We start from the raw sequence: 72,089 nt of genomic DNA, 5'->3' as shown, positions 1-72,089 counted from the left end.
AAAGGAAAAAAAAAGTGTGTTGGGGTGAATGGACAAAGGAAGAAAGACATTATCAGAATCAGAAACATTTTTATTGCCAGGTATGTGGACACACACAAGGAATTTGACTCCGGTTCACTTAGCTCTCATAGTACAAAACAGATAAAAAAGCGTATACACAAAACAAACAAACAAGCAAACAACAACAAAAATAGGTGCATAGTACAAAGTAATCCAGGTATAAATGGACATTCAAGTATATTTAAACATAATAAGAGAATAGATAAAAAGCTAAAATAAAATAAGACATAAAATACAAGAATTAAACTTACAGTGTAGAGCAAGGAATTAATCAAAAGCCTCATATTTGATTTAATAAAAGACAGTGGCAAAGAAGAAAGTATTCAGCTTTGATTTAAAAGAACTGAAAGATGCAGCAGACACAAAGTACTTTGTATTTATTAATGCGGGAAATATGCCCAGTATAATATGTATTTATCACAAAAATACATGCTTGTATTTATTATTTTGAAAACCTACCAGCCAACTGATCTGGCACGTTTTAATTGTGCGACAGTAATGATGTAAATAACTGTGCGGCAGAGTAGTGTCTGAAAGTGTTTTTTTTTTTTTAAATTTTACCAGTGAACTCACTATATAGTCCTCTATATAGAATTCCCTAGGTAATGAGTAAGGAGTAGTGAATGAGTGAGTGATTTTGGACACAACCTGTGTCTTCTGACTGAAGAAGAAGGTACTGTTGTTTTTAAGGTGATGGAAAGTTTGTGCATGGTCCTTTAGTGGCATAGCCTGGCAACTTTACACCTGTTGATTTTGTTTTGTACAGTTTTGCTGTCATTTTTCTGACATTTTTTGTTATTTCACTGCATATTTGCACCTTTTCAAAAATAAATTAGAAAAAGACAATTAAAAAAGAGCACTTTTTATTGGAAATCGGTTTCTACCTCTTCCATTGACTCCTCCACCGATCATCTTGCCATACCATTCCTAATAAAAAGGGTTTGTTTAACAGCACTTACTGGATTAACCAACCCACAGTACAATGGGAAAGTCCAAAGACCTCAGTGCAGATCTGAGAAAGAGGATCATAGATTTACATAACTCGGAATGTCTCTTGGTGCCATTTCTAAGCAGCTGAAGATTCCAAGATAATCAGTTCAAGCAATTGTATGTAAATACAAGTGTGTGTGTGTGTGTGGGGGGGGGGGGGGGTTATAGCCAAGTACCAAGGTCTTGAAGACCCAAACTGTCCCCCTCAGCTGGAAGGAAATTTATCTGGATGGTCAGGAACAACCCAAGAACCACAAACCCAGCGTGCCATGAACTGGAAGCTGTTGGAACACTGTCTACATCCAAGTGAGTCTTATATCACCATGGACTGAGAGACTGCTGTCCATGAAAGAAGCCCCTGCTACAAAATCGAAATCTTCAATCTTGACTAAAGTTTGCAGTTGACCACATGGACAAAGAAAAAGCCTTTGAGAGGAATGTGCTATGGTCAGATAAGACAAAGATGGAGTTGTTTAGCTACAATGACCAAAGGTACAGAGGAACACTGTACCAACTGTAAAGCATGGTGGTGGAAGCATCATGCTCTGGGGCTGTTTACTGCCAGTGGAACTGGTGCATTGGACATAGTGGATGGAATAATGAAGGAGGAGGATTACCTCAGAATTCTTCAGCATAATCTCAAACATCACACCATCAGAAATCTGTTCTGTCCTGTATCAAATTTAAAATCTTGCTTGTCTCTTTCAAAGTCCTGTATAATCTTGCTCCTATCTATCTTAGGGAACTACTGACCCCCTACACCCCTCTTGTTCACCAAGGCCTTCTAGCAACAACCTACTATCATGCACCAGACTTTCCACCATGCACTGCAAAAAACTGAATTTGAGGAGAAAACTCCTTAATACTAGTGAAATTATCTTGCTGCATGGACAGATACTTTTACTTGACAATACAGCTTGGAATAAGTTAGTTACAATCTAGAACTACTTTTAAGAATCTCAGAGTTGGTGTCTTGTGTTCTTCTAATAGGAAATGCTAAATCGTTTCAATTATATTCAAGATATTCTAATTTGCTATCATTTTTTGCAGTGTATAAGAGATTATTAAAACTAGTTCTAAATTGTAACCAACTTATTCCAAGATGTCTTAAGTAAAATTATCTGTCCTTGCAGCAAGATAATTTCATTAGTATTAAGGAATTTTCTCCTCAAATTCAGTTTTCAGTTTTTTGCAGTGTGGGGTTCAGGTCCTTCAGTGCCATTGCCCCCATACTCTGGAATTCTCTTCCTCAGTATCTCTGTGACTGCTCTTCTTCAAATCTTCAAGAATCATCTTCTTCAAATCTTAATTGAAGACATCTCTTCCATGAACATTTCTCTTCCTCTCATACTGTTTAGTCTTTTTTTCTGTAAAGTGACCTTGGGATAGATAGATAGATAGATAGATAGATAGATAGATAGATAGATAGATACATAGATACATACATACATACATACATACATACATACATACATACATACATACATTATTCATCCCAAAGGAAATTAAGGCATCCAGTACCTTATATGAAACACACATACAAATGCAAAAGGAAAAAAAAAACTCACAGAAGACAATCATGAGATGATCAAAGATTCTAGGCAGTATGCATAGTGGAAGTGGTTCAGTAGGATGCTATGGTAGAATAGAATGTGTTCCATGGTGGTAGTGCAAAAAGTGAACAATGCAGGGATATACCAGTGCAATTACTCCTATCTTATATGAAATACAAACATACAATATACCAACACAAGAATGTAAACAGCAATAGAGATTAACTATACAAATCCTTTAATACCCTTAAACAAATGCTAGAATTAAAAGATAAAAAAACAAGTTAAAATTCAGGACAGTACATATAGTCAAGAGGGGAAAAAAAAGGTTGTGCACAGGGGCTAATATAGCCAGTGAAAGTAAAAAAGACACTAAAGACAGTGAAAGTAAAAAAGGTGTAGGCTGGCATGATGTGGTGGGGCCAGAGTGAGGCAGACTCATTTCACCCCTCCCCTTCTGTGCTGGGTTGAACAGCTGGATGGCCATGAGAACAAAGGGCTTCCTCAACCTGTCTGTTGAGCATGACAGAGACAGAAGTCTGCCACTAAGCATGTTTTGCTGTCTGGTGAATGTGCTGTACAGGGGGTGGCAGTCATTGTCCATTATTGACAGCAGCTTGTTCAGGGTCCTCTTCTCCATCACTGATGTCAGGAGCTTCAACTCAATGCCAACAACAGAGCCAGCCTTCCTCACCAGCCTGTCCAGTCATCCAGCATCTCTCTTCCTAGTGCTACTTCCCCAGCACACCACAGCATAGAAGAGGACACTGGCCATTGGTAAAACATCATGAGGAGTTTGCTGCAGATGTTGAAGGACCCCAACCTCCTCAGGAAATAGAGCCAGCTCTGCCCCTTCCTGTAGAGTGCATCAGTGTTCACTGCCCAGTCCAGTGTATTGTCCAGATGCAGCCCCAGCCCATGCATTGATTGCAAAATTCCTTCCATTCAATCTCAAACCAAGTGAGACTGAGATACAATTTTGAAAAAAAAAAAGAAAGAAATCCAATTAAACTATAGTGACAAAGTCCAATATTCCTCAATATTTATATCCCAAATCCTAAACATCCTGCATAACCTTTCAGTCTGGAAGGGTTATTCCTTCAGTTCTAGTTAACTTTCCTCTGTGCATGATTATTACCCCATATTTGTTTATACCAAATTCCATCTCAGTATCACTGCTGTACACATGAACAATTTTAACTAGTGAGTCAATTTAATTTTTGCTCTTCCCAAAAAGTTTCAGCTTATCCATGAATAACAGATGGTTGATTCTCAACCTCTTTTTATTCCACTTGTATCCCATTCTATTTATCATGCAAATAACAAAAAGAAGTGGTGTGTGTGTGTGTATACACACACACACACACACACACACACATATATACACACACACACACACACACACACACACACACAAACATACAGTACTGTGCAAAAGTCTTAGGCACTTGTAAAGAAATGCTGTAGACCAAAATGGCTTAAAAATAATGAAATTAAATATTTCAACATTTAAAAAAAATACTAGAAAGAGCAGTAAGCCATAATAAATGAAACAAAGTCAATGTTTGGTGTGAGACGACCCTTTGCTTTAAAAAAAAAAATAGTAGTCTCAGGTACAATTAGTCTTAGGTACAATTAGTATCTTGCAGAACCAGCCACAGTTCTTCTGGATACTTTGTCACACTTGCTTCTTAATTTTGCAGCAAAACCCAGTAACCTTCATTATTTTTTTATTTTTTAATGTGCAAAGTGGTCTCATGTAATATGCTGCTCAGATAGAAACTGTATCTGATACTGTAACATTTAATTTTGTGCTGGAAAACAAACTTTTGGGACTCTAAAATGTTTTTGTATTGACTCGATAATGTAGAAGTCATAAAATAGAAATCTATAACATTTTGTATGAAAAAAATAGGGTGCCTCAGACTTTTGCACAGTACTGTGTGTGTGTATAAAGAAATTTTATATATATATATATATATATATATATATATATATATATATATATATATATATATAAAAAGAAATTACTGAAAGCCTAAATATGACATTCATATCCAAGATGATCATGTCACTGTATGTAAACTTCTGACCACAACTCTCTGTGTGTGTGTGTGTGTGTGTGTGTGTGTGTGTGTGTGTGTGTATATATATATATATATATATATATATATATATATATATATATATATATATATATATATATATATATTTTAGGTCAGAAATTTACATACAGTGACATGAATGTCATCTTGGATTTGAATGTCATGGCAATATTTCGGCTTCCAGCAATTTCTTTGAACTGTCAATTTTCTGTGGCAGAATGATTGTACAGCATCCATCTTTAATTAAAAAAAAACTAGAATTTGGTGTACAAGTTTTCATTTTCTTTGGGTTTTCTTAAATCAGCACGGGATCAAAATTATACATACACGGTTAAAAATTAACATATGCTCACTTAGATGATTAATTCAGAGGTGCTGAAACTTCCAAAATGTCTTTTATCTTGCCAAGGTCAAGGTCTCTTAACTTCTTGTTAGTGATCATGATCAGGTTTGTGCAAATCACCTGCTTATATTTCACACCTCTGAGGTTCTCAGACATTTCTTAAGTAGAAGTCTTTGAGACAGGTCTTTTGAATAATGTCTATACTCTCTTTATGCACAAGCACTTGCCTTTAAACCTGAAAAAAAATCAAGGATAGAAAATGCAGGCTGAAGAAAGTATTGTTTGTCTGTTTTGCTATCAAATGTAACACAATAAAACATAAATGTAACAGACAATTTAAATGAAAAACACTAATAAGATGATATATGAATAAGAGGAGAGCAAACATTCAAATAAATATATAATAGTAATCTCAGATATTGCCAATATATTGCTCCATAAATAGTATTTGCTGTAATTACCACAGTAGAACATTGGTTTAATTTAACAACATGGCTTCTACTTTCATTATTCATCAGCTTCTAAAATAGCATTTGATCCAGCACATTTGTTAATTCAAGGTGCCCTTTTAACGCAAAGAGATTTTAGGGATAAGCTAGCTGAGCATTCATCTGCTCTGCTTACATCTTCCTGTTTATTAATTCATTATGTTATCGATAAAAATTTATTACAAGAGATAAGTAGTGTTGCTGACTTTTATGATGTATCCTTCTATATGCTAAACAAACCACCAAAGCCCTTTGACACTAAAGGGATGATAGTAATTAATTAATCATGTGATATTTTTTATTTAACATTGGACTGAATTGGTATTCCACAGGTTTTTAAGTTTATTTATAAGCTAAAACATAAATGTCAGGATGATATTTTTACAATCAAACTCTCAGTCATTGGCATCTGACTTAATGCCACTCCTTGCTCATGCCAATATCAAGTAAGAAAAATAGGCCTAAATCCAAGATAAGAATCATGCATAAGTTAGACATCCCAACAAATGCTATGTAAAACTGTGTAAAAACCTGTAGTTATATCTGAGGTCTGAATTCCTGTGCATGCAATTTCAATGTGAAATCATCACTCTGCACATATAACTCAGCTTTGAATATGGTTCATACTGTGTAAACCTCTGTGGCCTAAAACAAATGCTTTAATATTATCTGGCTTTTTGATAACAGTGGCTGAGAAGAATGTGGAGGGAGATGATCTTGAGGGTGATGATGATGATGAGGTGGAGGCTGACTGCCATCATTGCCGCTAACCTGGACACAGATTTTTCATTATGTATCATGGCACTACAGATAATAATTCTCTGAAGATCCAGTATGGAGGCTTAATTCCCTCTTTAGATAGCATGCTTGGCCGTGGGATCTATTTCAGCCACAATTATTGCAAAGCCTCTAAATATCCATTGTATAACTGAACAGAGACGCAAGCAGTCATCAAGGTGAATTAATGCAGGGATGGGCAAAAACACATCAAAATGTATTTTAAAATAAAATACCAAATAACCAACTTATAAATATATCAAAATAAACTACAAAATACAGCAGCCACGCCATGTATCAAAATAAACTACTGTATTTTTGTATTTTGAAAATACTAAAAATACTTTTTCAAGGGAGCATGAACTCACTTTACAAATTTTTTATCTATAAGCCCATTTGATCTATCCCTTCACCAGTACACTAGGTGAGTTGATAAAGTGGACAATGTCTGAGGGCAACAGCCTTTCTCTGCCTAACAAGACATTCCATAAACCAATCAGTCAACAGATCAAATATGCTGACCTGCCTGTTACAACTGAGATCCTAACATATCCTTACAGTCACCCAGATGAAGGTTAGTTCTAAAGTAACTCATTTTCAAGTAACTCTTCCTTAATGACTTATAATGGTTGTGGCAGCGGGGGCGTGGTCAAGTGCCGGTCTGTGACAGGAGGGCGAAGTCAGGGAAGGTAAGTGGCAGAATCACTACACCTGATGTCAATTAACCTGTGTTTGTGTGTCTTCCCAGTGACCACGCCCTACTTAAGGAGGGAGAACGAGAGCAGAGGAAGCTCTTCCCTGAACCAGACGCCGATTGCGTGTGTGTCTGTGATCATTTGCTAGTTGTTCACTGAAAAGTGTGGCAATAAAAATGCTTTACCAACCTGAACTCTGTCCTGCCGTCTTCTGTAATCCGCCCTTCTGTGAGAACCGTTACAGTGGTGCCGAAACCCGGGAGCTATCTGAAACGCAGAAGCCGAACAGCCCATGGAGTTCTCGCCGTTCGCCGACCTGGTCCATGCCTTCGCCACAGCCCAGCAAAGCCAGCACCAGGCGCTAGTCACCCTCCGAAAGGAGCAGGAACAGCGGTTCGAGGCCCTGGTGTTGGCCCAGCAAGAAGATCGTCAGGCGTTCCGGCACCTCCTCGCGTCAGCGGGGTCTACCAACGCTCCCACAGCGGGCCCGTCTCCCCTCACCCTAACAAAGATGGGCCCGCAGGATGACCCTGAGGCATTCCTCACGCTCTTCGAGCAAGTCGCGGAGACCTCGGGGTGGCTGATGGATCAGCGCGTGGCGCGCCTCCTCCCCCTGCTAACGGGAGAGGCGCAGCTGGCCGCGCTACAGCTGACCGCCGGCTGGCCTACGTGGACCTTCGCCGGGCCGTCCTCCAGCGTGTGGGGCGCACCCCTGAGCAGCAGCATCAGCGCTTCCACAATTTGCGCTTGGAGGAAGTGGGCCGGCCATTCGCGTTTGGCCAGCAACTCCGGGACGCCTGCTGGCGGTGGTTGAGGGCTGACAACCGAGACGCCGAGGGGATCGTCAACCAGGTGGTACTAGAACAATTCATCACACGCTTGCCAGCAGGAACCGCGGAGTGGGTCCAGTGCCACCGCCCAGCATCGCTGGATCAGGCCATCGAGCTGGCAGAGGACCATTTGGCGGCTGTCCCAGGGGCAGAACAGCAGGCAGCCTCTTCTCTCCTCTCCTCTCCATTCCTCTCTCTCTCCCTCTCCTCCTGTGTCCCGTCCTCGCCCCATTCCCCCACCGTGGAGGCGGGGTACGGTGCCACCCCAGCCGGCCTGCTGCACCCGCGGTGCCCTCCTGTTTCTCCCTTCTGTGTCTGTCTCTCCCCCCCCTCAGGTGAGTGAGCCCTAGAACACTGGTGCAGAGAGGAAGCCTGGGCCGGTTTGCTGGCACTGCGGGGAGCCGGGCCACCTCCAACAGCAGTGAATGGTAATGGAGGTGGGCGTGGTGGTTCGGATCCCCGACACGCCAGGAGCCGCCCTCGATCGGGCCGGAGCGTATCGCATACCGGTGAGTATTCAAGGGGATACATATCAGGCGTTGGTGGATTCTGGTTGTAATCAGACCTCAATTCACCAAAGCCTGGTGCAAGACGAGGCATTGGGGGGAGCACAGGGGGTGAAGGTGTTGTGTGTGCACGGGGATGTTCACAGCTACCCTTTGGTGTCAGTCCACATTCTTTTCCAAGGGGAAAAATTTATAGTAAAGGCGGTGGTTAATCCTCGCCTCACCCACTCGATAATTTTGGGGACTGATTGGCCGGGATTCAGGGAGTTGATGAGTCATTTAGTAAAGAGTGGGTCCTGCCATAGGTCAGCAGGGGGAGGTCCCGGTGTCGCCTTGGTGGGAGCAGCTGTCACAGAGCCGTCTACATCATCTCCGCGTCAGAGTGAGGAGCCACAGGTTCCTCCTCCCTCTCTCGGGGAATCCCTGGCGGATTTCCCGTTAGAGCAGTCGCGAGACGAGATTCTGCGGCATGCGTTTGACCAAGTGAGAGTAATCGATAGTCAAACGCTCCCGCCGAACGCCACCCCATCCTTCCCATATTTTCCTATTATGAAAGATAGATTATATCGAGTGACACAGGACACTCAGACGAAAGAGCAAATCACACAGCTTTTGATTCCAAAAAGCCACCGGGAATTGGTATTCCAGGTGGCTCACTTTAATCCCATGGCTGGACACTTAGGGCAGGATAAGACACTAGCCCGGATAATGGCCCGATTCTATTGGCCGGGGATTCGCAGCGATGTCCGTAGGTGGTGTACGGCATGCCGCGAATGCCAGTTAGTAAATCCAGCGGCCATTCCAAAAGCGCCTTTGCGCCCTTTACCATTAATCGAGACCCCGTTCGAAAGAATTGGGATGGATCTCGTCAGGCCATTAGATCGGTCAACACGGGGGTACCGGTTTATATTAGTTCTGGTGGACTATGCAACGCGATACCCGGAAGCAGTGCCTCTCCGCAATATCTCAGCATGCAGTATTGCGGAGGCACTCTTCTGCGTCATCTCCCGAGTTGGAATCCCGAAAGAGATTCTGACTGATCAAGGCACTGCATTTATGTCACGAACACTGAACGAACTGTATGGGTTATTAGGTATTAAGCCGATCCTCACCAGCGTGTATCACCCACAAACGGACGGTTTAGTTGAACGGTTCAATCGCACCCTCAAGAATATAATTAAAAAATTCGTAAGTGAGGACGCATGTAACTGGGATAAATGGCTCGAACCCTTGTTATTTGCAGTGCGAGAGGTCCCCCAAGCCTCCACGGGGTTCTCCCCATTTGAATATGGGCGTAAGCTGCACGGCATTTTAGATGTGCTGCGAGAAAATTGGGAGGAGGGACCAAGTAAAAATGAAATTCAATACGTTATGGACCTGCACGCAAAACTCCACGCACTCACACGCCTAACCCAGGAGAATTTGCGGCAGGCCCAAGAACGGCAAACCCGCCTGTACGACAGGGGTACGCGCCTTAGGGAGTTCGCACTGGGAGATAAAGTACTCGTACTGTTGCCCACATAGAGCTCCAAATTGATCGCCAAGTGGCAAGGACCCTTTGAGGTCACACGGCGAGTCGGGGACGTCGACTATGAGGTGAGGCGAATGGACAGGGGTGGGGAGCTACAGATTTACCACCTCAACCTACTCAAACTCTGGAACGAGGAGGTCCCCGTAGAGTTGGTGTCGGTGGTTCCGGAGAAGGCGGAGCTGGGGCCGGAGGTTTAAAAGGGGGCATTGGCATCGCATACCTCTCCGGTCCCCTGTGGAGACCACCTCTCCCCGACCCAACTCGCGGAGGTTGCCCAGTTGCAGACCGAGTTTTCGGACGTGTTCTCGCCCCTGCCCAGCCACACCAACCTCATAGAGCACCACATTGAGACGCCCCCGGGGGTGGTAGTGCGTAGCCGCCCTTACAGGCTACCCAAACACAAGAAAAAAGTGGTTTGGGAAGAACTTGAGGCCATGCTCAAGATGGGCATCGTCGAGGAGTCCCACTGTGACTGGAGCAGCCCGGTGGTCTTGGTACCCAAGGCCGACGGGTCAGTCCGGTTCTGTGTGGACTATAGAAAAGTCAACGCAGTGTCTAAATTCGACGCGTACCCAATGCATCGTATTGATGAGTTGCTCGATTGACTAGGCACGGCTCACTTTTATTTGACACTGGATTTAACTAAGGGATATTGGCAGATCCCCTTGACTCCACTATCCCAAGAAAAAACGGCCTTTTCCACACCGTTCGGCTTACACCAATTCGTCACACTTCCTTTTGGGCTGTTTGGGGTGCCCGCTACGTTTCAGCAGCTGAAGGACAGGGTCCTCTGCCCCCACACCACCTATGCAGCCGCCTACCTTGACAACATTTATTGTCTATAGTAATGACTGGCCGAGGCACCTCGAACATCTGAGGGCCATCCTTAGGTCACTGAGGCGAGCGGGTCTCACAGCCAACCCGAAGAAGTGTGCGATTCGGTGGGTGGAAGTACGGTATCTGGGCTTCCACTTGGGCAATGGGCAGGTGCGTCCCCAAATTAACAAGACAGCAGCAATTGCGGCCTGTCCGAGGTCCAAGACCAAAAAGGGGGTGAGACAGTTCCTGGGGCTGGCTGGCTATTATCGTAGGTTTATACCTAATTATTCGGATGTCACCAGCCCGCTGACTGATCTGACTAAAAAGGGGGCACCAGATCCGGTCCAGTGGACGGAGCAATGCCAGCGGGCTTTTTCTGAGGTAAAGTCCGCACTGTGTGGGGGGCCACTTTTACACTCCCCTGACTTTTCTCTCCCCTTTATGTTACAGACGGATGCATCGGACAGAGGGCTGGGGTCTGTTTTGTCCCAGGAGGTGGAGGGGGAGGACCGCCCAGTCTTGTACATCAGTAGGAAGCTGTCGGTGCATGAGGGGCGCTACAGCACCATTGAAAAAGAGTGCTTGGCAATCAAGTGGGTGGTCCTCTCCCTCCATTACTACCTGCTGGGATGCCCTTTCACCCTCTGTTTGGACCACACGCCCCTCCAGTGGCTCCACCGCATGAAGGATGCCAACGCGCGGATCACCCATTGGTATCTGGCACTCCAACCCATTAATTTCAAGGTGATCCACAGGCCGGGGGTGCAGATGGTTGTGGCAGACTTCCTCTCCCATCAAGGGAGGGGGGAGTCGGCTGCAGGACGGACGGACGCCCGGCTTGAGTCGGGCGGTGGGGGTATGTGGCAGCGGGGGCATGGTCAAGCGCAGGTCTGTGACAGGAGGGCAGAGTCAGGTAAGGTAAGTGGCAGAATCACTACACCTGATGTCAATTAACCTGTGTTTGTGTGTCTTCCCAGTGACCGCGCCCTACTTAAGGAGGGAGAGCGAGAGCAGAGGAAGCTCTTCCCCGAACCAGACGCCGATTGCATGTGTGTCTGTGATCATTTGCTAGTTGTTCACTGAAAAGTGTGGCAATAAAAACGCTTTACCAACCTGAACTCTGTCCTGCCGTCTTCTGTGAGAACCTTCTGTGAGAACCGTTACAATGGTATCCTAATTTATTCTTTTGGTGTTTGGTAATAGAGGGCCTACTTTACATTAGCAGCAATGATTCGATGGCAGGTCATTTAACTAATAGCACCTTTTAAAAAAGAAAAAAGGTCAGGTCTGATTTAAAACAGATGGCATTTTTAGCCAATTTTAGTAATTTAACAAGATGGTGGCGCGAGGAGTCGCAATGGCCCAAGGGTCTACCATTCACAGTGGTTTTTTTTTTAAGTACACTTGCTCAGAACTTATTGAAATACAAAATGTCCAGATGACATAAAATCCTTCCTAAAACGGATTATTCATCCACGGAAGTGCCTGGAATTAATCCGAGCGACAGTGGGACGCAGATTGTGGAGACACAGATGGAGGAAGCGAGACAACAGGGCAGGCTGCCGAGCAAGGCTGTGTCATGTTCCACACCGGCCGGCCATTCCAAGCTTATTCCTCATCAGCGCTTGCTCTCTCGTCAACGAAATGGACGACTTGAGACTCCGATTTGTGAATAACCAATGGGACAGCTGCATACTTGCCAACTTTTCAAAATTCTCATGGGGGAGAAAAGTGCGTGAACGACATTTTCAATTGGACGAGGGTATGATGTGCAGTTGAAATGATAAAAACAGTGGATCCAAATTAATTGCAAACTATTTGAAATTTATACAATTAAAGAGTTTTTGAATTGTTGATTTTGTTCTATCAAGCACTATAGGTTATGGGATTCATGTATCAGGCATGAGATAGCTCAGAGTGAAAAATCTGAAATAATACTCTTGTCTTGAATTTTAATATAATAACAATGTCTTAAATCAGATTTTGAGCTGAAAAATCTCATGCCTGAATATTGTATACATACAGAGACCCACAGAAAATAACACAAGTGATGCTTTAGAAGAATGTTTATGATTTCTTAAAATAGCCACAGTGAATGAAAGTATTATTGGATTGCATCAAATGTGTTTTCCTTCTGTAAGCTGTAAAAAAACAGAGAACTATAATATCATCTCATCTCATTCTCATTATCTCTAGCCGCTTTATCCTGTTCTACAGGGTCGCAGGCAAGCTGGAGCCTATCCCAGCTGACTACGGGCGAGAGGCAGGGTACACCCTGGATAAGTCGCCAGGTCATCACAAGGCTGACACATAGACACAGACAACCATTCACATTCACACCTACGGTCAATTTAGAGTCACCAGTTAACCTAACCTGCATGTTTTTGGACTGTGGGGAAAACTGGAGCACCTGGAGGAAACCCACATGGACACGGGGAGAACATGCAAACTCCGCACAGAAAAGCCCTCGCCGGCCACGGGGCTCGAACCTGGACCTTCTTGCTGTGAGGCGACAGCACTAACCACTACACCGCCGTGCCGCCCCACTATAATATCATATATATAAATTAAATTAAATTGTAATAAGATTTAACCAAAATAGTAACAACTCAATTAAATAAATGCTGCCGTCTTAGTACTACTAAAATGCATCTCTCTCATTAAACACTTTCCAACAGAATTTTTAAAAAGCACTAGAAATACTGTCAAAATCCTATCAGAATGCATCAAAGGAATTTGCTCATTTGCAAACTTTGAAAGTTTTCAAACAAAATTTTAAAATGGCACTATAAATACTACCATACTATCAAAATATACTCCACAAAGAAATTCACTCGAATGCAAACTTTTAGTACTATCAAAATACACTCACTAGTAATCTTTCACTTAAAACCTCAAAACTCTATCAAAATCAATCACTTTCCAGATAGTTTACAAGTGAATTTTCACTTAAAACTTTCAAACATAAATTCAAAATAGCACTAAGACACTACGACACTATTCAAATACACTCATCAAACAATTTCTCTGCCATGCAAAACTTCACTAAACACTTTAGAAGTTGTATAGTTTGTTTCTGAAATGGTATGGAAGACTAGTTTAATTTCACACTCAAATGCCCATTATATTCTGATTTAAGGTATCTTTACCTTAAAATGTGTAACTGGCTGGTCGAACATTTGCTTATCCATGGAAATTCATTCTCCCACGCAACCTGGTATTTGCATTCAAATTTTTGCCGTTTGGTATTTGGTTTAGTGGCCATGATGAATGACTGCTTGTAAAAAATGTTGGACAGCCTGGGTGAATCCTACATTACGGAAGTGACTGTCGTTCAGTTCGTTGACTGGTTAAAAATCAGTTGACATCAGCAGTGTTTCTCATACGATTCTGATTGGACATAATCAGGAATATTTTTAACTTGGCGGTAGGGATTTCCCCAAAACCGGGAGATTATCCAGTTTTTAACAAATACGATCGGGAGGCAGGAGACGGAGGCTAAAATCGGGAGCCTCTCGCCGAAATAGGGAGGGTTGGCAAGTATGCAGCTGTATAACAATAATCTCTGAGACATGACTGCACAGAAGCATCCGAGATGCAGCTGTGGAACTACAGGGGCACAGCATCTACAGAGCAGACTGTACATCAGAGGCCAGGAAGAAAAAAGGAGGAGGTGTGTGTGTTTATGTGAGAGACAATTTTTGCACTGATGTCACTGTTATGGAAAGACATTGTTGTATGGACTTGGAGTTTCTGGAGCTAAAATGCAGGCCATTCCACCTCAGCCATGAGCACAGTGCATTGTTTGTTTTTGCTGCGTACATTCACCCACGAGTTAATGTAAAGTTAGCCATGAGCAGGCTGCATGAGGCGATCAGTAAACAACAAAACAGACTACCAGACAGTTTCATCATTGTGGCGGGGGATTTTAATTACACAAACCTGAAGTCTGTGTTACCCAAATTCTACAAAAACATCTAAAATACAAAAAGTTCTTCAAAAACATGGAGACACGGAATGGAAAAACACTGGATCAGGTTTACACCAACTTCAAAGGTGCCTACAAAGTCCGCCCAGCCTCCCACCTTGGACAGTCAGACCACTTGGCTCTGTTTTTAACACCTTCTTATCAACCTCTCATCAGCAAAACAAAGATCCAGGTCAGGACAGTTCAGATCTGGTCTGAGGAGACTGAGGCAGCACTACAAGACTGTTTTGAGGACACAAGGTGGGAGATCTTTCATCAGGAAGACACAGAACAATAAGCTTCCATAGTAATGGACTATATCAGGTTCTGTGTTGAGACTTCCACCAAAACCAAAAACATCAGAGTGCCCCAAAACCAAAAGCCCTGGTTCAACAGTACTGCTTACAGTCTACTGAAAGCCAGGAATGCAACGCTGTGATCAGGTAACCGGGAGACCTACAGGAGCTCCAGAGCAGATCTGAGAAGGGGGATCACTGCTGCCAAAAATAAATATACAATGCAAATTGAACAGCATTTCAAAGACAACAACACCCGCAGCATGTGGCAGGGGATCAGAACAATTACTAACTACAAACAGAACCCCTGCCCACCCTCTACAGTCAACCCCTCCCTCCCTGATCAATTGAACGCCTTCTTCTCCCGTTTTGACAGCAACACCACCAACATGAATGAGCCATCCCCAGCATGCCTCACCCACAGTCAACATCCTTCACACACCTCCAGCCCCCCTCAGAAAGAGAGACATCCAATGGTATTGCACCAGTATCAGGTTAAGTGGGCCCTGCTCAACATCAATGGCAGGAAGGCGACTGGTCCGAATGGGGTCCCAGGACATGCTCTAAAAGCATGTGCATACCAACTGGCGGCTGTTTTCACGGACATATTCAACAAGTCACTGAAGGAGGCCATAGTCCCCTCCTGCTTTAAATCTGCAACCATCATCCCTGTCCCAAAGCGCTCTGCAATCACATGCTTGAATGATTATTGGCCTGTTGCACTAACACCAAAATACTTCAAAAGATTGGTGATGAACTACATCAAAGCCTCCATCCCTGCTGACCTGGACCAGTACCAGTTTGCCTACAAAACCAACAGGTGCACTGAAGGACACCATCTCCCTCATGCTCCACACTGTATTGACTCACCTGGAGAACCCTGACACCTATGTGAGGATACTGTTCATTGACTTCAGTTCAGCCTTCAACACTGTCAATCCGAGCAAGCTGGTCAACAAGCTGCTGTCTCTGGGCCTGGACCACCACCTCTGTAGCTGGATTAAGGACTTCCTCTCCAACAGACCACAGCATATGAGACTTGGAGACCTTATCTTATCCAACACCATCTTAAACACTGGCACCCCCCAAGGCTGTGTTCTTAGTCCACTCCTTTACTCACTCTTCTCACAGGACTGTTCTCCCATTTATAACTCAAACCAAATATACATGTTTGCAGATGACACAGCTGTGGTGGGGTTGATAACCAACAGCGATGAGGCAGCCTACAGAGAGGAAGTTCAGGCCCTCACATCTTGGTGTCAGAACAATTACTTGCTCCTCAACACCAACAAAACAAAGGAGCTTGTCACTGACTTCAGGAAATGACCGGATAAAACAAATGCCAGCCTGGTGATCTCTGGAGAGGAGGTGGAACAGGTGGGGAGCTTCAAGTACCTCAGTGTTCACATCTCAGAGGACCTGACATGGGGAGTGAACACCAGAGAGGTGGTGAAGAAGGCCCAGCAGAGACTCTTCTTCCTGCAATCCCTGAGGAAAACTGGGCTTTCAAAGAAGCTCCTCACCAACTTCTACCAGTGCACTATACAAAGTGTTCTGAGCTATGGATGCATAGTGTTGTTCTCCAGCTGCACCTCAGAGGAGAGGAAAGATCTTCAGTGGATCATCAGGACTGCATCTAAAATCATTGGTACCCCTCTCCAATCCCTGGAACAGATTTACTCTGCCAGGCTGAGAAACAAAGCCACAAAGATTAGGACTGACTGCACTCACCGCAGACAATGACTTTTTGACACCCTTCCCTCTGGCAGACTTAGGGTCATAAAGTCACAAACAGCAAGACACCAAAATAGCTTCTTCCCCAGGACTGTAAAAGTTCTGCTGGAGGCCTGATCCGGACTTGGACTCACACTCTGCACCTTACTGTGTTTGGCTACATTGAATAATTACATACTGCAATTTATACTGCTGCTTATATGCCAACATGCTGCTTTTTAAAAGGTTATTTATTTATTTATTTATTTATTTATTTAATTTTTATTTCATTGATATGCTGCTGTGATCTGAGCCCTCAAACAGTGTAATGTGCAATGACAATCTATCTATCTATCTATCTATCTATCTATCTATCTATCATTGCTGTGTTTCATCAAAGTGTGTGTGCACTACCTCTATTAATTTAAATATACCAATAAGTTAGGCTTCAGGCAGTCCCATGCAAATGTGTCATCCTATTAAACACCTACAACCATTTAGTAATCAATTAGGCTACTTAGTTATACACCAATTTGAACACCAATTTGGAAGTCAATAATTATTGCATGGTCTGAAGACAGAAACTGAACTTGTCAAGTAGTACAAACCCAATTCTGACCACTGAACCAATTGAGAGGATTTAGAGAACACAAATTCAGTCTAACATTTATTAGACCTCAAACAAGACTAAATGGAGAATACAAGAAGATATCCTAAAACAAGGTGTTCAAAAAACAAGTTGTTTGGCTAAGTAAGTTTAGTTGATGCCTTTAAGTATCACTAACTTTTCAAAGAGCCTGGCATTTAGTCGATGTCAGTGGGGTCTATTAATCAGTCCAGCAAATGAAAACAAACGTTCTACTGGAGCAGAGGATGGAATTATGGTATTGAACCTAACAAACAGGTGTTGAGTGGATAATGGTCCAAGGACGGCAAGTCCCTCCTCTGGTCCTTGAAATAATGGAGTGACTCCAGTTCAGCCTTGCTGTGAGTTGGGTTCTAGAAAAGTTCCACTTCCTCTGTGAAGATGAAGAAGTTGTCCTCTTCCTCTGGTGCAGCAGTTGAACTTGAAGCCTCAATCTCAGTCACAAGACCAAGATCTGTGGCAGCCTGGAGCATCAGCTCATGAATTCTTCTTTTTTTACTTGCCATTTGTGGTGGCAGTCATCGCATCTTGAAGTATGGATGTGTTACACTTGCTAGGATTGCTTCATTGACTTCTGGTCAAAGCTCTAGAAAGGCACTGAATCTGTGCCAGAAACCATCAACAATGGCATGCAAAAGGTGTGAGGAGTATCGCAGATTGGTGGCATGCAAAGCTTCAAGTTTTGCCTCAACCACAAATAGGGTAGGGATTAGTTCTGCATAGTAGCATGGTGACTGACTTTGCAGTCAATCAATGGCCACTGCAATTGGCCTCAAGACTTTGGTGTATTCCTCTATGTAAATCCATCTTGGCATCCTTAAATGTTGGAAGGTTTAACTTTGTCATGAGGCCAGGGAGTCTCTCTCACATTGTGGATAGCTGACGAAGGCTGTCATAAAGAGAGTTCCACCAGGTTGCACAAGGTGTTATCAAGCTGCATTTCAACTCTTCAGACAGCAGTTCAGCTGTTTTGGGACTTCCTGAGACATTCCACAGAGCAGAACATTTTCCCATAGTTGAATTGTTTAACCATGACAGACTAGAATTTTCTTTCGTAGCCTTTTTGGCATCTGTTGTTGCCACCAAACAACATGCACACCATAGATGAGTGGGCAAAATGATCCCAATCATCAAATCAAATCAAGTTTATTTGTATAGCGCTTTTAACAATAAACATTGTCGCAAAGCAGCTCAACAGAATTTGAACGACTTAAAACATGAGCTAATTTTATCCCTAATCTATCCCCAATGAGCAAGCCTGTGGCAACGGTGGCAAGGAAAAACTCCCTCAGACGACATGAGGAAGAAACCTCGAGAGGAACCAGACTCAAAAGGCAACCCATCCTCATTTGGGCAACAACAGACAGCCTGACTATAATATTAACAGTTTTAACAGGTATAACCCTCAGCTGTCCTCATGGGGCCGTCCTTCACAGGAGCGGTGCGATAAAACTCCGACCAGACACAGGGCACCAGGATGGATCAAGCAGGTCTGAGGGGCAGAAGGGGCCAGCATCTCAATCCCAGGATCAACATGTAACTGAGGGACAGATTGGGGGGGGGGGGGGGGGGGGGAAGAGAGAGAGAAAGAAAACACAGGTTGTTAGGTATGCCCTAAAAATGACAAGTATTAAATCTGTGTGGTAGGCTCGCAGAGAAGAGAGTCTTTACATCAGGCATAACACACAACAATGGCATGTTAATATGGTAAAAAATATCATGACCTGCTCTGGCTGGATGCTTGATTGGGTGATGGGAGCACACTCCTCAGCAATGATGAGATGCAGATGGGACCCTTAGGGCTGGCCAAGACAATTCAGTTACATTTCACCGGGTCTGGGACATGCGACAGAATGTCTGACGGCCGATTCCCTGCAGGCTACGATAGCCAGTCGAGGTCTCCACCCTCTCCACCAAAAGATTTCCTGTTGACTCCATGTAACTCAGAGGGACAGATTTGGGGTGGGGGGAGGGAAAGAAAACACAGGTTGTTAGGTATGCCCAATGTCACCTGAATAAGTAGGAGCAGTATACATATTGCACCGAGTACAAGCAGGGATTCCGGCAACTAACTATGACAGCATAACTAAAAGGAGAGACCCAGAAGGTAACACTTGCATGAGGGAGCCCCAAGACATAAAGCAGCCAGCCACTACACCATCAACAAACTCGAGTGAGCAAGTGAGTGGGGACTGACAGCATCCATACATCCCAGTTTACCAAAGCACTCTATGTCTGAGGACCCTCCAGATCTACTCCTTTACCTCATAAACACCATTAAGAAAAGGCTTGACTAAACAGATATGTTTTCAGCCTAGACTTAAATGCTGAGACTATGTCTGATTCCCGAACATTACTTGGAAGGCTGTTCCATAACTGTGGGGCTTTGTAAGAAAAGGCTCTGCCCCCTGATGTAGCCTTCACTATACGAGGTACCAGCAGATAGCCTGCACCTTTTGATCTAAGTAGGCGTGGCGGGTCATAGAGGAGCAGAAGTTCACTCAGGTACTGTGGTGCGAGACCATTTAGTGCTTTAAAGGTCAATAGTAGTATTTTATAATCAATACGAAATTTGATTGGGAGCCAATGCAGTGTGGATAAGACAGGCGTGATGTGGTCATATTTTCTAGTTCTAGTAAGGACTCTTGCTACTGCATTTTGAACTAACTGGAGCTTGTTTATGCACTTATTGGAACATCCAGACAGTAAGGCATTACAATAATCCAACCTGGAGGTAACGAAAGCATGGACTAGTTTTTCTGCATCATGCAATGACATTAAATTTCTTATCTTTGCAATATTTCTGAGATGAAAGAAAGCTATCCGGGTGATGTTATCAATGTGAGTTTCGAATGAAAGACTGGGGTCAATAATCACTCCGAGGTCTTTTACTGCTGCACGTGAAGAAACAGAAAGGCCATCCAGAGTCACTGTGTAATCAGAAAACTTACTTCTAGCTGTATGTGGTCCTAGCACAAGTACTTCAGTCTTGTCAGAGTTAAGCAGAAGGAAATTAATAAGCATCCAGTGTCTAATGTCCTTAACACATTCCTCAATTCTATTAAGCTGGTGTCTCTCATCAGGTTTTGCAGAGACATACAACTGTGTGTCATCAGCATAACAGTGGAAACTAATACAATGTTTACGAATAATATAGCCCAGAGGTAATAATATTACCTTCACGTGCAGTTCTTCCGAAAAAAGAAAGAGAAAAAAACGGGAAAAAAAACAGAAAAAGGAAAGCGAAAGTGAAAAGTACAAAAATGAAAGCGACAGTACAGTAAAAATGAAGAGGATACTGGAAATTTATTTGTAGAAAAAAGTTAAAAAAGGATTAGTAATTAACGCCGGCACTCGCAGGGAAAAAAGGACTCGGCGCGAACAACTCAGGCCGAGTCCTTTTTCGCGCCGAGTCCTTTTTTTCCTGCGAGTGCCGGCGTTAATTACTAATCCTTTTTTAACTTTTTTCTACAAATAAATTTCCAGTATCCTCTTCATTTTTATTGTACTGTCGCTTTCATTTTTGTACTTTTCACTTTCGCTTTCCTTTTTCTGTTTTTTTTCCCGTTTTTTTCTCTTTCTTTTTTCGGAAGAACGCCGAGACCGGAAGCTTTCTTTTTCTCTCCTCCTGTGTAAAGACCACAAGTGGAGGCTATCCACATCTGATCTGCTTTAATATCAACAGATCTTCATTTAAGGTACGTGAATCTTTTCATCATGGCACACCTTCAGCCTGTTCAGTGTGCTGAGTGCAGGATGTTTAGTCATTCTTCCTCCATCACTAGCAATAGCTCTATTAGCTTTACTTGTGATAAGTGCAGATTAGTTAGCTCTCTGACGGAGAAGATTACAGTGCTAGAAGCGCGTGTCCAGGCTTTAGAGCAGGTTAGTGAGCGTGAGAACAGTGTAGTTTCTGTTAGGGAAAGTCTGGACGCCCTAGGTGGAGTTAGCAATCCCCCAACTCTGGCATTAGAGCCCTTACAGTGGGGCGAATGGGTGACGGCTCGGCGGCATAAGCGTAGAGCCAAAGCTACTGCTGAGGCTTGCCCACGGGAGCACCACTCCTCTCTGCGTCACGTGTCGAACAGGTTTGCTCTCCTTAGTGATGCACCCACTGAGAAACCTGAAAGAGCTCTGGTTATAGGGGACTCTATCATACAGCACGTGAAATTAGCTCAGCCATTAGGGGCACCAGCAGCTTTAGTCAGGTGTATACCGGGAGCCAGGGCACCGGACATAGCAGGTAATCTTAGGGTCCTAGGCAAGCACAGGTTCTCAAAGATAGTTATCCATGCAGGAGCTAATGATATACGCCTTCGTCAGTCTGAGGTTACTAAGAGTAACTTTGTAGAGGTGTTTAAATTAGTGAAGGCGATGTCCGATGCTGTAGTATGCTCTGGCCCCATCCCAATGCAGCATGGCGATGTAGCTTACAGCAGGTTATGGTCGCTGAACTGCTGGCTGTCCAGGTGGTGCTCTGAAAACAGTGTGGGTTTTATAGATAATTGGGCTAATTTTGAGGGCACTGCTGGTCTGTTAGGGCGGGACGGTATCCATCCCACTCGGGAAGGTGCTGCTCTCATTTCCTGCAGCATAGGTCATAGTCTCAGAACAGGCCTAGTTAATTTCTGACAATCCAGAGCCAAGGCCAGGGAGCAGACGAACAGGCTAAACCAACTGTCTGCTAGCTGCACAGAGTCGTCACTCAGGGCCCACTACATCGAGACTGTGTCTGTTCCCCGAGCTCAACAAAAAGGTAGAAATTTTCAGAGAGTTTGTTCCAGTAACCTAATCAATATAAAATTAGATCATACTGACTGTACAGCTGCTGCCAGCACCTTTGATCTAAAGGTGGGGCTATTAAATATTAGATCTCTTACATCTAAAGCGCTAATGGTTAATGAACTCATTACTGATCAGGAGTTTAATGTACTGTGTTTAACAGAAACATGGATTAAGCCAAATGAATATATAGCATTAAATGAAGCGAGTCCTCCTGGATACAGTTATATACACCAGCCTCGTCTAACTGGCAGAGGAGGAGGCGTCGCGGTTATTTATAACGATTATCTAGGTGTAACACAAAAACCTGGTTATAAATTTAATACATTTGAAGTTCTTCATACTCATATAATGTATGTAGCCTCGAAAAATAAGTCTACCCAGTTAATTCCATTGCTTATTATTTACAGGCCCCCGGGGCCATATTCTGAGTTTCTTTCTGAATTTGCAGATTTTATCTCAGATCTGGTTATTTCCTTAGACAAAGCTTTAGTTGTCGGAGATTTTAATATTCACTTCGATAACCCAGAAGACCCTTTAAAAACAGCGTTTGTGTCCATCTTAGACTCAGTCGGGATTAGGCAGAATGTCATAGGACCGACCCATAGTGGTGGTCACACCCTTGATCTAATACTAACATTCAGATTAAACGTAGATAATATAGTCATACTTCCACAGTCTGAAGTTATCTCAGATCATTGTCTCATCTCATTCAAGATATGTCTGAGTAATAATATATGCACCTCACCACGCTACTGTATTAAACGTACTTTCACGTCAACTACTGCACAGAGCTTTATAAATGATCTCCCAGAGCTGTCAACTTTGATTGGGTCACTGTCAGCCCCTGCAGAACTTGATCAGGCAACTGAATGCTTAGAGTCAACATTCCGCCATACTTTAGATAATGTAGCTCCTCTAAAAAGGAAAATGGTCAGAGACAAAAAATTAGCACCCTGGTATAATGATGACACTCACACATTAAAACAGACCACTCGAAAATTGGAACGTAAATGGCGTCAAACAAAATTGGTAGTGTTCAAATTAGCTTGGAAGGAGACCTTCCTGAAGTATAGAAAAGCTCTTAGTGCTGCGAGATCAACATATTTCTCCTCCCTAATAGAAGATAACAAAAATAATCCTAGATTCCTATTTAATACTGTAGCAAAATTAACCAGGAATAAGTCCACTATCAACACATGCACACCTGCAGTATGTAGTAGCAACGACTTCATGAATTTTTTTAATGACAAAATTGAGAATATCCGACAAAAAATTCAAACTACTAATTTAAGGTTAGACAATGAAAGTGACCTTGTAGTTAACAATATAACTGTATCAGATCATCAGTTAGAATGTTTTACTCCCCTAAAAGAAACTGAATTACTTTCATTAATCTCTACATCAAAAGCCTCAACTTGCGTACTAGATCCCTTACCGACACATCTATTCAAACAGATAATGCCTGGAGTAATTGAACCGCTTCTAAAAATAATAAATTCTTCTCTTATGATTGGCTATGTACCCAAATCCTTTAAACTAGCAGTTATCAAACCCCTGATTAAAAAGCCTGACCTTGATCCCTGTCAGCTGTCCAATTATCGGCCAATATCAAACCTTCCCTTTATCTCCAAGATCCTTGAAAAAGCTGTGGCACAGCAGTTATGCTCATATTTACATAGGAATAACATCCATGAAATGTATCAGTCAGGATTTAGACCTCATCATAGCACAGAGACAGCACTGGTTAAAGTAGTAAACGACCTACTGTTGGCGTCTGATCAGGGCTGTGTCTCGCTACTTGTGTTGCTTGACCTTAGTGCAGCATTTGATACCATTGATCTGTGACCGTGGCAACAATGCATTCATGGGACAACCCATATTCAGCATGGATTTCATCCAGTATTTCTGCAATTCAACCATCAACAATGGCATGCAAAAGGTGTGAGGAGTATCGCAGATTGGTGACATGCAAAGCTTCAAGTTTTGCCTCAGATCTGTGTGTGGACTGGGGAAATGGTGGCATGCTAGTACCGTAGACTGATGCTCCAATGTGTCTGGCTGTATCCAGCGTGCAGTCACACCAAAAAAGCTTGACACACTGGTAGACCAAATGTCAGCAGTGGTACATAGGTGCTTCACACCTTTCAGGACTTCTTTCAAAGCATTCACTTGTGATGTAAACTCCACATCAATTCTTCTCCCTAGAGTTCTTCTTGAGATTACAGATGTTTATGGGCTCAATTCCTTGAATGAGGTCAATGAATTCTTTCTGCTCTACAGTTGAAAGAGGATGCATCCCTTTAACCACATAGGCAGTGATAAGGTTATCTACTTTCTTTTGTGAGATCTGACAGCACTCTGTAAACAGCTTAGTCTGCCTGTGTGTGGTAGCAACTGGCTTTTTCTTGCCACTACTGAAATTCTGCTTATGTTGCTCAAACTCAGGAAGTACATCAGCAGGCATCCTCTTCAAATGAGTTTTGAAATTTGTTGTTGCTTGAACAGAACCAGATATGATGCTTTTCTTTGTACACAGTTTACACCCTGCTTGAACTTGCCCTGATTCTGTTTGCTTTATAATTTGGAAATAAGTCCCATCCAGTATTGCTGATTTCACTCTCCACTCAGCAGTACTTGTGCTTGGAGCAGGATCTTCCTCTAATGCATATCATCTCCCAGGATCTGGTCAGAGCTGTGGAGTAAACAGATGGAGCTTTTACTAACTAGATATTACACCTGAATCATATAAACTTAAGTTAATTAAACTTATTCTGGTGTGCAGCACAGCAACATAATTAAGATGCTAGAAACACAGGCTTTAACTATTTTCTGTGGGGGTCCCTTAAGTTATTGCTTCAATTCCCAATTCATCACAAATACATTTAGCATTAAGATCTTTGCAGCCAGGGTGGCACGGTGGTGTAGTGGTTAGCGCTGTCGCCTCACAGCAAGAAGGTCCAGGTTTGAGTCCCGTGGCCGGCGAGGGCCTTTCTGTGCGGAGTTTGCATGTTCTCCCTGTGTCCATGTGGGTTTCCTTCGGGTGCTCCGGTTTCCCCCACAGTCCAAAGACATGCAGGTTAGGTTAACTAATGACTCTAAATTGACCGTAGGTGTGAATGTGAGTGTGAATGGTTGTCTGTGTCTATGTGTCGGCCCTGTGATGACCTGGCAACTTGTCCAGGGTGTACCCCACCTTTCGCGCATAGTCAGCTCCAGCTCGCCTGCGACCCTGTAGAACAGGATAAAGCGGGCTAGAGATAATGAGATGAGAATGAGATCTTTGCAGCCTCCCACCCAAAATTCTAAAACCCCACCATGTTGATAAATAGAAGATAAATGAGAAACAGCAAGTATATTCAATGTAAGCCTAATACAAACCTTTTATTTCAATGGTGTCTTGTTTTGAATGGCCCATTTAAGGAAGGGCCCAGTTTTGTTTTGTTTTTTGCTAACGCCATCATGAAGAAATGTGCAAAACGGTTGTAAATGTTCCAGGAGGGCAGCATACAAGCTTAGACCAGTTCAACTCCCTTACTTGCTTCCTTCACCTTATCCCTTTCTCTCACTCATCTCTCCTCATAGGCCACTGCCTATTGACACTCCTATCTCTCTCTCTAATCACATTTTGACTAAGCAAAAGAGGGAGAATGACTTTGAGGCATGCGGGCTTTGAGTACATTAGGGTTATGACTGTGAAAGTGTTTTCAAAATTTCTACTTTCCTGATGTTGCATTTGGTGAACTTTTACTCATATATTACTTTTTTGAAGTTATTTTTATTGGGTCATGCAAAAACCTCCCGCACCCAACATCACCTCACTTTTGATAAATACATGTATATTAAATAAATAAATCATGATTCTAAAATAAATTCATTGAAAGATGTGTAAAGTACTTTTATATAACAATAAATTGCTTAACAATTGTTGTAATAATAATTATATTTGTTAATTTGTATTAATTAACAATTATAATTATTATTACAACAATTGTTAAGCAATTTAATAATTATAATTGTGAATTAATTTGTATTAATTAACAATTATAATTATTATTACAACAATTGTTAAGCAATTTATTCGCCCCGAGGTGAGCCGCTGCGCTCCGCTTAGGTTTCGTTTCTTTCAGCGGCTCCAGCCCGACTTTGGACGCTTGAAACTTGCGCAGGGGAGGTCCCAGCCTCCCCAAACTCGCCAGTCAGAGACCGCCCTCTACCCCAATGAAGCTGCGTTGCCAGGGCCCGTCAGCTCCCAGCCAGGGGACATTATTTCCCCCCGAGGCGAACTCCGCTCCGTGCCTTAATGAGAGCCACTGACGCAGGGAGTATTCAATTAAATAAATAAATAAATAACTCCCTCCCACCCACAGCACGCTCTCCCTTCACCCCGCAGCGACTTCCGCTCCACCCCGCTCGGGACCCTAACCTGGCGCACCAGTAGGGCATGGGCACCCACACTTAAGCCCACCCCAACCCAGGGGCGGATTAAAAACCTTCTGCCTCGCGGGCCTCCGAGTCACGCTGGCCCTTGGTAAAACCGAAAGTTGGGACTTTGCCATTTTTCCGCCCTGACGCCCATGGTAAAACTGAGCAGTGGGACTTTGCCATTTTTTTCTGAACCATGGGAATATGCCTCCAAAGATGCCATGTCATGTGGATGAGAATAAACAAACCATAACGCTCCCAACCCGCCCACAAGCTTAGGCTTCCAGGTCACCCAAAACCTAAGTTCTAAATAAACTAAAACGCAATTCAGAACGGCATTTTTCAAAATTGCTTTTTCCCTTTTTCTGCTGTTCAATGACTCATTTTCAATAACTAAAAATACATCAAAACATGGCTCTGGATTCCATGTCACAAGTCATACACAAGTGTAAAAATTCTCTAAACGAGTCCTTTTTCATTTCTCATGTGACTTCCAAAATAGAATAATGAATGAATGAAAAAGTACACGGACCATTTACCACTTTATATTGTTGCCATTCCTTCTCACAACACTTAAAAGATGTTAAGATGTATGATGTCGTCGTTGTCATGTTTTTCATTTTGCCACACATATCTATTGGGGATAGAGGGGACAGGCACCCTCTTCTTCCACAGCCATACCTTTGTAATGAGTGAAGAATGTGGCTTTGCTTTGTCTTGTTGAAATATCCCTGGAAAAGATGTCATCTTGAAGGCAACATGTAGTTTTCAGTTCTCCACAGATTCTCCCCTTCACTTCAGTTTATGACTTATGCGCCATGAAGACAGTTATGTGCTTTGGGCGGAGCAAACCCAAAATCTGGGCATGCCTTCTGTAAATGACATTTATCCTCATTCTGCCCTTTACTTGCACACTTTTCATCTACATGTTTCTGAGAGCTGGAGTAAATCAAGCTCCACCATATGATGAAACACCATATTTCCTTTCAAATTAGTGCTAGGTCTATTTTTAACATTATTATACATGCATAAATAACATTTTTAAAGTATCCTAAATTTGTATGTCATTTGTTTGAAACTATAATAACATTTCTTGTAACCTTGTATTACAAAATTAAACAGATTAAAAAAAAAACTTTTTACACTACATGGTCTTTTGAACAAGCCTGGTAAATGGTTCAAGAATAAAACAGAAACATCAATTAAAATAAATATAAATAGAATAACTAGGGTAATAGGATAAATAGGATAATATAAATAGGACCAACCTTCTGGAAAACAATCCTAACAATTGTAAACCTAAATGCCTGCTCTGTATTTGCTTGGGCTTATGAGAGAGTGGGAAAGATGGGAAAAGAACTCGCCAAGTGCAAAGAATACAGCTACCGTATATGTGTTCTGATCTCATCTGGATATACTTGGGCTCACTGTGCATCCAGCAATTTTGGCTCAACCCTGAAGCCATTATCCATCTGTACACACTCCTGTATGAACGGCTTTCCAGGACGTTAATCACACATTCTACCCAACATTGCCATCATTACCTTTATTTCCTAGACTTCAACTTGAGCCCTACATTGAACCAATAGCATATCATTACCTGTTAATCAATCAGTTGAGCTAACATAGAGAACTTTGGAAGTGTGGTGATGAGTGTACATGTATATGATTACTATACAGCAGCAGAGGCAGACCCTTAGGTCAGCTGAACGGGCCTTCATTCATTTTGATTCTGTATTCAGATGCATTTACAAGAAGCCTTTTCCTCAAGAGTGCATTTTTATTAATGAATCTCCAAACATGTCTTTATGCATTGACCCAGCACATGTGTTACTTGGTAGTACATTTAATGTTTTTTTTCTTTTTCTTTCTTTTTTTTTTTTTGGGGGGGGGGGGGGGGGGGGTTTATATCATAAAAAACTATAATATTACATAGAAACTATTGCCTTCCTTTGGGGTGATATGTAATATAACTAAGCTCTCCTTTTGCATTTATTTTCAAAATCAGAGTCTGGTTTATGGTTTGAATGGATTTCAATGACATTAACATCGTAATTGTGGGAGTCCACAATGCATGTTTTCCTGACAGCCAAAAATATGAGGGTATGACTCAGTCTACTAATATATTAAATAAATTGCACCTTCATTCATGAGACTGCCTTCATTAATAACTTGGGCGCGGTGGGCGGGATCAGAGCACGTAGGGGAGAATTGCATAACTGAAATGTGCATACCTGGAAGTGTGGAAAAAAGGGATTACATGCAAATGGGAGAACCGCATCCTAGCTAGAGTCTAGGATTACTACAGAAAAGATTAACTGTTAACCTTTACATACACACCCACTCAGAAACACATTCTTAGAAAAAAAGATGAGTATATAGTTCATACACAGATATCAGTGACATGAATGCAACATTAAAAATAAAACAACATAAAAGTAAAACTATTACAGCCCAATAATATTTAACTTTCTTAAAAATAACTACTGGACTGTGGGAGAAACTGGAGCAAACCCACGCAGACATGGGGAAAGCATGCAAACTCCACACAGAAAGGCCCTCATTGAAGCCGCGCTGGGCTTGAACCCAGGATCTTCTTGCTGTGAGCCGACAAAGCTAACCACTACATCACCCTGCTGCATCATAATCATATAGTTGATTTAAATAGCATTTGAGGGCCTTGCATCAGACACTGCTCATGGATCATGTTCTTTCCTGACCTAACAGGGGTCCTATCCATCACTGACAGTAGGGAGCACTAATTGCATGGGTTAGGGAATATTCAATTCAAGTTTCACCCCCTCAGTTTGCACGTCATTTGTTCCTCTCAAAGCTTACCCTTGTGAAAGGTATGCCACCTATATGTGAAGGGTGTGTGTCCCTGTGGATCCTTGACATAAGCATTGCTGCATCAGTAACTAAGAGCACTCACAAAGGGCCATTTAGTCTCCAGTGGTGAATTGTGTGGTGTTTAATCATTCCCTACACTCCTTGAACAACTGGTGCCCCCCCACCATGTCCATGTCTTCTGAGCATGTTGTTGTGCAGAGTTTAAAAAAGACAGTCAGCATCTGGCACTTTTTCACTGCTCTATCGGAGTTGAGTAAAATTGGCCATGTTGCATGGCTGGGAGGGGTGACGTACTCTCTTTCCCCTATCCATCACAGTGACACTAGCCAATCTTGGGTATCTGTGCACTTATGCATATAGAAGGTGGTGGATAGTATTTCCTTTGAGGGTGTAAAGATGCCCCATGATGCAGCATGAGCAACAAAGCTTAAAAAAATGCAATAGACTAACTTCATTTGTCTTAGAAGGAGCATGTTATTGCCTTCACCCTACCTGGTTGGTAGCTATCATATGATAGGAGACACCTAACTCATCGGTCGGAATTGGCCAAGACTAAATTTTCAAGAAAATTGGGGGGAAATGCATGTTTGTTTTAGATTGAAGGTCTAACCTGGGGTGGACCATAATGATATTATATGGGTTAAGTCCACTTTACAACATGTATGGGTCTCTGATGCTGTGCATAACAGCAGGTAACACATTGAACCAAGGGACACTGCTTTAAGGTAGCCTCAACAAGCATCTCATCTCATTATCTCTAGCCGCTTTATCCTGTTCTACAGGGTCACAGGCAAGCTGGAGCCTATCTCAGCTGACTACGGGCGAAAAGCAGGGTACACCCTGGACAAGTCGCCAGGTCATCACAGGGCTGACACATAGACACAGACAACCATTTGCACTCACATTCACACCTACGGTCAATTTAGAGTCACCAGTTAACCTAACCTGCATGTCTTTGGACTGTGGGGGAAACCAGAGCACCTGGAGGAAACCCATGCAGACACGGGGAGAACATGCAAACTCCGCACAGAAAAGCCCTCGCCGGCCACGGGGCTCGAACCCGGACCTTCTTGCTGTGAGGTGACAGCACTAACCACTACACCACCGTGCAGCCCATCTCAACAAGCATTTCAGAGCTTTTATTTATTTTTTGCCATTTCATCTGATCAGAAACCTGAATCCTGTATGTGCAGTGAATTTTCCACTGGACCTCTAGTATTCTCATGATGTCTTGCATTACTCTACCAGTAAGGGTGTACCTTGATCAGGCTCAATGGTGTCTGGGACCTTGGACCATGCTCTGGACACCCACATGTCCTGAACTGTGTATTCTATACCTCCTTCCCATATGGGCCACCATATGTAATAAATAGATGGCCCACCTTGCTACATCCATTTGGGACTTGTGATAAGAAAAATCCAAAATTCCTGAAGGTGCTGTGGGAGACAACATTACACAATCATGATTATCAGATTAAATGTCTTTATGAGAATCAGACAATGCAGTCATGAAGGATTGCTTTACACCTCAAGGTTACGGTTTAAGTTTAGGTCACACATAGCCAGAATCACTTCACTGTAGATGCAAGTAGATAATTTTGAGCCTTCTGGGGGTCAACTGGCATATGTTCCGGGCCCTTCCATCAGAATACGTGAGAGCTTCCATCCCTGGAAAGTTTCATCATGTTGAAAATTGCCATGGGTCAAGCACTGGATGAGTTCATCCATTGCAACCATGAAGGCATTTGTGAGCATCCTTGAGGAATACATGAGGCTTACATGGGCTACTGGGGGTGACCATAGCAATCAGTTGCAACCATAGAGCTCAAAATATTCACAGAACAACATTCTGCAGAAAGTAAAAAGTTTGCCTAGGGGGCATGGCTTATTTTGTCTTGCTGTGACTGTGCTATACTGCAACCATTAAAACCATACACACTGCCATCATTGCCATAAGGCCATACATCGCTATGCGTGCCTCTATTGGTTTACCAGCGTCTTCCATCGCAGTGACTGTGGCTTCATTTGCATATTTACTCCACCCAAATTTATGTAACAGATCACTTCCAAAATCTGCCGGAACGGCCACAGTAGCCCCAGCCACGGTTCTCACAGATCAACCAGCTACCGTATGTGTTTAGCTTTAGTATGCTGTAGAGCTTCAAAATGTATTTAGATTTCTGCATCTGAGGCCACGATTATCTTTGATCTAGGCTCTCTGTGTTACAAGGGTCAACAGGTCAAACTTTGTTAGCTAGTTTAGAAAGTTAGAACTTTCTCATGCCAAAATTTTAGAAGCCTGTGAAACTAAGGTGCATTAGCCTGCTATGAATATTTTCCGAAGATCACTGAGAAATTATGTTGTAGCGTAGCTACATACACATACCATCACAAGGAACCCGATCATAAGTGCAAGGCGACGTATCTCAAACACTTTACCACCGGACAATGAAATTTGTATCTTTATTTACATAGATAGCTTTAAAAATATATAACATGGTATTATTTACTAACACATTTTACAGAAAATATTCATGATAGTTTCTTATAAAAGGGCACGGGATGGGTGTAAGTGCAGGAATAGTTTCATTGAAATCATGCTACAAAACAGATCCAAAACATAAACAAAGGCAGAGTCAAAAAACAGGCAGTGAGGCACAGATTGGATAACAGAAGTAATACAGTACTCATAGTCCAAAAACACATGGTCAAAACCAGAAAAACGATACAAAATACAAGACTTTCAGAAAGTCTGTTACTGAGAGCTTTAATTAAACTCCAGTTTTCAGAAAGCCTATAAATATCCATTGTATAACTGAACAACACAAAAGCTAGTGGTGCTCAAGGTAAACGTATGAGTGGGTAAAGTGGAAAGGATTAATTATCAAGGCCATCACCTGCAGATAACATAGTATCGGCATGGAGATGACACAGCTTGGGTAGCCAGTGGTTTAAAGGAGGATTGTGTGTATGATGCATGGTGAATCTATTATTTATTTATTATTTTTAAAGTATTTTTAAAAATATTTTCCTGCTAGGGGCGGCACGGTGGTGTAGTGGTTAGCGCTGTCGCCTCACAGCAAGAAGGTCCTGGGTTCGAGCCCCAGGGCCGGCGAGGGCCTTTCTGTGTGGAGTTTGCATGTTCTCCCCGTGTCCGTGTGGGTTTCCTCCGGGTGCTCCGGTTTCCCCCACAGTCCAAAGACATGCAGGTTAGGTTAACTGGTGACTCTAAATTGACCGTAGGTGTGAGTGTGAATGGTTGTCTGTGTCTATGTGTCAGCCCTGGGATGACCTGGCGACTTGTCCAGGGTGTACCCCGCCTTTCGCCCGTAGTCAGCTGGGATAGGCTCCAGCTTGCCTGCGACCCTGTAGAAGGATAAAGCGGCTAGAGATGATGAGATGAGATGAGATTTTCCTGCTAATATGCTGCATTTGGAACTGTTTTACAGAAAAACACTTCCCTCTAGTGACACATTCTGTAAAGTGCAGTATGTTAACAAAACATTCAAATTCACAACACAAGCAAATTATAGTCTATTCAAAGACATTTTATAGGCTATAGCTCATGGTAGAAATCAAATAAAATGAAACAAACAAAAAAGTAATTCGGGTTCTATTCACTGTTTGCAAGTATTTTGACCAAAATTATATCACACTTAAAATTTTATTCATTTCTATAGGTCTCAGCTCTGGATGGAGTTATTTGCAGACCTCAGAAATGCTGGATACTTCAGTGGGAGTCATGAGCGTCAGTGCCTACTGAGATATTGCTTTGGTGATGTTATTCAGAAGAACTTGGATGAGTGTGTGAGACTGTGGAACAGTCACAGGATTCGTATTTCCAGAACAGTGTCATGTCAAGGAGGAGTGCCCAACGAACTCTACTACTTACCACACATCACAGTGGTGATAGATTAATACTTTCTTGTATCTGTTTTACTTTTAGCTTAAAAACATCACAGGGAAAAGTGAAAATGCATTTTGACAAACTATGAAACCAGACAGTTGTGAGGCCTGACATCTGATTTGGAGTGGAACATTGCTGTCTGTGTCTGAACAATAAGTGTCTGAACCTGTTACCCACAGCTACATTGTTTCTAAGTGTGAAATAAATTAATCAGAAGTATAACAAAGTGATGAGTGTTTATTACAGTTTTGTAAGTATAGAGAACAAAACTTCTTGAAATACTTGTTTTGTTTATTTTGTCTAAAATGTTAACTGTGAGAAAAAAACATGCTCGTATACTTTTACATTATAAAAACATCTTAAACAACAACAAAGAACAAACAATTTTTTTCAGATTCTGAACTCAGAGGGTCATCCAGTCACATAGCTTAGAATCAGCCAAATCATGGAGCATTTTGAATTCCAAAGTCCATTTGTGACTGAAACACAGTGTATGAATCTAGGAGTGGTAATTTCAGTGTGTCTGAACATGTGTTTGCCCTTGGGAATGGACAGTCATCCAGGAACTCTATTTGTGGCAATGGTTCCAAGCCAGATGGGGGAAGTGAAGTCAGCCCAGCTGCAAGCATTAAAACATCCTCCAGAGACACAGCAGCCTGGCCTTCTGCAAAGAATAATTTTTCAGATACACCTCGGCGATATGTTTTCTCAATTAGTTATAAAAAATGAGTGAATTACAAACCTTCACAATCAAGGAGATAGTCTGCAAAGTTTGACTTTCTTTAAAGCATATACACAGAACCATGGCCCCACTTTCATTTATAAATGCCTTGAGACCTAAAGAATAGCACAGGAATAGTTTTAAGTGTTAACAATAAATCTAATATAGTAATTTTTATGATTAAAGTGATTCATATTGGTAGCGGTCTGAATGAATGACCTTGACGTCCGTAACGTCACAGCAGGAAGTCTATCAGTCTCATTGCCATCTCTGCGATACTAAAACACAGAGCTGACTGCAACTCCGATCCTCCATTTTGAGCTAATTTATCACCATGCCACATAGATGTGTTGCTGGAGGGTGCAACAACACGACAGAAGGTGGATTTACGTTGCATTCATGGCCCAAGAATGTTCAAACTGCAAAGATTTGGACGCGTTTTGCGAGAAGTTCACGGGCACATTGGGAGCCTACGAAGTGGTCTCTCCTCTGCTCTGCACATTTTACTGAGGACTGGTACAAGACCTCTGATCTGTTGAGGAACATTGGCTATAAGCCCATATTAAAAGAGGGTGCAGTACCAACAATTAAAGGAACAGAAAACTACAAGAAAAGGAAAGTATTTATTTATTTTTTTTTTAAAAGGAAAGTAAGTTCAGTTGCACCAGAGTGTGAGCCGAGGGTTGTTGGTAACACCCGGGACAGAATGAGATGTGACATATTATCACTCGGGCAGTGACCTCCCCATGGTTGTTGCTAAAACCGGTGACGTCCCGTCCCATCCCGGGTTTTAGTAATTGCCTGAGCTGAGCAGTAATGGCAGAGTACTCAGTATGGAGAAAATTGAGAATGAGTGGACCAGCCGTCTGATTTCTCCACTGGATATTGCTGCCATCTCTTCCTTACGTGGAAGAAGCGAATGAATTGAGACCTGAATGAACAACTGAAAGTCAGATTGTTTCAAAACAATCGGCCACAAGATCAGCCTTCAAGAAGCGAGAACACAGACAGGTAAGCTCTGACTCTCATTTGGATAGAAAACAATAAAAGCAACTCGTTGTTTACCTGCATTTAGATTAATACGGTACATGTAACTTGTATTGTGTATTTAAGTTACCGGTATAAGATTATTTAATTTCCTTCAGAATGTGATTGTCTCAGTTCATCTGATTATTTAATTAGCCTTTTACATTTTATCCATGAAAATGCATGCATGTACATGTATGTTGCAGAAGTTATAACACCTATCCTGATTTAATGAGAGTCAACCCACAATCAATGAAGTCAAATCAGTCTTAACGGTAACGGTATTTCTTACTTTCACCATAAATTTTTATTTATATGACTTTGGTCTATAGTTGTCAAAGGCCTCAGCCTTAAAACCGGTTACTGCTGTGATGTCAGGCACTCAGGGCTGGCTGGCTCAGCGGGACAGCTCGAATGACAACTTTGCAGTCGATTTTAACTCTCAAAAATATATTTTTTTATTCCCATTTATGCAGCATACAAGAGTCAAGGATGGAGATACTATCCACTCAGAAATGTATTTAAAAATAAAGGTTCTGCATATCTCTTTTAAGTCTCCTTTTACTCCCTGAAGGACAGAGGTCAGGATTGAAGAGTCTCTCAAGTTCAAGAGCAGTGAGCTGCTTTTCAGAGTGGCACAGGATAGGGGCCAGCAAAGTAGGGTGTTGCTGTAGTGCAGTCAAAACCTGAAGGGCTGAAAGACCATCTTTGAGTCTATACAGTGGCTTGCAAAATTATTCATCCCCTTTGGTGTTTGTCCTGTTTTGTTGCATTACAAGCTGGAATTAAAATGGATTTTGGGGGGGTTAGCACCATTTGATTTACACAACATGCCTACCACTTTAAAGGTGCACATTGTTTTTTTTTTAATTGTGACACAAACAATAATTAAGGTGAAAAAACAGAAATCTGGAGTGTGCATAGGTATTCACCCCCTTTCATATGAAACCCCTAAATAAGAGCTGGTTCAACCAATTCACTTCATGAGTCACATAATTAGTTGATTTAAGATCCACCTATGTGCAATCAAAGTGTCACATGATCTGTCACATGATGTCTGTATAAATCAACCTGTTCTGGAAGGACCCTGATTCTGCCACACCGAGCAAGTAACATGAGAACCAAGGAGCCTCCAAACAAGTCAGAGACAAAGTTGTGGAGAAGTATATATCAGGGTTGGGTTATAAAAAATATCCCAAACTTTGAATATCCCAGGGAGCACCATTAAATCCATTATAGCAAAATGGAAAGAATATGGCACCACTACAAACCTGACAAGAGAAGGCTGCTCACCAAAACTCACAGACCAGGCAAGGAGGGCATTAATCAGAGATACAACAAAGACACCAAAGATAACACTGATGGAGCTGTAAAGATCCACAGCGGAGATGGGAGTATCTGTCCATAGGACCACAGAGCAGGGCTTTATGGAAGAGTGGCCAGAAAAAAGCCATTGCTGAAAAAAAAACACATTTGGAGTTTGCCCAATAGCATGTGGCAGACTCCCCAAACACATAGAAGAAGATTCTGTGATCAAATGAGACTAAAATTGATCTTTTTGGCCATCATGGGAAACGTCATGTGTGGCACAAACCCAACACTCTGAGAACACCATCGCTACAATGAAGCATAGTGGTGGCAGCATCATGCTGTGGGATGTTTTTCATCTGCAGGAATAGGAAAGCTGGTCAGGGCTGAAGGAATGATGGACGGAATCCTTCCAAGTAATGTTCGGGAATCAGACACGGTCTCAGCGTTTAAGTCTAGGCTGAAAACATATCTGTTTAGTCAAGCCTTTTGCTAATGGTGTTTATGAGGTAAAGGAGTAGATCTGGAGGGTCGTCAAACATAGATTGTTTTGGTTAACTAGGATGTATGGATGCTGTCAGTCCCCCACTTGCTTGCTCACTCGAGTTTGTTGATGGTGTAGTGGCTGGCTGCTTTATGTCCCGGGGCTCCCTCATGCCTGTGTTACCTTCTGGCTCTCCCCTTTTAGTTATGCTGCCATAGTTAGTTGCCAGAGTCCCTGCTTGTACTCAGTGCAATATGTGTACTATTCCTACTTATTCAGGTGACATTGGGCATACCTAACAACCTGTGTCCCCCCCCCCCCCCAATCTGAGTTACATGTCAGCCCTGGGATCGAGATGCTGACCTCTTCTGCTCCTCAGACCTGCCTGATCCATCCTGGTGCCCTGTGTCTGGTTGGAGTCTCATCGCATCGCTCCTGTGGAGGACGGCCCCATGTGGACAGTTGAAAGTCACACTTGTAGGACACTCTGGACACTTACAGTAATGCTTTTATGGCTGAGGACTACAGTTGACTTGCTAACTTTAGGACTGCAGTTGTCATGAACAGTTTTGCATTCAAGTTTCCATCAATGAAGAGTTTATAACATTAACGAAACTGACTTCATGTTAAAACTGTTAATGCTATAGTCATGTTGTCTGTTGTTGCCCAAATGAGGATGGGTTCCCTTTTGAGTCTGGTTCCTCTCGAGGTTTCTTCCTCATGTCATCTGAGGGAGTTTTTCCTTGCCACCATCGCCACAGGCTTGCTCATTGGGGATAGATTAGGGATAAAATGAGCTCATGTTTAAAGTCATTAAAATTCTGTAAAGCTGCTTTGCGACAGTGTCTATTGTTAAAAACGCTATACAAATAAACTTGACTTGACTTGGATGGCACTAAATGCAGGGCGAGTCTGGAGGAAAACCTGTTTGAGTCAGCCAGAGGTTTCAGACTGGGACGAAGGTTCACAGTCCAGCAGGACAATGACCCTAAACATACTGCTAAAGCTACACTGGAGTGGTTTAAAGGGAAACATTTAAATGTCTTGGAATTAACTAATCAAAGCCCAGACCTCAATCCAATTGATAATCTGTGGCATAACTTGAAGATTGCTGCACACCAACACAACCCATCTAACTTGAAGGAGTTGGAGCAGTTTTGCCTTGAGGAATGGGCAAAAATCCCAGTGTCTAGATGTGCTAAGCTAATAGAAACAAACCCCAAGAGACTTGCAGCTGTAACTGTAGCAAAAGGTGGTGCTATAAAGTATTGACTTTGAGGGGGATGAATACCTATGCACACTCCAGATGTCTGTTTTTTAAACTTAATTATTGTTTGTGTCACTATAAAAAAAAAACAATGTGCACCTTTAAAGTGATAGGCATGTTGTGTAAATCAGATGGTGCTAATCCCCCAAAAATCCATTTTAATACCAGCTTGTAATGCGACAAAACAGGACAAACACTAAGGGGGATGAATACTTTGGCAAGGCACTGTATAGTGAACAGAAACATTATTTCGTTGCCATGTAGTACCAATTGCATTTAAATTATCTAAAGAAAACTATTAAATATCCTCTTCTCTACAATTAATTTTCCACCTAAACAAATATAAATTTGGAGGGAAAAAATGGTTGTGTGTTGAACATTACTGATTTCAAGAACAACTCCATTTATTGTTTTGCACATGGCAAGGCAATTGTTACAAACTGCAAGAATTACACAAGATTGGAATGACACAGAGGGCAGGGTGGCATGAGCACTTATAGATTGGCACAAGACAGGGAAAGGAGAGACAGACATCACATATCAGTTGTAATACACTAAGACACAAATTGTCACAGTGACTGATTTATAACTAAGATATGTGCTTGCATAAACCAAAGACAGGGACCACGAGGCATTTCAAAGTAAAAATTCTTACATAAGTACATAAAAAAGAAGAAAATCACATCATTACAAATCTTACCCATCACTTACGGTACAGATGAGTTGTGGTCAATAATATACCATCAGAGGTAGTCTGACATGATTGTGCTGTGTCTCATGTTGTGTTCTTGCAGAGCATCCACTGAAGCAGCATTTTCAATCTGAAAGACATAAAAAGGGGCATAAATACCCCAGTCAATAACTGCATGTACTGTATCTCCTTACCTATTTTTTTATTCAATGACATACATTGCATGGTGTAATCTTACACTTTTAAAAACAATAAACTAAGCCAATTCTGTGTGTGTAATATAGGAAGTAAACATTGTTTCAAAACACTGCTGGAGCTATGTAAAACTCTGCCCTACCATACTGTAGCCTTATGCTTATCTCACCTCTTGCAAAGCTTTCCCTATTTCTTCATCAGTTATTAAATTAACTGTTGCTTTGAATGAAGGATGGCCCGCAAGATAACGTACAAGATCTTTTGAGAGGAAATGGGGTCCTGGACCTCCAACTGACACCGCAAGCATCTTATCTGCCAAGTAGTATTCATCCTCCCTAACAGCTGTGAATGAATTCATATGCAAAATTAAAACATACAGTAAAATGCATTATATACTATAATATATTGAGAAATAAGCAACTGCCATGTGATATATATGGTTAATGATCATTAACCATTCATATAGTACACATCTAACCCTATGCATACCATTTGTGCTGGAGACCAAAAATCGATGTCCTTCTGGTCCATCAAAAATGGGCCGGTCTTTCAGGTGTTTCTTTCAAAGAGTTAAAAACTATTGTCTTGGACTGCCCATGTCAATTCCTTCTTCTGAAACACCAGCATCATCAGTAAATTTGACCAGCATGTCAGAGGTTTCAGAATATGTTGTACGCTTGAAATCTCTGACTGCTCCTTCCCAAACATTAACCCTTGAGATGTTGAACCTACTGACTCAATAGGATGCGACAGGTTTGCTACAATGTCAGGTAGTGTAATGTTCATCTCCTCCCTGTAATGACAAAAAGTAACCTAATTAGTGGATATTCCAGACAGTGCACAAATTGCTGCTTTTACAAAAATGATTTAAATACCAGAAATATTGTACAGTGAAAAAAAACTGGAATGCCACAATTAATAGGTGTCAGTTTACATTGCTGTGTGCTGCAAATTTTTCACATTGACTGCAACCAGCTCCTCGTCCTCTTCCTCAACATCTGGTGCATACAGGTCTGTGTATTTACTGTTGGGAAATTACCATTTACATTTCAAAACATCTTACAAAACACAAATTTCTTCCCCATGTAATCATTGAATTAAAATTAAGTGAGTCACGATATTTTTTTTTCTTGTCTTGTCTGGATTTGTTTCAGGTGGATCCAGATCCTCAGTATCACTATCTGTAAAACAATTTAAAATGTCTGAAACAACACAACACTGAAAGCAAGAAACATCAGGCTGCCACATTCTGCCTTAATACCTGTCCAGGCTGATTTGTGGCTGAATGTCCTGGTCCATCTCTGAAACATGATAAAATTAATAAAATTATTACCTTCATGATACAGGTTGGAGCCTATCCCAGCTGACTATGGGCAAGGTACACCCTGGACAAGTCACCAGATCATTGCTGGGCTGACACACAGAGACAAACAACCATTCACACCTACGGTCAATTTAGAGCCACCAATTAACCTAACCTGCATGTATTTGGACTGTGGAGGAAACCGGAGCACCCAGAGGAAACCCATGCAGACACGGGGAGAACATGCAAACTACACACAAAAAGGCCCCCATCAGCCACTGGGTTAGAACCCAGAACCTTCTTTCTGGGAGGTGACAGTGCTAACCACTGCACCACTGTGCTGCCCCACATCAACAATTTAAAGATAAATTACTTCTTGTATAAAAATTAGTACTTACCTTTCATCATCAAGTTTGTGTTTGGGAGTACTTTGGTTTTGTGGTTCAAAAACCTGAGAGGAAACGCATACAATTATCAACAATTTTTAACAGCTTCCATTATTGTTCCCTTAGCACATACAGTATGTATCAATGGTAAAAGGTCGTCAGTGTTTCTGATAGTAATAGTAACTGCAAAATAATCAAAACAAGCCTTGTTCTTCTAAAATATAGACCAGGTTTTATGCTCAACCATGAACAACCATGCCCCTCATATAACCAGTTCTTGGAGTGCAGAAGCTGAACGTCAGAAGAACAATAGTCCTTTAACTATGGGCCGAAAGGAAGATATACCGTAGGCCAAAACAAGGAAGGAAACACGTTCAGGTAAGCTGTATTGGCCATTCTATACAATTACTTTTGCAAGACACTGTACTGCTTTTGGTTGGTATTCACAGTACAGACTTCATACAGTTCCACATTATTGATTAGAGAATGACCATTGTGAGAGACATGTTTGGAAGTGTGAAAAAAACAACAATTTCACATGTGGGATAAAAAAACCTGACGTGGGATAAAATGTTGGTATAGTACTGACTTGCACTTGTCATTCCAGCCAACATTAACCCTATTGTAAGGCCCTGGAGCACAAAATCAGAAGATGATATGACTCTGGAGGAAGCCTCCATAACTACAGATGATCATAATTGTAAAAAAAAAAATACAATGGCTGGTAAGCATGCACATGCGGCATATTAAAAGCATGGCAGGATGATGTTTGTTCATCTCATCTCATTATCTCTAGCCGCTTTATCCTTCTACAGGGTCGCAGGCAAGCTGGAGCCTATCCCAGCTGACTACGGGCGAAAGGCGGGGTACACCCTGGACAAGTCGCCAGGTCATCACAGGGCTGACACATAGACACAGACAACCATTCACACCTACGGTCAATTTAGAGTCACCAGTTAACCTAACCTGCCCTGCCTGTCTGTCTTTGGACTGTGGGGGAAACCGGAGCACCCGGAGGAAACCCACGCGGACACGGGGAGAACATGCAAACTCCACACAGAAAGGCCCTCGCCGGACCCGGGGTTCGAACCCAGGACCTTCTTGCTGTGAGGCGACAGCGCTAACCACTACACCACCGTGCCGCCCCCATGATGTTTGTTAATATTAATAATTTTCCTTTTGTCTCTATTGTCATTCCTCATGTAATGAACAGGGAAAGTGTCTCTAATATTTTAAAGCAACAGTGCTTGGGGAAGAGGGGAGCATAATTATCTGGACTGGCATGGCCAATAATTAATATATTGAGGCTATGGGTTAATATGCCAAGGCTACAAACTAAGTACCTTTTAGCCATGAATACTGGAGAATACTCATACTTAATATGTGGCCGCCAGTTACTTTTTTTTTAGCAGGAATGGGTGACAAAGTCCTTTCATTTTAAGATTTTGCTTAAGGTGACACGGCTAATAGTACATCCATGTCACAACACCTGTGACTCCAATATGTCTTTAGGCCTCACTGGAAGATTGAAGTAAAGTCTAATATTATCAATCATATCCATGTTTCGATTCCTGTGGCCACAATGGTCTCAATCAATTGATTTTTTTCAGTGTGTTATAAAACATACTTTGTAATATGCTGAGCTGCTGTAACACAGCTGAGCTGCTGTGAGTGTCCCTGATAATCTCATCTCATCTCATTATCTGCAGCCGCTTTATCCTGTTCTACAGGGTCGCAGGCAAGCTGGAGCCTATCCCAGTTGACTACAGACGAAAGGCGGGGTACACCCTGGGCAAGTCGCCAGGTCATCACAGGGCTTACACAGACAACTATTCACACTCACATTCACACCTACGGTCAATTTAGAGTCACCAGTTAACCTAACCTGCATGTCTTTGGACTGTGGGGGAAACCGGAGCACCCGGAGGAAACCCACGTGGACATGGGGAGAACATGCAAACTCTGCACAGAAAGGCCTCGCCGGCCACGGGGCTTGAACCCAGAACCTTCTTGCTGTGAGGCGACAGCGCTAACCACTACATCACCGTGCCGCCCCCTGATAATCTTGTAATAATAATTCACAGTCAGGCATTTCTACACACATAGGTATACTAACTCCATTTCCAGAAAAGTTTGGGATATTTTCCAAAATGCAATAAAACAAAAATATGTGATTTATTAATTCAGGTGAACCTTTATTTACTGTAACTGACAAAAATACAAAGAAAAGACTTTGAATAGTTTTACTGACCAACTTAATGAAATTTTGGAAATATAAATGAAGTTAGAAATTGATGCTTGCAACACACTCAAAAAAAAAGTTGGGACAGAGGCAAAATAAAACTGAAAAGTTTATTGGATATGCACCAAAGGCTCTGTCTTGACAAACAAGGATGGGTTGTGGCTCACCTTTTGTGCCAAAACTTCTGAGAGAATATTTAGTCAATTCAAAAAGAACATTTCTCAATGAAAAGTTTTTAGGTCTTTCAAAAGCTACAGTACATAATATTGTGAAAAGATTCAGGGAATTTGAAAACATGCATAAAGATCAGAAACCACTGTAGAATGTGCGTGACCTTCGACCCCTCAGGTGGCACTGCCTGAAAAACTATCATGCTAATGTGGCAAACATGGGCTCAGGAGTATTTCAGAAAACCATTGTCACTTAACATCCAGAAATGCAACCTGAAACTGTATTATGCAAGGAGGAAGGCATTCATCAATTCTAGGCAGAAACACTACCAATTTCTCTGGGCCCAAATTCATCTCAGATGGACTGAAAGACAGTGGAAACGTGTGCTGTGGTCAGATAAGTCCACATTTCAGCTTGTTTTTGGGAAAACCAGATGTGCCAAAGGTGAACATGACCATCCAGATTATTATCAGAGAAAGGTGCAAAAGACAGCATTTTTGATGGTATGGGGGTGCATCAGTGCCCACAGCATGCATGTGAAGGTAGCATTGACGCTGAGGTGTATATTAGGATTTTAGAGACACATGTTCATCAAGGGGTGGCGGCACGGTGGTGTAGTGGTTAGCACTGTCACCTCACAGCAAGAAGGTCCTGGGTTTGAGCCCAGCAGCCGATGAGGGCCTTTCTCTGTGGAGTTTGCATGTTCTCCCCATGTCTGTGTGGGTTTCCTCCGGGTGCTTCGGTTTCCCCCATAGTCCAAAGACATGCAGGTTAGGCTAACTGGTGGCTCTAAATTGACCGTAGGTGTAAGTGTGAATGGTTGTTTGTGTCTATGTGTCAGCCCTGTGATGACCTGGCGACTTGTCCAGAGTTTACCCTGCCTCTCACCCATAGTCAGCTGGGATAGGCTCCAACTTGCCTGAGACCCTGTACAGGATAAGCGGCTACAGATAATGGATGGATATTCATCAAGGCAACATCTCTTTCTGGAAAAATCTGTGCTTATTTGAGCAGGACAATGCCAGGCCTCATTCTGCACATGCTAGAACAGAATGACACAGAGTGTGTGTGCTTGACTGGCCTGCTGCCAGTCCTGATCTGTCTCCTACTGAGACTGTATGGTGCATCATGAAGAGGAGAATCAGACAATGGCAACCACGGACTGTTGAGCAGCTGACGTCTTGTATCAAACAAGAATGTACAAAAATTCCAATTGCAAAACTGCAACATTTTGTATCCTCAGATCCCATATTATTAAAAAGTGTTATTAAAAAGAAGTGGGATGTAACACAATGGTAACAAGTGTTGCCAGGCAAAACAAACCTCACCCGATAGCACTTATGATGAATATGAAGGAAGACATCGCGAAAAAAATAGGCACCCTATGGGTACATGTGGCTACTGCTTATAAATAAAATTGTTTTCTGATACCATGTCCATGCAGTAAATATGGACAATATAAATATAAATATATTATATTTACTCTATGAGGCAGTAGCCACAGAAATGAAGCGTAATCAAAAAATGAATGATTTAACAATCACTGAAGTAAAATATACCAAGTGTGTGTACTTTATATTATTCTACTCTTACCTCTTACAGTTTTCAAAACTGAAACCTCTGAACCGAGGCTGACATACACATGCTATTGCCAGGACCGAAACTCTTATTTCCCGGAAATGGCCCGGGGCTAGAGCTCAGTGGAACACACTTTCTCTCTGTAATAAGCATAAACATGTCTGAAAGCGATTTCTTTAGTCTAGTCCATTTATTTCGAATGGTAAACCGAATTGTATACACTCACTGGCCATTTCAATCTGAACACATGTATGTGCATGCGCAGTGCCGTTGTGGTGATCCGCAACTGTTACACTCTTACATATGAGTATGTATGAGTATATATATATATATATATATATATATATATATATATATATATATATATATATATATGGCAGTAGCCACAAAAACCTTGACCTTGACCAGATGACCCCCAAAATGTTGGAGGTTCTACGGTATGTGAGACCAATACCCATCTATCCTGAAATTTTCATGAAGATTGGTCCAGCCATTTTCCTGTAATATTGTTAACAAAAAAACAAACAAACAAACCCGACCAAAAACAATACCTTGCCCCCTGGTGGACTCCGTCCTGGGTGAGGTAATAATGCCTCTGTCCCAACTTTTTTTGAATGTGTAGCAGACATCAAATTCTAACTTCATTTATCTCATCTCATCTCATCTCATCTCATCTCATTATCTCTAGCCGCTTTATCCTTCTACAGGGTCGCAGGCAAGCTGGAGCCTATCCCAGCTGACTACGGGCGAAAGGCGGGGTACACCCTGGACAAGTTGCCAGGTAACTTCATTTATATTTACAAAATACAATTAAGTTATTCAGTAAAACTACTGAAAATCTTTTCTTTGTACTTTTGTCAGTTAAAGAAAGTTTCACATGAATTAACAAATAAAAGATTTTTGTTTTTATTGCATTTTGGAAAATATCACAACTTTTTTGGAAATTGGGTTCATACAGTATATTACATCATCTTCACCTAACATCATCTAACTTTAGGCATGACACAATCCCATATCCATCGTGACTGGCAGCCAATCAGGTGAGAGAGAAGACAAACAACAAAGGTGTAAAGAAAGCAAACATGAGATGGAGTGAAAGGGTCTGATATACAGTGGTGCTTGAAAGTTTGTGAACCCTTTAGAATTTTCTATATTTCTGCATAAATATGAACTAAAACATCATCAGATTTTCACACAAGTCCTAAAAGTAGATAAAGAGAACCCAGTTAAATAAATGAGACAAAAATATTATACTTGGTCATTTATTTATTGAGGAAAATGATCCAATATTACATATCTGTGAGTGGCAAAAGTATGTGAACCTCTAGGATTAGCAGTTAATTTGAAGGTGAAATTAGAGTCAGGTGTTTTCAGTCAAAGGGATGACAATCAGGTGTGAGTGGGCACCCTGTTTTATTTAAAGAACAGGGATCTATCAAAGTCTGATCTTCACAACACATGTTTGTGGAAGTGTATCATGGCATGAACAAAGGAGATTTCTGAGGACCTCAGAAAAAGCATTGTTGATGCTCATCAGGCTGGAAAAGGTTACAAAACCATCTCTAAAGAATTTGGACTCCACCAATTCACAGCCAGACAGATTGTCTACAAATGGAGGAAATTCAAGACCATTGTTACCCTCCCCAGGAGTGGTCGACCAACAAAGATCACTCCAAGAGCAAGGCGTGTAATAGTCAGCGAGGTCATAATGGACCCCAGGGTAACTTCTAAGCAACTGAAGGCCTCTCTCACATTGGCTAATGTTCATGAGTTCACCATCAGGAGAACACTGAACAACAATGGTGTGCATGGCAGGGTTGCAAGGAGAAAGCCACTGCTCTCCAAAAAGAACATTGCTGCTCGTCTACAGTTTGCTAAAGATCATGTGGACAAGCCAGAAGGGTATTCAAAAAATGTTTTGTGGACAGATGAGACCAAAATAGAACTTTTTTGTTTAAATGAGAAGCATTATGTTTGGAGAAAGGAAAACACTGCATTCCAGCAAAAGAACCTTATCCCATCTGTGAAACATGGTGGTGGTAGTATCATGGTTTGGGCCTGTTTTGCTGTATCTGGGCCAGGACGGCTTGCCATCATTGATGGAACAATGAATTCTGAATTATACCAGTGAATTCTAAAGGAAAATGTCAGGACATTTGTCCATGAACTGAATCTCAAGAGAAGGTGGGTCATGCAGCAAGACAACGACCCTAAGCACACAAGTTGTTCTACCAAAGAATGGTTAAAAAGAATAAAGTTAATATTTTGGAATGGCCAAGTCAAAGTCCTGACCTTAATCCAATTGAAATGTTGTGGAAGGACCCGAAGCAAGCAATTCATGTGAGGAAACCCACCAACATCCCAGAATTACCGGAAACTTTTATTTGCAGTTATTGCTGCACAAGGGGGTCACACCAGATACTGAAAGCAAAGGTTCACATACTTTTGCCACTCACAGATATGTAATATTGGATCATTTTCCTCAATAAATAAATGACCAAGTATAATATTTTTGTCTCATTTGTTTAACTGGGTTCTCTTTATCTACTTTTAGGACTTGTGTGAAAATCTGATGATGTTTTAGTTCATATTTATGCAGAAATATAGAAAATTCTAAAGGGTTTACAAACTTTCAAGCACCACTGTATACTATAATAGCAAAATGGATTCAGGACTGATGTTTTAGTATTTTTCTGGTGGAACAGGTAATACTATTTAGTGAAGTTGCTGAGTACTCATGACAGTGTCTAAAGAGAGGTGTTGGTAAGTTTCTCCAAATATTTGCCTTTTAAACTCAGTTATATAAGATGGGACAGCTGTCCATTCCAGTGCACCATGTGCACATACTGTATACACCCTTTAGAGCAATTTAGTGTAGCCAATCCACCTGTTGGTGTGTTTTTTGGAACACTGGAAACCCTTGTGCGGAGAACATGCAAAACAGCATACAGACAGTAACCTGAGCTCAGGATTCAACTGCGGACCCTGGAACTGTGAGATGCCACTGCCCCCATTGTATAGTCATGTTGGGAAAAACTTAAAAAACAGCTGAGTAGATAGAGGAAGACTAAACTAGAACTGTCAGTTATTCTTGTTATTCTGGTTCAGTGAATAGCACTTAGAGCCCTCTGACTCATAGTGTATAATCTAGGCTTCAGTGCAAATCCACACCCAGCAGCAGGCAATCTGCAGCAGCACATTTATTTATGGTTCAAGAGAAACGAAACTAGCCAGGCTGTCTGGCACTTCCAAAATCTCCTTTTTCTACCATCATGGATGAAAAGACGACAAAGTCTGTGGATCTCAACTACACTGTACCCTCAGATGTGGAGTGTGATGTGTGCACCGGAAGGAAGCGTAAAGCAGAGCAGTCCTGTTTGGAGTGTGTGGCTTCGTTCTGTGAAAAACATAGAGATCTGCATAACATTCTGCACGTGGGGAAGAAACACAAGCTGGTGGCTGCTACGGGAAGCTTCAAAGAGAGCTTCTGTCCTGAGCACAACAAACTCATGGAGGTTTTCTGCCGCAAAGATCAGCAGTGCATATGTCACCTGTGCATTACAAATAAACACAGAGATCATGATGTCATCTTGATTGACGATGAGGTACCTGAGAAGAAGGTATGATTTTTTTTTGTTGTTCTATTATTGAATGGCTACAGCACACATTACATTACATTACATTTTTCCCTTTGCTTTTCAGATTAAACTTGGGAAAATGCAAAGAGAGACAACTGAGATGATTCAGACCCGGGAGAAAGAGGAGCAAGATTTAAAACAAGCTATTAATTCATTTAAGGTGTATTTATCTATACATAGGTTTTGTTATGAAGACCTTTCTTGTGACATATGAGTGTATACAGTATCTTTTTTTTTTTAAGACATCAGCAGTGCAGGCAATGGAGGAGAATGAGAAGAGCTTTACAGAGCTGATTCACTCCACTGAGATGAGGCACTGTGCAGTGAAGGAGCTGATCTTGGCTCAAGAGGAAGCTGCTGTGAAGCAAGTTAATACACTTTTAGAAAGACTGGAAAAGGAAGTCACTGATCTGAAGAGCAAAAATGCTGAACTACAGCACCTGGAGCAGCTCTCTCAAGCAGACAATGACATCTATTTTCTACAAGTAAGTACATTTATGAATGCACATATTCTGAAAAGGTAGAATATCAAGCCAGTAAGGAACTGCATTAATGTGCTGTCTAAACAAATCATATTAATGCTTGATGGATTTAAGGTTCTTAGGGCAGTAACAATGCTATCCAGTACTTTAATGTTTCCTTTAACAATCAGATATAAGGAGAAATAAGGGTAAAATAAATTAAGAAAAGAAAAGGATAAAATAAAGAAAAGGTAAAAGCTAAAGTGCCAGTAGCTTTGCACTGTGGAAGATATGCATCCTGTTAAATGTGAGTGAGGAAGTGAAGGAGTGAGTTCCATGGAGGGATGCTGTTTGTTGCATGGCTGGATGGATGTATAATGGGTGGCCACTTAATTCCATGGAAGGATGAATGGAAGGATGCTGTTCATTGCATGGATGGATGGATACTGTTGTTACTGCATAAATGGGTGGCATTGTTTGTTTCATGGATGGGTGGATGGATGCCATTCATTGCATGGATGGATGGATGGATACTGTTTTATTCCATAAATGGATGGTACAGTTCATTTCATAGATGGATGGATAAATGGAGGGATGCATGGAGAGATGGATACTGTTGTTGTTCCATAAATAGATGGTACTGTTTGTTCCGTAAATGGATGGAGTCACATCCACCATGGACAATCCCCCCAGACCACCAGAGGACATGCTCACATTTTTAAAAAATCTCTTCCTTTGTTGTCTGCCTCACTCCCCATGTTTGTGCGCCCCTAATTAGTTACCCTATTTAAGTTTTGTTCCCCCCCCCAGTTGTCAAGCATTGTGTTTTTGTATTGTAAGTATTCTGCATAATGTTTGCACTATAAGTAGTTTTTGTATTCATATTGGGTTTTTGTTGCCTTGGTCTAGTCCTTTGTTTTGTTTCTTTTTTTTAATTATTTATAGATTTTGGGGCGGCACGGTGGTGTAGTGGTTAGCGCTGTCGCCTCACAGCAAGAAGGTCCTGGGTTCGAGCCCCGTGGCCGGCGAGGGCCTTTCTGTGTGGAGTTTGCATGTTCTCCCCGTGTCCGCGTGGGTTTCCTCCGGGTGCTCCGGTTTCCCCCACAGTCCAAAGACATGCAGGTTAGGTTAACTGGTGACTCTAAATTGACTGTAGGTGTGAATGTGAGTGTGAATGGTTGTCTGTGTCTATGTGTCAGCCCTGTGATGACCTGGCGACTTGTCCAGGGTGTACCCCGCCTTTCGCCCGTAGTCAGCTGGGATAGGCTCCAGCTTGCCTGCGACCCTGTAGAAGGATAAAGCGGCTAGAGATAATGAGATGAGATGAGATTTATAGATTTTGGTCCTTTTCCTACCTTTTGTTTGTTAGTTAGTTATTTAAGGACTGTTTGCACTTTCATCCATCTCCCTTGGATTTGTTAAAGATGGTTGGATGTTGTTCATTCCATGGATGGATGGATACTGTTAATCCATAAATGGACAGATGGATGAATGAATGGATTGATGGAGGGATGGTGGTGTTTTTACATGGATGGATAAATGTTAGGTCAATGTGGTAAGAGCCCTAAAATGACACCTCGTTACAGCAGATCTGAGGACTAGTTATCATTTTTTTTCCCTATAGACTATATACTAAAATTTAAACATTAAGACGTCACACATTTTACAATTACAATGAAATAAAATAAATACACATTAACTCACTTAGGTAAATAAAGAAATACAATGCCCCCCATAATTATTGGCATCCCTGTATTTAATACTTTGTACAACCTCCCTTTGCCAGTGAAACGGCATTGTCTTCTCCTATAACATAAGGTTGGCGATACAGAGCAAGGCATCTAAGACCATTCCTCTTTACACATTCTCTCCAGAACATCTAGGGTCCTAGGCCCTCTCTCGTGCACTCTCCTCTTCAAGCTTTCAATGGGGTTCAGGTCAGGGGACTGAGATGGTCATGGCAGAAGCTTGGTTCTGTGGTCAGCTAACCATTTTTGTGTTGGTTTGGACATATGTGTCAGATCATTGTCCTGCTGGAAGATCCAGTGATGACCTGGTTTTAGTTTTCTGGTAGAGGCAGCCAGATTTTGATTTAAAATGTCTTGGTATTTCATGGAGTCCATGATGCCATGTACCCTAACAAGGCCTTTGGAGGAAAAATGGCTCCAAAACATCACAGAACTACCACCATATTTTACAGTTGGAATCTTTTCATTATAGCCATCCTTCTTTTTCCACTATACCCACCTTGAGTGTTTACTGAAAAAAAAGCTCCATTTTTGTTACATCAGACCATTGAACATGGTTCCAGTCAAAGTTGTAGTAGTGTTTCACAAACTTCAGGTGGTTTCATTTATGGGTAGCTGACAGAAAAGGCTTTTTTCTGGTATACCTTCCAAATAACATTGGTCAACAATTTTTCAGAAGTTGTCTGCTTCAGAGATTAAATTGGCTGTTTATGAAGTTTGGTGTGTTGAATTCAAATATGACAAAACAGCTGATTGGCTACAGCTTCCAAGATATTTAAGATTTTACATTTTATACTTATGCACATTGTGTAGATAGTAACATCTCATCTCATCTCATTATCTCTAGCCGCTTTATCCTTCTACAGGGTCGCAGGCAAGCTGGAGCCTATCCCAGCTGACTACAGGCGAAAGGCGGGGTACACCCTGGACAAGTCGCCAGGTCATCACAGGGCTGACACATAGACACAGACAACCATTCACACTCACACCTACGGTCAATTTAGAGTCACCAGTTAACCTAACCTGCATGTCTTTGGACTGTGGGGGAAACCAGAGCACCCAGAGGAAACCCATGCGGACACGGGGAGAACATGCAAACTCCGCACAGAAAGGCCCTCGTCGGCCCCGGGGCTCGAACCCAGGACCTTCTTGCTGTGAGGCGACAGCGCTAACCACTACACCACCGTGCCGCCCCTAGATAGTAACATTTTAAGCAAAAATTGTAAATCTAGGTCTCTTCTTGTGTTTATGGTTGGTTTACATGATATTTCACCTGCTCTCTTTATGTAACACTAGAAAATTAGCAAAAGCGGCTAGAGATAATGAGAATGAGATGAGAAATGTATTATGAGCCAAATGGCAAAAAACAAATTATGTAGAAGTACTGAATAAGTTTAGTCCTTATTCAGTGTGTACTCAGTGCTTTTTGGCAACTTATCTCTCGTATTCATGAAATGGAGCATCTCTTGTCAAGCTTCCATGGATCACCTTCCATGAGGAAAATGGGACAAGATCCTTTTGACAGTCACAGAACATGAAAACACTAACATCGCCTACCAGGAGATTCCAATCTTGTAATCTGAAGCCCAGAAGCTCTGCCTTACTCTTGGGTAGTTTCAAATCCCTGACAAGGTCATTCAGTTCACGTTGTGTTGTCAGGTGTGGCTCAGAGCAGGAGGATGGGAGAAAATCTGGATCTGTGACATTGATGGTTCAGATTAGATTAGATAGATTAGATAAAACTTTATTGGGAGGGTTCCCTCAGGGAAATTAAGATTCCAGCAGCATCATTACAGATAAACAGAGAAAAGAAATAGAGAAAACTTCTAGATAAATTAAAATAAATTAAGTATTTACATATACAAATATAAAAAGAATAAGATATGGGGAAGAGAGGAAGGGGGGAGAGAGAGGAGGGGGAAAGGGGGAGAAGGGGGGGGGCAGCAGGAGAGATATTGCACTTTATATTGCACATTGTCCGGTATTGCTTATTGTTAGGCTAGGCTACTGCTCCTTCCCATCCTCTGTCCTCCTGTTACCCCTCCTCCCCCCCAGAGAGGAGTTGTACAGTCTGATGGCATGAGGGACAAAGGAGTTTTTGAGTCTGTTCGTCCTGCACTTGGGAAGGAGCATTCCGTCACTGAACAGGCTCCTCTGGTTGCTGATGACGGTGTGCAGAGGGTGACTGGCATCGTCCATGATGTTCAATAGTTTGTCCATAGACCTCTTCTCTGCCACCGTTTACCAGAGAGTCCAGCTTCATGCTGACCACAGAGCCGGCCTGCCTGATCAGTTTGTCCAGCTTGGATGTGTCCTTCTTGGATATGCTGCCCCCCCAGCACACCACGGTGTAAAACAGGACACTGGTGACCACAGACTGATAGAACATCCACAGGAGTTTCCTGCAGATGTTAAAGGACCGCAGCCTCCTAAGGAAGTATAGCCTGCTCTGTCCCTTCCTGTATAAGTGATTGGTGTTGCAAGTCCAGTCCAGCTTGCTGTCCAGCCACAGCCTGAGGTACTTGTAGGAATCCACAGCCTCCACCTCGACTCCCTCGATCAGAACTGGTCGTGACCTTGGTCTGGACCTCCCAAAGTCAATGACCAGCTCCTTGGTCTTCGAGGTGTTGATCTGCAGATGGTTCCTGTTGCACCACACAGCAAAGTCCCACACCAGGCTCCTATACTTCTCCTCTTCTGGTTCAGGACCAGAAGTTTCACTCTTCTTCATCTGACTCAAGTGAGAATGATTATGGTGCATTAAGAACACGCATGCTTTTCTGGCATACTGGCCATATAGCTGATGGAATGTTTGGATACTCTAGAGTCCACTTTTTCATCTTTGACAAACCTTTCCCAACTGGGGCAAATTGTTGATAAGATCAGTTGGTTCTCTCCAAGTCATTGGCCCTGTAGAAGGCATGGATTTCCTTTTCCTGTTCAACCACCAGCAAAGAATTTTTGCACAGGTGTTACAGCATATGGATGGGGCCCAACTCTTGTCCTGATCCCCCATTTTGTAACCAAAATATAAAGGTGGTAGGCTTTCTTGATTACAGCGGTTATACTGTACTTTTGTGATGCAAAAGTCACTTCACCACAAAAATATCAGAAGTTATCTGCATTGTTCATATAATTATGAGGCATCCCTGGTCACTTTGTCTAAACAGATAAATCAAAGACTTAACCTCAAGTGCATAGCATTGTATGCTTTTTTTTGAGCTGGTATAGGGCAATTTGTTCAGCAGAGTGATGCAAGTTGACCTATGGTTGCATCATCTGCAACTTCTAGGAATAACATGGTATCATGTATGATGTAATACCAGCTTCAGATTGCATCATTCATTGCTTTGCCAAAAAAGTAAGTACTATCCAAACCCAATCATAGATTTATTCATAGATCCAATCTTGAAAACTATACCCAATGAACAATTTTAAGTTTCATTTTCGTTCTCAGGGACCCAGAGTTAGTAAAGTTTGACTATATTTATTTCAGAAGCATTTTGGCTATAGACCAGTGTAGTCTGTTGGATTGGAGGTGGCGTCTGATGGTGGTATCCATTATTATTATTATTATTATTATTATTATTATTGCTCTAGCAGTAGAAATTTACATTTTCAGGCAAGTAGTTTTTATTTTTCTTCAACATTCCCTGACTTATGAAAGCCAGCTCACTTTTCCCTCACTTGGTTTGTGTGTTCTCTTATCTTTCCCATGTTGATGGATGACTAAGGGAATTTGGCCTCTGTGTCACCTTATATTTGTACCCCAGTTAATCAGAAAATCATGGATTACAGCTTGCAAGGTCCTACACACTCCAATCAACTGAAAAGTACAATTTAAATGGGAAACGTGCTTCAGTTACATTGTGTTTTTGTTGAAAAAAACATAAACAAATCCCTCATCGAGAAATAATTTTCTCTGAATAAATTGATTTCATTTAATGGTTGGATGAAGCTACTTCACCAAAAGGTGGATTTTTTTTCTAACCCTTTTTACTAATCTTTACAAGGGATGCCAATAATTGTGGTGGGCAGTTTAGCTATTTATCACTACTATGAAAGTAAATGCTAGATGAAACATCTTAGTCTCACTCATTAGTATTTTATATGGGTCAGAATTTGGCAGTATTTTCTCATCTCATCTCATTATCTCTAGCCGCTTTATCCTTCTGCAGGGTCGCAGGCAAGCTGGAGCCTATCCCAGCTGACTACGGGCGAGAGGCGGGGTACACCCTGGACAAGTCGCCAGGTCATCACAGGGCTGACACATAGACACAGACAACCACTCACACTCACATTCACACCTACAGTCAATTTAGAGTCACCAGTTAACCTAACCTGCATGTCTTTGGACTGTGGGGGAAACCGGAGCACCCGGAGGAAACCCACGTGGACACGGGGAGAACATGCAAACTCCGCACAGAAAGGCCCTCGCCGGCCACGGGGCTCGAACCCGGACCTTCTTGCTGTGAGGCGACAGCACTAACCACTACACCACCGTGCCGCCCTGGCAGTATTTTGAATGACAAAAAATTACTTTGTTATTCCTATTTATTTACACACACATTAACTTATTGAACATCTGGGTTTTGATTAATGTTAACAGTACTGATTTCTAATGTACAGTGGCTATAAGAAGTGTACACACCCCATTAAAATGATAGGTTTTTCTGATGTAAAAAAAAAATGAGACCACGATAAATAATTTCAAAACTTTTCCCACCATTAATGTGACCTATAACCTGTACAATTCAATTGAAAAACAAACAAATATGTTAGGGGGAAAACATAAAAAATATACAATAAGCTGGTTACATAAGTGTGCACACCCTTAAACTAATACTTTATTGAAGCACCTTTTCATTTAAGTACAACATTCAGTCTTTTTGGATTCACACCTGCCATCAATTAAAATGACTCTGATTAACCCCAAATAAAAGTTCAGACATTTACTCAGTTGCATCCTCCAGCAAAAGCCAGGGTTCGCAGAGATCTTATAAAGCATCTGTAGGTATCATGCCGCCATCTTGTGTCAGAACTACAATTCCCAGTCCACTTCCGTGTGACCTACGTCACGCGTGGGCGGGATCATCTACGTCATCATACAAGGAAACATAAAACAATGGGACAACGCTTCCATCTTTGCTCTCTCACGTCTGGCTTCCGATGGATCTGGATGTATAAAGAGGCGCGCTCTCCACCCCAAAAAGACGTCTTCTTTCTTGCAAGATCCATCACTCAGCGCGATTTTCCTTCTTACCCTTGGCAAAGGTAAACTCTAGAGTCGCGCGATCTTTAAACTCAACCTGAGTTACAACCGGTTTACTTGCATTAGAAGTGACGTCACGACTGCAGCCCAGGCAGTTAAAAGTTAAGAAGCGATTGAATCCTTTTTAACTCAAAGCGCTGTGCATCTTATTCTGATCAGAGACTTTTCCTCACGATCGCTGAGATTCGGACCAAGAACCCTCTGTTTTCCACGGGAACCACCCAAGTGCTCCGCTGGACCCGAAAGTTTTCTGCGCCTTCATCACGAGCAGCTCACGTGCTCCCACGGCGAGGCCTGAAGCTACACCGGCGAATAGTTCTTCATATCTTGCTAAAGGCAGGATTAAGTAAGATTTTGGCATTTGGGCATAATTAGGATAGTCTTAGGAATTTGCTTTTATTTGAAATAGTGTGAATTTAAACCCAGGTTTATTGTTACACTGTTGAACACGCAGCGTGTTGATTTATTTTGGTTCTATGTTCTCTCAATTGTTTAATAGATAGGCTGCGCATGCTTCTCTCTTTTATTCTTTACTACTAACATATAGTTCTCATTATTATACATCTTGATGTCATTAAGATTTCAGTGGATTCAGTATGGTTATGAGCTAGTGGGTTAGCTACAGCTTCGCTTTTGTCTGCTTAGCAACACAAAGCTAATCAAGGCCTACCATGTGCTCAGCAAGCCATCAGGCCTAACAAACACACTTTAGCTAGGCTATAGGGCCTTTCACAAACACATACTAAACACAGAGCTAATCCTTTGTTCTGTTTAGATAACATTCTTTTGTTTAGCTACCAACAAGCTAGGCCTCCACCACGTGTAGTTAGCTACACGAGGCTAAACACATGGTCAAGTCCTTCACACTCCCTCTCTCTCTCTCTCTCTCTCACACACACACACACACACACACACACACACTTCACTGCTTGTGTATATTGATTTATCTTTTTATCTTTGTATAATAAATTCATTTATTAAACAAACTGTGTTTATTTGTGTGAACAACATCTGAAGTCCCCAATTTTCTCAAAGAATTCAAAAAGGGTGCAAATGTTATATAATATGGTAAGTGATCTTAATAATTTGGAAATGTACCATAATTTAGCTGTTTGGTAATTTATTATTAAGCACCAGGATTAATGGTATGATTCACTAAATGATTCCCTAAATGATTCATTGAACGATTCCCTAAATGATTCATTGAACAATTCCCTAAACGATTCACTAAATGATTCATTGAACGATTCACTGAACGATTCACTTCAAATGAGAGTGATTCTATGGTATGATTCAATTCAAACGAGTCAAATTAAATGATTCAATGGGATTGATTCATTTTAATTATTGACCTTCAAAATTTAATGAGACTGATTTAACGAGATTGATCACTTAATATCAATAATTAACTGATTGCACCCACAGTTAAAATGGTGCCTCGTGTGAGGAGATTGGTTTGTTGACTTCTGGATTATTGTTCAACAACAAATAAACTATCAGTTTAATTCAGCAACTGCTAAGGTATATCCCCAGGTGTGTTAAAACGGATAACAGTAGTGTGATAACCATATCACCAATACTCATAACCTATTCAACTTAGGATAAGAGAGCATTTCCAAATAAACCTTCATAATTAATTACATAGTTAATTAATAATGATTAAATTAATAATGAACTTGATTAATTATCTAACATCCAGCCTAAGTAAAATGGCATCCCCTCATGTCTCAAAAATGGAAGACAACGCTCAAGACGTGTCTCTCCTTGAGGTCATTGCAGACCTCATTCACTGCTCTGCCTCCGAAAAGGCAAACATTAAGTACATGAGTGAGAGTGAATGCCAAAACAACCTAGACAATTCAAACAAACATATGAGAGATCCAAAAAGAACAACTATTAGTGTCCAAGTGGCACTAGGTAAGCTATTCCTATCATACTTCCAAAATGCTGATTCAGAAATCAGATGCCTTCGCGGAGAGGTTGAAAGGCTGACCACCAGCAACGCCAAGCTGACAGCCGATCATAATGATTTACATAGGGAGTGTGAGCTCTTGAAGACCTCCCTTGATAATTGCACCAAACGGCTAGAGAAAGCCGAAATGGTTGCTAAGAGGGCTGCCCAGGAGCAGACCCCCCAAGAGCAGCGCGAGGGGCGTGAAAGACCCCCAACAATGCGCCAAAGCTCAGAGCGGGAAGAGGCGTCCGAACCGGACACCGTAAATGATCTGGTCGAGAACCAGACATCCCGCCAAACTCCATCAACTCGCTACACGACTCCATCGTCGTCTAGCCAGGATGGAGCCGCCCTGCGCTCATCCCGAGCCCAGGCCCGTAGCACACCTAGGTCAGTGCGCTTCAGTCTCCCTGATCCATCTCCAGACGAATCAGACCACGCATCTCGTGCGAAGCGGGAGCGATTCCAGAGTAGCTCAGACAGTGAGTACTCAGAAGAGCCAAGAAGGTCGCACAAGGACGTGCACCAAACCCTTCGTTTACGGCAAATTGACCTACTTGCCAAAGATGTCGAACAATTCGATCCCGACAATCAAAGAACAAATGTAAATAACTATTTACGAGAAATTGATCGATGCCTGATGGACCTGCCGAACGCCACAACACGTGAAAAACTTAAACTAATCTGGAAGACCTCCAGTAGTAGCGTTCGTGCCTTTTTAGAGACACTACCCCCAAACATTCGCGATAGTTATTCGAAACTTCGCAATTACATGAGGGAAGAATATGCGCCATACACGGACGAAACCTCCGCGATATTGTGTGCATTACAAGTCAAACAAAAACGGTCTGAGGCGCCTCGTGAATATTACAGACGGCTACGTACTGCCTATTTCCAAGGTAGTAGTGCACCAGGGTTGGAAGAAGATAGAGGTTTCATATCTCTCTTCTTGCATAACCTCCACCCAAGCGTGCGGACCCATGTCACACTGACGTGTCGACAAGGTCGCTATTCGATGAGGGAAATTAGGCGACTAGCCCAAATGACCTGGGAGACCATTGTCAAAACCGCAAACGGAAATGATGATGAACCCAGAGTCCTTAGTCTCCAGGGTGAGGACAAGCCCCCGCTAACCTTAGGAGGTGAAGCACCGAAAGGGGGACCCACCTGGAAGAATTCCGGTCCAGCCCGATCCTTGCCGAACCATCACAATGGTGAGTGGAAAAATCGACAAGGTAAGGCCAGGAGGGACCGAGGGCGAGTCCACAGTGACGATGGCAATCGCCCATCAAATGAAAAGGGTCGTAGGGAACAAAACGGTTGGCAGCAAAACCGTCATCCCCGCTCTGACCAGAAACGGCAGAAGCGTTCCGACCGTAGCTCTAAAAGCAAGGGTAGAGACGACCAACACAGTGACTCAGACCAACCTGGTGAGTTCCACTCAGAGCTGGACTCTTTAAAAGCCCAGTTGGCTGAGATTAAAGAACTGTTACAGGAGACGTCAGACCCCTCAACAGATAAAACAAAAGAGCCCAAGAAAAATGGCAAAAGGCCATTCACTGGCATGACTAGGCCAGGAACCACGGGTATATCTCGTGAAAGGGGGAGGAGATCCCTCTGAAACAGCAGGCGAGGGTCAGGATGTAGGGCCCCCCCTGGTGGCGAAGGCAAACACACAAAACGCACTTCATGTGCGCTAAAGTCTTCACCATCATCTCTCAGACACACGGCTCTCACAAGGCGACCCAATCCCAACCAAGCCCTGCGACATAAACTTAGTCAACTTCACACAAAACAAAACCCCACAGTCGTTGAATCCCACAAAATATGCACAAACCCGTTGCGACGAGATCAGTGCGAACACCGATCAACCGAGCGCCACGCGAGATCAAATTTCTGAAGAACTTCAGTTCATGTCTTTGCACACCGAGTCCGGTGTCGAAACACCTGACATCGCGACTCCCCCTAGTGGCAAAAATCTCCCTCTATCCATCGACTCAGACACAGACACCCATTTCACCGCTGGTGTAATGGCTGCGCTGTGGAACATGTTAGGCGTCAAGGCGAAATTCCATATCGCGTACCACCCTCAATTCTCTGGTCAGGCTGAACGAGCCATTCAAACCGTTGTGAACATGCTGCGAAAGTATATCACAAACCATGGTAAAATTTGGGACGTGAAACTTCCCTTGGTGCTAAGGGCCATTCGGTCCACCCCTCATTGTGCCACTGAAGTCACACCCTTTGGGATGATGACTGGGCGAGAGTCGGTTCTTCCCCCGCATCTCCTATACAAACCAGAGGCCATGAGCGTCGCGATTGCATACACTGCACATCAACATGTCGCCGACCTACAACGCCACCTACAGTCAATCTTTACAGGTGCCCAAAAGAATCTCGATTCGAGAGTAGAAGGACACAAAGCCTACTACGCCCGAATCTCAGAGAAGTTCCTACCACCCTGGTCGAGACCTTTCGATCGTGGGAAAACCGTTCCCCGTCGCGTATCACATTAGGATATCTAGGCCTAATCAAATGCTTTCATATCGATTTCCATGATAATCGAATCAAACCTTTTGAACAGTCCTCACTCCAAAAGGGGGTGGACGACAGCTAGGCCCATCCTGTCCACTTAGCTTGTACGCATCACTCAACCATAAGCGTACACTAACATTCCCGGTCAGACTTCACCAACACAATGAAGTAACCCTTCAGTATAACATGGTAGATAAAATACTAAAATCCGCTATTATTACTAGTGTGTATTCATCACAAATACACCTGGCATATAGTCTTGGCAGTGCTATCCTCACTTTTGTGAATCCACAAAACTTGGAGATGTGCACCTTCACGAAAGACATCCACTGGGTCTGCCCAGGCAACCCATACATAACACTACACACCTAGCTAGATAAAGATGGTCTGTGTCCCCGACAGCTAGCCGCAGTAGCGCACGCTTTCTAGCCAGACCCCCCACTGCTATCACCTTCCCAGAAGATTAGGTTTGCCAACCCAAACACTAATACTTCTTTCCTTCCTTCATTTCTTCTCTTTTCTTGTTTTTTTTATGCATAAGAAATTGAATACTACATGTTTCATGTTCAATGTTTAATTTTTTTGATGTGGTTTTGATCTAGTTAGTTAGTGATTATATGCCCAAAATGCCCATAGTGATTATATGCCCAAAATGCCTCTGTCTCCAACTGTCTTACTGGAACTCACAAGTTTACACAGTCTTCACAGGACACCATGGACTGTGCAGAGCAACTCTACCTCAAGGACTATGGACACGGCGATGATACGATACGGTGCTCTCAGTGCTACGACTCCGTCATACCCCTGAGACCAAAAGGGGGACTGTAGGTATCATGCCGCCATCTTGTGTCAGAACTACAATTCCCAGTCCACTTCCGTGTGACCTACGTCACGCGTGGGCGGGATCATCTACGTCATCATACAAGGAAACATAAAACAATGGGACAACGCTTCCATCTTTGCTCTCTCACGTCTGGCTTCCGATGGATCTGGATGTATAAAGAGGCGCGCTCTCCACCCCAAAAAGACGTCTTCTTTCTTGCAAGATCCATCACTCAGCGCGATTTTCCTTCTTACCCTTGGCAAAGGTAAACTCTAGAGTCGCGCGATCTTTAAACTCAACCTGAGTTACAACCGGTTTACTTGCATTAGAAGTGACGTCACGACTGCAGCCCAGGCAGTTAAAAGTTAAGAAGCGATTGAATCCTTTTTAACTCAAAGCGCTGTGCATCTTATTCTGATCAGAGACTTTTCCTCACGATCGCTGAGATTCGGACCAAGAACCCTCTGTTTTCCACGGGAACCACCCAAGTGCTCCGCTGGACCCGAAAGTTTTCTGCGCCTTCATCACGAGCAGCTCACGTGCTCCCACGGCGAGGCCTGAAGCTACACCGGCGAATAGTTCTTCATATCTTGCTAAAGGCAGGATTAAGTAAGATTTTGGCATTTGGGCATAATTAGGATAGTCTTAGGAATTTGCTTTTATTTGAAACAGTGTGAATTTAAACCCAGGTTTATTGTTACACTGTTGAACACGCAGCGTGTTGATTTATTTTGGTTCTATGTTCTCTCAATTGTTTAATAGATAGGCTGCGCATGCTTCTCTCTTTTATTCTTTACTACTAACATATAGTTCTCATTATTATACATCTTGATGTCATTAAGATTTCAGTGGATTCAGTATGGTTATGAGCTAGTGGGTTAGCTACAGCTTCGCTTTTGTCTGCTTAGCAACACAAAGCTAATCAAGGCCTACCATGTGCTCAGCAAGCCATCAGGCCTAACAAACACACTTTAGCTAGGCTATAGGGCCTTTCACAAACACATACTAAACACAGAGCTAATCCTTTGTTCTGTTTAGATAACATTCTTTTGTTTAGCTACCAACAAGCTAGGCCTCCACCACGTGTAGTTAGCTACACGAGGCTAAACACATGGTCAAGTCCTTCACACTCCCTCTCTCTCTCTCTCTCTCTCACACACACACACACACACACACACTTCACTGCTTGTGTATATTGATTTATCTTTTTATCTTTGTATAATAAATTCATTTATTAAACAAACTGTGTTTATTTGTGTGAACAACATCTGAAGTCCCCAATTTTCTCAAAGAATTCAAAAAGGGTGCAAATGTTATATAATATGGTAAGTGATCTTAATAATTTGGAAATGTACCATAATTTAGCTGTTTGGTAATTTATTATTAAGCACCAGGATTAATGGTATGATTCACTAAATGATTCCCTAAATGATTCATTGAACGATTCCCTAAATGATTCATTGAACAATTCCCTAAACGATTCACTAAATGATTCATTGAACGATTCACTGAACGATTCACTTCAAATGAGAGTGATTCTATGGTATGATTCAATTCAAACGAGTCAAATTAAATGATTCAATGGGATTGATTCATTTTAATTATTGACCTTCAAAATTTAATGAGACTGATTTAACGAGATTGATCACTTAATATCAATAATTAACTGATTGCACCCACAGCATCAAAGTTATCTCATTGCTGAAAGGTATCAGTCAGGAGAAGGGTACAAAAAAAATTTCCACGGCATTAGATATACCATGGAGCACAGTGAAGACAGTCATCAAGAAGTGGAGAAAATATGGGACAACAGTGACATTACCGAGAACTGGACGTCCCTCCAAAATTGATGAAGAGACAAGACGAAAACTGGTCAGGGAGGCTGCCAAGAGGCCTACAGCAACACTGAAGGAGCTGCAGGAATTTCTGGCAAGTACTGGTTGTGTAATACATGTAGCAACAATCTCCTGTATTCTCCCTATGCCTGGACTACGTGGTAGGGTCAAAGAAAAACCATCCAGGCCCCACTAAATTTTGCAAAAAAAAAAAAACATAAATTCTCCCAAAAGCATGTGGGAAAATGTGTTATGGTCTGATTAAACCAAGGTTGAACTTTTTGGCCACAATTCCAAAAGGTATGTTTGGCACAAAAACAACACTGCGCATCACCAAAAGAACACCATACCCACAGTGAAGCATGGTGGTGACAGCATCATGTTTTGGGGTTGTTTTTCTTCAGTTGGAACAGGGGCTGAAGATCAAGGTGGAGGGAATTATGAACAGTTCTAAATACCAGTCAATTTTGGCCCAAAACCTTCAGGTGTCTGCTAGAAAGCTGAAGATGAAGAGGAATTTCATCTTTCAGCATGACAATGACCCAAAAAAAGTTTTGGAATGGCCTAGCCAGAGCCCATACTTAAATCCAATTGAAAATCTGTGGGGTGACCTGAAGAGGGCTGTGCACAAGAGATGCCCTTGCAACCCGACAGATCTGGAGCGCTTTTGCAAGGAAGAGTGGGCAAATATTGCCAAGTCTAGATGTGGCAGGCTGATAGACTCCTACCCAGAAAGACTGAATGCTGTAATTAAATCAAAAGGTGCTTTTGATTTAAACAAAGTATTAGTTTAAAGTGCATATCACGGGTAAATTCAGGAGCAAGATCAATGTAATTCCCCTATGTTATATTAAACTTTGGTCAAATATCTGTCAAATTTTGCATTTTGTGCAATTTTTTACCTTGTGCAATACCAGAAAAATTCAGTTGAAATCAAGCCATTTAAGGCGAATTGGTCCGCCTCTGAAAAAACTTGGCATTTGGATTTCCCGGCAAACATTGATTTTCGTGATGTTGCGTGCGGGACGCCTCCCTCCGAATCTTACGTCAGTGCTGGTTTGTTTATGAGAAAACGACCTGGTGGTTTTCTGCAAATTTCTTCATTATCACGTAATTATTAAAATGGTTACCAGATGCATCGTAGGAGGGTGTAGCAACACCAATCTTGATGGGATCATTTCCCAAAAGACCGGACAATGAGAGATAAATGGGAGCACTTGATCTACACAGGCTGTGCACTGAAACTGTGCAAGCTTGCGCAGCCTGCTGGCGCTTCCGCAGGTAACGTCATGAATCTGGCTCCAGACTCCCTTGGGATTTTTCCAGATGCGTTATTTTATTTTTTTCTGCTGTAGACAGATGGCCTTGTGCAAAATTACCCTTCTGGATGAGTGTGTAAAGGGACATACTTTCATATTTAAAAAAAAAAAAAACGAAATTGGTCCAGAATATGCACTTTAAGGGTATGCACACTTATGCAATATACAATATTATTGTATATTTTTTATGTTTTTCCCCCTAACAGATTTGTTTTTCAATTGAATTGTACAGGTTATAGGTCACATTAAAGGTGGGAAAAGTTTAAATTATTTATCATGGTCTCCTTTTTTTACATCAGAAAAACCTATCATTTTAACAGGGTGTGTACACTTTTCATATCCACTGTATATTCCCTTGCTTTCTAGAGTTTTAAAGTTTAATGAGGCAAAAGTTAATGTAAGGCAATTAATACTCGAAAGAGGAAACAACGTTTGATGCTAAGGAAGAAGAGACAGCCAGACTGCCTTCCCCAAAAGCTTTCCTTTCCTAGCATTTTGTGAGATTCTGACTCAAAAAAAATTTCATTTTTCAGAGTGCTGCTTCTATTCCTTATCTCACAAAGTTCATCCAGATCCCAGCTCTATCAGTCCATCCATCCTGTCCATTTCAGCTTACTACTGATGCTGTCTCAAATCTTATCAAAGAACTGCACTTAATCTGCCAGTGGACATTCATGACGATCTCTGAAAGAGGTATTCTCTGTAATTTAATTTATTGCTGAGAATGTCAAATTTTTCTTAAAATGCATATTTGTTGCATGAAATTCTAATTCCATTTCTTTTTTCACAGTAAAAAACATTGGTATCATATCTGCACCACTACCACAGACATATCAGGAGCTCTTAAAATGTGAGCTGCTTTTTGGTTTGTTTGGTGTTTTTGTTTTTTGCTTTGTCTTCTGTTTAAAGACAATCCAGGAAGTGCTCTAAACCTAAAGACTTAAAATGTAGAACAAGAACATATAGATGACATTTAAAAAGGATTTCAGATATCCTACACTAACAGAAATCTGCACTGCCAGAAATCCACACTGCCAGAAATCCTACACTGACGCTTCTGGACTTTTTTGTAAACACAGGTACAGCTTACAGACTTACAAAAAAAATAAAGGTAAAAAAAATCTGTTTATATTAAAACAATGGATGTGGTACATATGTGTACATCATGACACTCCTATCTCTGTGATTGATACAGAGATCACTTATCCCATGCGCCTCAACCATAGTAACTACCAGGGTTGGACAAAGTATTGAGAAATTATATGTGAGAGTATTTTTGAATAAATGTGTGATTTTCACACATTTTTTTTCACAACAATCTGTGAATCCAGTCAAACATTTCCTCTAGTGAAGGTAAAAAAGTTCTTATTTTAAATGTCCAAGTATTAAAAAGTATAAAGGAAATGTTAAAAACTGATTAAAAAATGAGTCATACTTTCATGTGAAAATGCACCTTTTATAGCTTATCTAAAACTGTTAGGGAATTTTTATTTTGAAGTGACTACAACATTTTGCTTGAAAACACCATTGAATTTTTGTACATTTGCAATATTTACCATTAGCTAGAATTTGATTTGTGGCCTAGCTAATTACGTAAGCAACTGGAAACGATGGTAGTCTAACTGCTAGCAATGAAAACAAGCCACATTAATTACACATTCACCAAAAACTGACTTTGTTTCAAATTCTTCCACAACAGATGCGATCAAACTGACTCTGGATACAAATACGGTGCATGACAAGCTCCAACTGAGTAATCTGGACCTGGAACTGACCGCTGTCCAAATTTCAGAGAACTATCCTTTCCATCCTGACAGATTTGAAAGACGGCTGCAGGTTTTATGCAGAGAAGGTCTGCGTGGGTCACCATGTTACTGGGAGATTGAATGTGGTACAAAAGGTTCATGGGTTAATATTGCAGTCTCATACAAAGGGATAAAAAGGAAAGGGAAGCAGGCTCCTCTCTTTGGCAGATCCAGAAGTTCATGGGCCTTGCGCAACTATGGGGGCATATATGAAATCTGGCATGATAATAAGTGCCAGAAATCCTACACTGACAGATCTTTAGATTGTTCTAGAATAGGAATATATCTGGATCATGGAGCAGGGATTTTAGCCTTTTACAATGTCTCAGGTAAGTTGAGCCTCATCTACAAGGTCCAGACGCAGTTTACAGAGCCTGTATATGCTGGTTTTGGACTGGTAGGGATAGGCTCTCGTATCCGACTCTGTGATTTATAAGATAACCCTTCTCAAAGAGGATGTCCTTATACCTGTTGCAGTTCAGATTTAAATGTTACTCTATGCATATTATTATGGCTCAATAGATCAACATAACATTTTCCTTTATTGTATTGTCATGTAATGGGGAAGACAGAATGGTGTATTGAACGTGATTCGTTACTTTACATGTATTACAGCAGTTTAATATGAAGAATATCATGCTAGACTGAAAAGCAATCACATTGGTGAAAAAAATGTTTTGAAATGCATTACACAAACAGTATTGCTTTGCATTTGTGACATGCGCATGCCACACTGAAAAGCAAAATATTTTAACCTTGTTTGACCTTGTTAATGAAAAACGAGCAGCAAGGATATGCCTTTTAAGAATTAAACATCGAATGTGCATCCAAAATTAATGTAATCCATTTTTAAAAGTAATACACATTTGATTGCATTTCACCATGTGGTTTTCTTTCAAATAGAAAAGTAATGCACAAATTGCATGAACATACCGGTAGTGTCCTGCATAAAAATCTACATTGAACATCCAGAATAAGATGCTTTCAAGCCTTTCTACCATCTGCTTCCAACCAATCCTGTTGTGATTGGACAGTGATTACGTTCAGTGTGGCATGACAACACACTGATGAAAGTGAAATGCAATGCAACACTATTGCTTTGACATCTGACACAAATTTAGCATTTAAATGTTAATTAAAAAAAAAAAACCTGCTGATTGCTTTTCACTGAAGATATCAACCAGTGAAAAGTCAATGCTGTTTATGTATTATATTTCGTAGTATTTCACTGGTATGCTTGTTTTATGCTCTGACAGCAATGTCAATGTGTCATATAGGCCATTGAGAAGTAAGATCAGTTGAATGTACAGTTTAAAGTCCATTTCAATATACATTGTTCCATCTGAAGATGTTTTCAAGATTTGTAAGAATAAAGTTAGTTTGAGAATAAAGTGATGTTGTTAATTCATCAATGCAGTGAAAGGTTTTGGAGAAGATCTGCCATTAGTCACTGGAATACCTGGTAACTTTTCATAAATGATCAATTTCACTCTTCTAACAAGCTGCATAAATTCACAAAACAGCCCTTGATTTAGTCATGTAAATGTTTATATGTGGACCTGGGTAAAGGATTTCTCAAATATTTCTTCTAGTTTGTGAAGCTATACCATACAGTTTCCATCCATCCATTATCTGTAACCGCTTCTCCTGTGCAGGGTCATGGGCAAGCTGGAGACTTTCCCAGCTGACTATGGGTGAGAGGCAGGGTACACCCAGGACAAGTCACCAGTTCATCACAGGGCTGACACAGAGACACACAACCATCCACATTTAGACCTACAGTGGTGCTTGAAAGTTTGTGAACCCTTTAGAATTTTCTATATTTCTGCATAAATATGACCTAAAAGCTCATCAGATTTTCACACAAGTCCTAAAAGTAGATAAAGAGAACACAGTTAAACAAATAAGACAAAATATTATACTTGGTCATTTATTTATTGAGGAAAATGATCCAATATTACATATCTGTGAGTGGCAAAAGTATGTGAATATGAAGGTGAAATTAAAGTCAGGTGGTTTCAATCAATGGGATGACAATCAGGTGTGAGTGAGCACCCTGTTTTATTTAAAGAACAGGGATCTATCAAAGTCTGATCTTCACAACACATGTTTGTAGAAGTGTATCATGGCACGAACAAAGGAGATTTCTGAGGACCTCAGAAAAAAAGTGTTGTTGATGCTCATCAGGCTGGAAAAGGTTGCAAAACCACCTCTAAAGAGTTTGGACTCCACCAATCCACAGTCAGACAGATTGTGTACAAATGGAGGAAATTCAAGACCATTGTTACCCTCCCCAGGAGTGGTCGACCAACAAAGATCACTCCAAGAGCAAGGCATGTAATAGTCAGCGAGGTCACAAAGGACCCCAGGGTAACTTCTAAGCAACTGAAGGCCTCTCTCACATTGGCTAATGTTCATGAGTCCACCATCAGGAGAACACTGAACAACAATAGGGTGCATGGCAGGGTTACAAGGAGAAAGCCACTGCTCTCCAAAAAGAACATTTCTGCTCGTCTGCAGTTTGCTAAAGATCACATGGACAAACCAGAAGGCAATTGGAAAAATGTTTTGTGGACGGATGAGAACAAAATAGAACTTTTTGGTTTAAATGAAAAGGGTTATATTTGGAGAAAGGAAAACACTGCATTCCAGCAAAAGAACCTTATCTCACCTGTGAAACATGGTGGTGGTAGTATCATGGTTTGGGCCTGTTTTGCTGCATCTGGGGCAGGACGGCTTGCCATCATTGATGGAACAATGAATTCTGAATTATAACAGTGAATTCTAAAGGAAAATGTCAGGACATCTGTCCATGAACTGAATCTCAAGAGAAGGTGGGTCATGCAGCAAGACAACGACCCCAAGCACACAAGTTGTTAAAGAATGTTAAATGGTTAAAGAATGGTTAAAGAATAATAAAGTTAATGTTTTGAAATGGCCAAGTCAAAGTCCTGACCTTAATCCAATCGAAATGTTGTGGAAGGACCTGAAGTGAGCAGTTCATGTGAGGAAACCCACTAACATCCCAGAGTTGAAGCTGTTCTGTATGGAGGAATGGGCTAAAATTCCTCCAAGATGGTGTGCAGGACTGATCAACAGTTACCGGAAACGTTTAGTTGCAGTTATTGCTGCACAAGGGAGCACACCAGATACTGAAAGCAAAGGAGCTAAAACATTCGATGTGAAATCAAATCGAAGTCTGTATGAATTAGGGACCTTGTGAATCAGAATGGAATCAAACAGCGAAATCAGTGCTAATACCATAAAATATGCACTAAACAGTGCACAACAGCAAATGTTATTTTAAAAGTGCAACATTAAAAACAAAGCACTTGAGATCTGAAGCAGTAGTATGACTATTTGGAACCACATTTTACACTGCAAGCTGATTTTTCAAAGTTTGAATTTCTGGCGCCAGCCTGTGATGTTATGTGTTAATAACATTAGAACTCCAGTTCCCATAATGCCTTGTGAGCTAGGTATGCACACTAGATGAATAGAAGCAGGAAAGGTTTTTGTATGTATGCCTGAACATGCCGCTGCGGCAATGTGAAATAAAACACAAGTTTATTCAACACGCCTCATCTGTTCATCACCTAGAATAGAACAGAACATGGTGAATAGAATAGAATAGAACATGGTGTCAGAAAGTGGTCATTTGCAAGTGAAGACGGAAGAAAAGGGAAGCCGCGTTTAGCAACACGTTAGAAGGCGAAAAGTTTGAGGCAGGAAAAAAAAGTCACCGGTCGTGTCAAATAGTTGTTAGCTTTGAAAAGTATAGCTAGCTACAGTGTATTGGCTGAGATGGCATGGCTGAAGGTGACAATGAAGACGTTAGTGTCGTGGAGGAAAATGAGGAGGATTCACCACAAGTAGAGGCTGAAGTAGCTCCTGAAATCGACGAACCAGAAGAGATTCAAGTGGTCGAAATCCCGGTACAAAGACCTGTTGTCGTCATGGATAAGCTGAATCCACCGTCGTTCATGCAACTGACTGGTAACCTTGCAGATAATTGGAAATGGTTTAAACAAAGATTCAATATCTACTTGGCAGCAAGTGGGGCAGGGGGTGATGATGAAAAATTGAAAGCGTCCATCTTTTTGCATGTTATTGGAGAAGATGCTCTGGACATATATAATAGCTTTCAGTTAGATGAAGCTACCTTAACATTGACAACACTTATGACCAAGTTTGAAAAATATTTTGTGCCAAGTCAAAATGTCACGTTTGAGCGGTATAAGTTTTTTACCCATGACCAGAAATAAGGCGTACCTTTTGATCAGTATTTAGCTGAGCTCCACACACTGAGCAAAACATGTGAGTTTGGGACTTTAAAAGACTCACTAATTAGAGACAGGATAGTCTGTGGAACTGATGATAATGCACTCAGAGAAAGAGTTCTCGGTGAGACAGGACTGACATTAGAGAAATGTGTCACCATGTGTAGAGCAGCAGAAACAACTCGTGCACAGGCCAAGGAGCTGTGCAGAGGTGAAACAGCAGTGCATGTAATGAAAAAGGAGCAGAAAAGAAAGCCATTTAACAAACAAAAAGATGCAAATGAAAAATCAGAGTTTAAGTGCAGTAAATGTGGCAACAGTCATAAGCCCAAGTCATGTCCAGCATATGGCAAGTCGTGTAATAACTGTGGAATAAACAATCACTTCTCCAAATGCTGCAAAGCAACGTCAACAAAAAAGAAAGTCCATGCAGTGGAAGAAGAGGAAGATGACTCAGTAGAGGAGAAAGACTTTGTAGTGGACAGTGGACAGACTTGTGGCACAGACAAAGCTGAATGGATTGTGCCGATTGAGGTAAATGAGACTATAATACCATTCAAGCTCGATACAGGAGCCCAGGTAAATTTACTGTCTATTCAGGACTATAGAACACTGACCGTAAAGAGCAAGATCCATCCTGTAAAGGTCAAAGTGACGGGATACACAGGTGAGACCATACCTGTGAAAGGAAGCTGCATAGCAACCTTTAAGAATAAAGGATGGCAGATTAAGACACAGCTGCTGATCGTGGATAAGAGTGTACAGCCAATCCTCGGACTCAGTGCGTGTGAAAAGCTCAATCTGGTCAAGAAAGTGTTCGTAGTGACATCACCATCAACTTCAAACGATCATGACTCGCTCATGGAGGAGTACAGAGACTGTTTTGAAGGACTCGGATGTCTACCTGGACTACACAAGATACATGTGGATAAAAGCGTGTCCCCAGTTGTGCATCCATGCAGGAAAGTGCCATTCAAGCTTAGGGAAAGGCTAAAGGAGGAGCTGGCACGTATGGAAAAAATGGAAGTCATCAAAGGACTGACGAGCCTACGGAATGAGTCAGTTCACTGGTGATAGTACAGAAGAAGACAGGTGCTTTGAGAATATGCCTTGATCCAAGGGACCTAAATAGAGCAATAAAGAGAGAACACTTCAAGTTACCAACCAGAGAAGAAATCATGGCGCAGTTTGCTAGTGCGAAATGGTTCAGCAAATTGGATGCCTCGTCAGGTTTCTGGCAGCTAAAGTTAGAAGAGGAGAGTTCAAAGCTTTACACCTTCAACTCACCTGAAGGCAGGTATCGCTTTCTTCGTCTCCCGTATGGCATCTTGTCAGCACCTGAGGTATACCACAAAACCATACACATGATATTTGAACACATACCAGGAGTTGATACTATGATGGATGATATAATTGTATGGGGATCTACTCGTGAAGAACATGACATGAGGCTGAGACAAGTACTAGACAAGACAAGAGAGGTGAACCTGAAACTGAATAAGGACAAATGCAAGTTTGGAGTGAAAACACTTACCTTTGTCGGTGACGTGGTCAGTGAAGAGGGGATGAAACCAGATCCAAGAAAGGTATCAGCAATCTACAACATGGAGCGACCCCAAAACAGAGACGATGTCAGAAGGTTCCTCAGTATGGTAACGTACCTCGCCAAATTCATACCAGATCTTTCCACACGCTCAGCACCACTCAGAAACCTACTTGATCAGAAAAATGAATGATTGTGGTCATGTGAGCAGGAACAGTGCT

At 41.9% G+C, this 72,089-nt stretch overlaps 1 protein-coding gene and 1 long non-coding RNA gene across 7 annotated transcripts; one reads left to right on the top strand and one right to left on the bottom strand.

Moving 5' to 3' along the window:
• Positions 1-33,500: 33,500 nt before the first annotated feature.
• LOC132891870 (uncharacterized) lies at positions 33,501-41,253 on the bottom strand. Of its 6 annotated transcripts, XR_009655374.1 has the most exons (8): positions 40,677-41,253; positions 40,237-40,276; positions 39,910-40,156; positions 39,465-39,768; positions 39,145-39,317; positions 38,790-38,910; positions 34,026-34,120; positions 33,501-33,947 (listed from the first exon to the last, which is right to left on the bottom strand). It is a non-coding gene; the product is annotated as an uncharacterized LOC132891870 (long non-coding RNA). The 6 variants fall into 6 exon arrangements; XR_009655377.1 differs by having other exon boundaries at positions 39,465-39,587; positions 39,708-39,768; positions 39,910-41,253; XR_009655373.1 differs by having other exon boundaries at positions 39,910-40,276.
• A 6,553-nt stretch (positions 41,254-47,806) lies between these two features.
• LOC132891867 (tripartite motif-containing protein 16-like) lies at positions 47,807-67,436 on the top strand. Its single transcript, XM_060929940.1, has 6 exons — positions 47,807-48,275; positions 48,358-48,453; positions 48,536-48,778; positions 64,774-64,933; positions 65,031-65,090; positions 65,940-67,436. Exons 1-6 carry the CDS (start codon positions 47,928-47,930, stop codon positions 66,479-66,481), a joined length of 1,449 nt encoding a protein of 482 aa, XP_060785923.1. The 5' UTR covers positions 47,807-47,927; the 3' UTR covers positions 66,482-67,436.
• Positions 67,437-72,089: the final 4,653 nt, after the last annotated feature.

Source organism: Neoarius graeffei, chromosome 1, assembly GCF_027579695.1.
Source record: "Neoarius graeffei isolate fNeoGra1 chromosome 1, fNeoGra1.pri, whole genome shotgun sequence".
NCBI classification, from domain to species: Eukaryota; Metazoa; Chordata; class Actinopteri; order Siluriformes; family Ariidae; genus Neoarius; species Neoarius graeffei.
Note: the sequence above shows the minus strand (reverse complement) of the source record. Positions and strands in the feature narration are given on the sequence as shown.

Bases quoted from the DNA above. Each gene is read 5' to 3' on its own strand.
- LOC132891867 (XM_060929940.1), top strand. From the start codon at position 47,928: ATGGATGAAAAGACGACAAAGTCTGTGGATCTCAACTACACTGTACCC. The intron at 48,276-48,357 runs GTATGATTTTTT...TTTGCTTTTCAG, and splicing joins ATGAGGTACCTGAGAAGAAG to ATTAAACTTGGGAAAATGCA. The intron at 65,091-65,939 runs GTGAGCTGCTTT...CTTCCACAACAG, and splicing joins ATATCAGGAGCTCTTAAAAT to ATGCGATCAAACTGACTCTG.